The 71,239-nt window shown below is 40.8% G+C and overlaps 9 protein-coding genes and 1 pseudogene across 9 annotated transcripts in view; 8 read left to right on the top strand and 2 right to left on the bottom strand.

Moving 5' to 3' along the window:
- Positions 1–1,866, top strand: part of LOC130490654 (vomeronasal type-2 receptor 26-like) — a 7,657-nt gene extending 5,791 nt beyond the window's left edge. The window contains exon 5 of the mRNA XM_056864466.1: positions 965–1,866. Within this exon, the coding sequence (XP_056720444.1) occupies positions 965–1,866 (902 nt within the window). The remainder of the gene's footprint in view (positions 1–964) is intronic.
- A 4,209-nt stretch (positions 1,867–6,075) lies between these two features.
- Positions 6,076–7,035, top strand: LOC130490655 (olfactory receptor 6C75-like). The gene has a single exon (XM_056864467.1). It carries the CDS (start codon positions 6,076–6,078, stop codon positions 7,033–7,035), a length of 960 nt encoding a protein of 319 aa, XP_056720445.1.
- A 9,456-nt stretch (positions 7,036–16,491) lies between these two features.
- LOC130490122 (olfactory receptor 6N1-like) lies at positions 16,492–17,430 on the top strand. Its single transcript, XM_056863932.1, has one exon. It carries the CDS (start codon positions 16,492–16,494, stop codon positions 17,428–17,430), a length of 939 nt encoding a protein of 312 aa, XP_056719910.1.
- Positions 17,431–21,029: 3,599 nt separating this feature from the next.
- LOC130490656 (vomeronasal type-2 receptor 26-like) lies at positions 21,030–26,646 on the top strand. Its single transcript, XM_056864468.1, has 4 exons — positions 21,030–21,434; positions 23,393–23,620; positions 24,699–24,825; positions 25,736–26,646. The coding sequence occupies exons 1-4, from the start codon at positions 21,030–21,032 to the stop codon at positions 26,644–26,646; spliced, it is 1,671 nt and encodes a 556-aa protein (XP_056720446.1).
- A 3,673-nt stretch (positions 26,647–30,319) lies between these two features.
- On the top strand, positions 30,320–40,975 carry LOC130490657 (vomeronasal type-2 receptor 26-like; annotated as a pseudogene).
- Positions 40,976–44,887: 3,912 nt separating this feature from the next.
- On the top strand, positions 44,888–45,826 carry LOC130490094 (olfactory receptor 6N1-like). Its single transcript, XM_056863892.1, has one exon. It carries the CDS (start codon positions 44,888–44,890, stop codon positions 45,824–45,826), a length of 939 nt encoding a protein of 312 aa, XP_056719870.1.
- A 3,365-nt stretch (positions 45,827–49,191) lies between these two features.
- LOC130489407 (olfactory receptor 11L1) lies at positions 49,192–50,154 on the bottom strand. The gene has a single exon (XM_056863114.1). The coding sequence runs from the start codon at positions 50,119–50,121 to the stop codon at positions 49,192–49,194; it is 930 nt and encodes a 309-aa protein (XP_056719092.1). The 5' UTR covers positions 50,122–50,154.
- A 6,379-nt stretch (positions 50,155–56,533) lies between these two features.
- LOC130490002 (olfactory receptor 5V1-like) lies at positions 56,534–57,460 on the top strand. The gene has a single exon (XM_056863795.1). The coding sequence runs from the start codon at positions 56,534–56,536 to the stop codon at positions 57,458–57,460; it is 927 nt and encodes a 308-aa protein (XP_056719773.1).
- A 5,451-nt stretch (positions 57,461–62,911) lies between these two features.
- On the top strand, positions 62,912–64,715 carry LOC130490658 (olfactory receptor 5V1-like). The gene is made up of 2 exons (XM_056864470.1): positions 62,912–63,726; positions 64,604–64,715. Exons 1-2 carry the CDS (start codon positions 62,912–62,914, stop codon positions 64,713–64,715), a joined length of 927 nt encoding a protein of 308 aa, XP_056720448.1.
- Positions 64,716–70,654: 5,939 nt separating this feature from the next.
- LOC130490659 (olfactory receptor-like protein OLF3) overlaps positions 70,655–71,239 on the bottom strand; it is a 933-nt gene continuing 348 nt past the window's right edge. Inside the window, exon 1 of the mRNA XM_056864471.1 lies at positions 70,655–71,239. This exon is cut by the window's right edge and continues 348 nt beyond it. Within this exon, the coding sequence (XP_056720449.1) occupies positions 70,655–71,239 (585 nt within the window).

Raw genomic sequence — 71,239 nt, forward strand, 5'->3', positions numbered from 1 at the left:
CACAGTCTCAGCCTCACCTACCTCCCAGAGTTATTGTGAGGATAAAATGGAGAAGAGGAGAACAATGTAAGCTTCTTTGGGTCCCTATTGGGGAGAAAGGTGGAGTATAAATAAACTAATTAAAATTAAGTTGGATTAAATTTTTGCACCTGCCTGAAAACCCAGTATTTCTTAATCATATGTGGGAGATCCAGCCAGCTTTTTTACCCAAGCATACCCATTTTGTCTCCTTATTATAGCTTGTCATCCATGCAAGTTTGGATGATGGTGTCCTCTGGGAGTCTGTCTCCTTTAGCAAGGCTCCCAGCATAAACAGTGGACACCACTGATTGTGGGAACCTCGTGGTGGGAGCCAGAGGCAGGGCTGGGTGTCCTCTTGATAGGGAGAGACTGTGGCTCAGTGGTAGAGCATCTGCTTGGCATGCAGAAGACCTCAGGTTCAATCCCCGGCATCTCCAGTTAAAGGGACTAGGCAAGTAGGTGATGTAAAAGACCTCAGCCTGAGACCATGGAGAGCCGCTGCCAGTCTGAGTGGACAATACTGACTTTGATGGACCAAGGGTCTGATTCAGTATAAGACAGCTTTGTTTGCTCGTGTGTGTGCTCAAGTCCCAGGATTCTCAACATAGCCTTTTTCACTGCCAAAGGGGACCCCTGTTCTTTCACCATCAGTTGGTTTGGTCTAGTTACAACCATAGCAGGTTACTGATAAAAGTCACTGCCATGACAGAGGAAGATTGATTGATTGATTGGTTTCAACTTAGCATCATGGGTTACCTACAAAAGGAAAATTGCATGGACTCTTTTAGTAAATTCATTTGGGATTGATCTCATGATGGAGCTTTCTTTGTTTTGTTTTTTTTCTCCAAGAAGCCTTAGTTTGCTAGAAGCCCCTCGCAATATAGGAAGTTTCAGTATATGTGGAATCAAAGGTTTTGGTTCTAAACAAATATTCTTCTTTCAGATGCAAAGGAGTGCAACAAATGCCCCGATGACAAGTATCCAAACAGACACAGGGATGAGTGTGTTCCCAAGAGTATTACTTTTCTCTCCTACAAAGATCCTTTGGGAAGAGTTTTGGCTGCTTTTGCTGTCCTCTTTTTCTGCAGCAGTGTTTGGATTCTAGGGGTCTTCACCAAGCACCGAAATACACCAATAATCAAAGCCAACAACAAGGGCCTGACATACATGCTCCTTATCTCCCTCCTGCTTTGCTTTCTCTGCTCCTTGCTATTCATCGGATGGCCCGGAAAGGTGACCTGTCTTCTCCGGCAAACTGCTTTTGGTGTTATCTTTGCTGTTGCTGTTTCCTGTGTGCTGGCCAAAACCATCACTGTCATTTTGGCTTTCATGGCTACAAAACCAGGCCACAAGATGAGAGGATGGTTGGGAAAGAGATTATCAGGCTTCATTGTCCTCTCGTGTTCTCTGGTTCAAGTTGGTATCTCCACTATGTGGTTGGGGACCTCTCCCCCTTTTCCAGAAATGGATATGCACTCACAGCCTGGAGAGATCATTGTGCAATGTAATGAAGGGTCAATCACCATGTTTTATTCAGTTCTGGCCTATATGGGCCTGTTAGCCCTAATGAGTTTCATTGTGGCTTTTCTTGCAAGAAAACTTCCTGACACTTTTAATGAAACTAAATGTATTACTTTCAGCATGATGGTTTTTTGCAGTGTCTGGGTGTCTTTCGTGCCAGCCTACCTGAGCACCAAAGGGAAATACATGGTAGCTGTTGAGATCTTCTCCATATTGGTCTCCAGCTTAAGCTTACTAGGTTTCGTCTTTCTTCCTAAATGCTACATTATAATTCTGAAGCCAGATCTGAATACCAGGGAACGGTTAATCAGGAAAACACTGTAAAGAACATGATTTCCAATTGATGTGCTAAAGATTTTTGCTGAATTTCTAATGATAACATTCTGTTCATGTTCAGGATTATACTACAGTTGCCAACCTCCAGGTGGTGACTGGAGATCTCCTGCTATTACAACTGATCTCCAGCCGACAGAGATCAGTTTACTTGGAGAATATGGCCACTTTGGCAATTAGACTCCCCTCTCCAAACCCCACCCATTAGTGGCAAAGAGGAACCTGGCAACCCGGGATTATACATTTCCATGATATCTAGCTTTTCACAATGTTTTATGATTTTGGAACCAGCCTATCACACTCAAAGCCACAATGACATTTTTTTCCTCCCTGAGGCTGAGCTGACCAGGCTAACACATACATTTATCCATGGGTGATGCCCTGGGACTCTCTCTTAATGAGGACTGCCATTCTTGATCCCTGTGCATGTGTGTACCTTATCATGAACCTAGCAACTGTATGGTTGGCTTCTCCACTTTTCCATCCCATTCTGCTGTGCCTCTCCAGTCTGGTCAATTTCCCTCTCTGGGGTTGCCTTGCCCTCTTCAGGAAGCAGGCTAGTATGTCTTTGATTCTCCCCCTTTCCCCATCCCTTAGTAGCAGGTGGTTTGTTATGGAAAGGGTTTAAACTGTGTTTATACTTCACATATGGATTCGTTTTCTTTCTGTAGTGCTTATAGTTTTATTACCTGATTTAACTTGGCTTTCTTTCTGTTAATTCAATAAATGTATTTGTTTAAAAAGTTAATTCCTCTCATTTCTTTCGTGTTGGTCTGTATTTCGACCCCGGCATACACAGAGCTAAGATTTCAGTAATTAATACCCCATAATACATGCATTTTCTCCTTGTTAGCAGAAAGACACTTTTGCTAGCTACAGGGGCTGCACGTGTACTAGCGATCTGGGTAACATAAGTTTGGAAACACCACTTGGAAACAATGTTCAATGACTCAACTCAGTTTTTATTAGAGTGTATTCTAGAGAAGTCTTTGCTTGTTTGGGATCCAATATCACTGGATGAAGTTAAACAGTTGATTAACCATCTAAAGGCTGGTAAGGTACCTGGGCCAGATGGGGCCCCTCCGGTTGCTCAAAGGGGATCCCTCATTCCTTTTTCACAAGCAATAGGGATAGGTGCATCTCACTCTATCTCAAGCTACAATATTTTGCAAGATTTCAGTGTGTGGCAAATCATTGTTAGAATTCATGCAGAATTTCCCTTTTTATTTATATGAGAATAAATAGTTTTTCAGAATAACTTGGTGTTTAGTGTTATTTGCACGCAGATTTAAATAGAAAACGTTATGCAACTTTATGCCTTCACTTCTAGCACAACAAAGGGAAGCAACTTCAATAGGTTTAATCAAGTCAGCCCTTTCCCTACTTAAAATTCCAGCCATTAAATCTGATAACTAGGCCTAATGCCTGGAAGGATCCAGTCGGCAATCACCCTTATCTTAAACCCATTATTTCACTGGGGATAGCCACTGATACACTTCTAGTATTTTGTACCTCCTAAGGATCAGCAGGTAACAATGCCATCTCAGTCATATAGCTGCCACTCTTGACCACATCTATCTATCTATCTATCTATCTAGCAAGCCTAGCCTAGCCTAGCCCAGCCCAGCCCAGCCCAGCCCAGCCCAGCCCAGCCCAGCCCAGCCCAGCCCAGCCCAGCAGTTGAAATCTGAATTGGCCAATAAAATACAAACTTCTTGGCTCCAGTCCAATCCCAAGTCTAGAAGCATTATTATAACTCTGTTTATAGCATTTTTTCACCATAGCCCTCCAAAACCCTAGTTTTACTGCCCCTGTGTCTCATCACAGGAAACCTCAGAGACCTAGAGCCTGCCTCGGCCTCTGCCCCACTTTTCTATCTTTTCCCCTTGATCATGGTTTGAGATTGCCCGACATAACACTACTGCTGTGTGTCCTCCTCCTCCTCCTCCTCACTGAACCCTCAAGAACTTCCACTCCTTTTTGGGACAACTTGTATGTTTTTATGTGTCCCATTCTTCTGGTTTTTTTGTTTTTTTGGTTTTTGTTTACTGCATTACTTAGGTGCTAGGTTTTGCTTAAGTGCTAGGATTTACTCTCTGTGTGTGTGTGTTAGCTGATGTGCTTGTTCCATTCTCTGTGTGCATCCTGATGTTCTGATTACTATTTTTCATATTGAAGATTTCAATTTATTTTTATTTCTGCCTTTTAATTCTGGGAATCTCCCCATTCCCATAGCAAAGCGCTACTCAGATTCAAGAACCTGGTATATGTTACACAGTGGTCCTTAACAGAATTTGTCTGGTGATATATGTGTGTATGCTTGACATTCAAAGGGATACTCCAGACACTGAGTGTTATACACATGTAGTCCATTTGGGTAACAGTGTACCCCTCTTCCCTCCCCAATGGTGAGGCCCTAATAGCATTTGACAGTCTGTCCGACCCTGCATGATGCCAAAATCTTTGAGTATAGATCTCCCAGTATTCTCTCTGAGTTTTTTCTGTTGATGACAAAGAGAGGAGAGGGTCTTCTTTGACCACAATAAGGTCATAAGGAAGGGAACTGGGCAGGACTGAGCGAAATAGATGACTAGATCTGACCCTTTAGCACACAATCCTCTGATTTAAACAGAACAAAAGCATGTTATATTGTACTTTATTTTAATGCACTATACTTAATTTAGCCCCTGAAGTGATTATCACAGTCTCATGAGAATGGCTCCATGAAACATTCCCATTTTATAAAATCCACCAGACGGATACATTCCTCTCAAAGAACGTTTTATCTCACTCTGTTCTCTAAAAGAACCCAGTGCTACTACCCCGGGAAGCTTCATTTTAAAATGATACGTAAGTGAGGAAAATGGCATCTATGGATGGGAGAACGGCCAGGAAAGGGTTTCTGAGAGAGCTCATGATGAAGGTTCTGAGCAAACAAAACCAGTTCCTTCAAAGTGCCTCTGAAATCTTTCAGTTGACCAGGAGAGATAAATCTCCTCTCACAATTAATGCAAGTTTGGAGTCATTAAGAAGAAGAAACGGTTTTGTTGTAGTTGGTGATGTTTGATGGAAGATGAGGGCTGGAAATATAGGAAATAATTTAGCCAAAGGTCTGCATGCATCACAGAGGAACCAGCTCAAAGCATGATTCATGTAGGTCACAGATTGCCTTTTACCATTTAAAACAAATATTTGCAATCTTCTCATATGGATTATTTTAAATGATGGTGTCGTGAATTAGAATTAGAGGAAGAAATCTGCTTCTGTCATTTTTGTTGTAGTGATTATTGTTGTTCCCTGAGTTGAATATACTTACAAAAAAGTTCCTCCCCTCTCTTTCTCCCTCATAATCCAATAAATCAGTCAGGAGAAATTCTATTCTGTTTTAGTCATTGAAATAGAAGATGTCAGTTGAAACATTACGTTCTATCAGTTTCAGTGGTGCTGAAGTGTACTTCACTCTCTCCGCATGTATACCATAGCTTAGTTGACTGTCTGCCATGCATGACATCTCTTTCTCCATCTATATTCTACTTTCCCATAAAGTCTTTTCCAAATATGCCAACTGTTGAATTGTATCAGAAACATTCCCCATTATGTTTACATGATTAAAGGTTAAGGAGCCAGGCATGCGAGGAACTGGGTGTGGTGTAGTGGTTAAGAGCGGTGGTTTGGAGCAGTGGACTCTGATCTGGAGAATCTGGTTTGATTCCCCACTCCTCCACATGAGTGGCGGATGCTAATCTGGTGAACTGGATTTGTTTCCCCACTCCTCCACATGAAGCCAGCTGATGACCTTGGGCTAGTCACACTCTCTCAGCCTCACCTACCTCACAGGGTGTCTGTTGTGGGGAGGGGAAGGGAAGGTGACTGTAAGCCAGTTTGATTCTTCCTTAAGTGGTAGAGAAAGTCATCATAAAAACCTCTTCCTCTTCTTCTTCTTCCTTCTTCTTCTTCTATTTTTCCTCTGTGAACTTTTGGACATAGATATCACAATGCCTTCTTTACATTGGTTCCTCTTCCAGTTCTCTATTGGTATACTCCTACCTTTTATTTGCATATTTTATTCCTTTAAAAATGGTTCATTAAAACAATCAAATGAACAGTATTCTCCATTAACATTTTTTCTTCATCTTCTCTATTTCCTGATGTACTATGAATCATTTTCACCACATCTGTGCAGGAGCTCCTGGAGCCACAATGGAGAACAAGTCTTTTATTACAGAATTCATCCTACTTGGTTTTCCTCAATTTCACCAGCAGGACCACCTCCTGGGTACGTTCCTCCTTGCTTCCTACCTGCTCACCTTAGCAGGGAACACCATGATTATCATTGTTGTCATTCATAGCCATCACCTGCACACTCCCATGTACTTCTTCTTGTGGAACCTTTCTTGCTTAGAGATCCTCATTACAACGTCGATAGTGCCGAAGGTCCTGGTGAGTCTTTTACTAGGCTACAAAACCATTTCCTACCCAGCTTGCATTGCCCAGTGCTATTTCTTCTTCTTCTTGGGAAGCAGTGACTTTGCCCTTTTGGCTGTCATGGCTTTTGACCGGTACATGGCCATTTGCAACCCACTGCGCTATGCAGCAGTGATGAGTACTCAGCTTTGCCTGTGGCTAGTCGTGGGATCCTGTACCGCTGGCTTTTTGGCTACCATCCTCCCCACCATCCTGGTTTTACAACTACCTTTCTGCCATGCCAACAGTATTGACCACTTTTTCTGCGACAGTGTGGCTTTGATGAAGCTATCTTGTACAGACACCAGCCTGGTGGAGCTGGTGAGCTTCTTCTCCTCAACAGCCACTCTGCTGGGATCTTTAATTTTCACAGTGATGTCCTACACCTACATAGTCCGAACCATTCTCAAGATTCCATCTGCCTCGGGGCGCCACAAGGCATTCTCTACCTGCTCCTCTCATTTCATCATTGTCAGCCTCGGATATGGCAGCTGCATCTTCATGTATGTACGGCCTTCAGGAAGCAACCCTTCCATTAATAAGATGGTTTCTTTGATCAATACAGTTCTGACCCCTTTGCTAAGCCCGTTCATCTTCACTTTGAGGAACCAGCAGGTGAAAGATGCTATAAAGGCAATTTTTTTTATCAGGCATGGCAAGTATTCAAAGAATAATCTGAAGCCGGGATATGGATAGGAAAGGGGGGAAATGGAATAAGTGATGGCAATGGATGAGAATGAAATGGCTCTTCCATTTGTTGAGATATCTGTCGGCACTTCAGTTAACAGATAACTCTGAGCTGATGTAATGTACTAGTGAAGGGAATATGGTGTGATCCTGGAGATTAAATCTTCCCTTAGCCACCAACTCACTCTGGGCCCTTAGGAAAGCTTATATCTAGCCGCCTTAGCCTCCCTTTTGAAATAGGAATAATTTACCACCTATTTCACTTCATTTCACTGACATGATTGGGATCATGTCAGAGCTTCATATCTGATCAGTATCCCCTTCCACAATCTCAGAATAGCTTTTACTTCAGTCTAGTTTCAAACCATGCCAACGGCTTTGCTAGCTGGGCGTTACTCCCAAACACCATGGGCCTCTCACCTATGCATTTGTAGAATCGCAGTGCCAGTGGACCTAATGCATTATATTTTATTCTGTCCTCTTTATACAGAGCCCAGATCTAAATTTCTAACAGCGCTTTTAAAGGGCCTAAATCTCTTTTTTGATTCAGAGAAGCTGCTCTTTCTCCTCTCAGATGCCGATCCAGTTGTCTCCTTAGCAACAAATAAAATTTGGGCTACACTTGTTTTTAATCCGGGTATTCCAAGCATTTCATGGCTAGCATTTTTTTGGTCAGACTGTTTTAATGTTATTATTTATGACTAGGTTTTATATGATAGATTGTAATGGCCTTCGGCCACAAACAATACACTTTATTGCATCGTATCGATAATGTGAAGAGCTATGAACCATAATAGCACTATTTAAATGCTGTTATTGTTGTGATCTTGAAGACAATCTGGATGCCACTGTAAATGTCTCATAAGAAAATTATTGCCTTTGTTTCCAAGCCATTGTGGTAGAATCAGAATCAGAAACATTTATTGCGGCATTGCGCCAATAAAAATTAAGAACATAACAGCAATATTACAGTGGATACATTGATATTGTTTAAAAGTTGTGTCATGTTAATTTAAAATAATATATATAAATTAAAAAGTTTCAAGATTTGGATAAGAAATACACATTTTGACACAAATTCAAAAGAAGATTTTTAACTTTGTTATTTTTTTGACTTTTATTTTACCAAACTTTGACGAAGTTTGTAGATTGCTGCACAGAATTTGGCGACCTCTCTAATTTGTAAGGGAATTTCATCTGAGAGGAGCTTCCTAACCTGAAGTTTTTTCAGAATAACCTGAAATTTTCTCAAGCATGGACTGGGACCGCTTAGAGCGGGCATCCTCATAGAATGAGCATCTGAAAAACACGTGTTCCATTGTTTCTATTTTCCCAGAATTGCATGCACAAAATCTCTCTGATCTTGGGCCATTGTGGTAGAGATTCATCTCCATGCTGCAAGTCCACAATTGCTGTTTGTTTAATTCTCAATAATTCTTGTTCTGACACCCAAGCAGGGTTGCTAGCTTGCAAGCAGGGCTCGGAGTTCTCCTGGAGTTACAGTTGACCTCCAGACTACAGAGATCAGTTCCCCTGGAGGAAACGGCCGCTCTGTTCAGATGTTAAATTAATTGCAACTTTGTTTACAGCAGCTAAGGCGGCTATTGCCTTGACCTGGATGGCCCAGGCTAGCCTGATCTTGCCAGATCTCAGAAGCTAAGCAGGGTCAGCCCTGGTTAGTATTTGGATGGGAGACCACCAAGGAAGTCCAGGGTTGCTGTGCAGAGGAAGCCATTGGCAAACCACCTCTGTTAGTCTCTTGCCTAACAGAGGGTCTTGCCAAAAAGGGGTCGCCAAGTTGGCTGCGACTTGACGGCACTTTACACACACACACAAGGTGGCTATTACAGCACGTCGGAAGGAAAAAAAACCACCACCCCCTCCACAAAAGACTAGTTTCGTTGGGTTTGAAATGTTGCTTTGTTAACTAAATTAACAGATCACCAAAAGACACAAAAAATTACTTACAAAGTACAGATAACTTTTGGGAGCATTGAGCAATCTTTATTATGCTTTGGAATGGGGTTGCCAGCTCCGGGTTGGGAAATACCTAGCGATTTTGGGGGTAGAGCCTGGGCAGGGTAGAGTTTGGGGAGGGGAGGAACTTCGATGGGGTATAATGCCATAGAGTTCACCTTCCAAAATGACCATTTTATCCAGGTGAACTGATCTCTGTGGCCTGGAGATCAATTGCCATCCCAGGAGATCTCCAGTCACCACTTAGAAGTTGGCAACCATACTTTGGAATGGGGAAAAAAGAGATTAAAAAACTCTTTTCTTATTATGAATTGTTATAAACACCCTTGATTTTTTTCTTATGTATTAAGGCATTGTGTAACATAATATATGCAATAAACATGGGAAACAAATAATAGACTAATCAGAATATTATGAGTTTCCCCCCAGAAATAGGCACAGTTTCTGAATAAGCCTCAAAAGGCTAAAGAAGTGTGGATGAATGGTGGCCCAGGCTGCATGAGCATGAACAAAGAAGCTGGAACTAAATTCTAAATCATTCTTCAGGATTATAAATCATTCCTGAGAATGTTTATGGAAATGGATATCCCCATATATAGAACTTGTATCTATAGGGGGTGTCCATTATCTTGAGATATTCACATTGGCTGGAGCCAGGAAGAGTCAGCATTGCTGCAGAACAAGTAATATTCTGATGAGTGAGTTACTGTCTCATCCTGTCATAGGAAATGGTGAAAATGGAGAGAAATTTGCCCATTTGAATCCCTCATATGTAAAGAAAGAATAGGGTTACAGAAGCCTCACTTTAAAACTGAAGTCTGCCCTGTAACACTTTTTATCAAGCCCTGTCCTGCATCCATATGAGATAGGTCTGTTCTTGAACAATGCCACTAACACATAGGTAAGAGCTGTATAGAGTTGTACAGTAGTACAGTACTAGATAAGAGAAACAGCTGTATTGTGCAACTATTCTGTGAGAGTTGACTGAGAACTATGATGTAATGAGATGACACAAAATACAAGCCTTTTTAGGTTACCAGGGTACCCCTTCCAGAGGTACAGACCAGTAAGCCTAACTGTATTCTTATCGATGAGACAATTCTGGAAAATGAGTCAAGGAAAATAACAGAGCCATGGGATGACTGTGAGACACAAATGGCCATGGTCAGCACTCCAGAAGTGCAGTTGCACTAGGCTCATGATCTGATAAACACTGATCTAAAGGGTATATAAGAAAGAGCTAGCCAGCCAGAAGGCAGAGAGTTATTGAAAGGCTGACACCCGCTGACCTGACATGATTCTCTCCATCCCTTGCATGGGATGTAAAGACTTGAAGCTTTGATTCCTGCATGGACTGAAGCTCTCAAGACAAAAGAGGTTTCTTTAAGTGTTTAGTTCTTGCATGTTCTGGGTACTTACAAATACCTCCAACATTTTACAAATCTTCCTGTGAGGCTGGAGGGGGAGATTCCTTTGAGGGGGATTATTTTCAGGATAACCAGTACTTGCTAAGGCTGGATGTCTGAAATGAATGCTTGCAGACTTCTCCATACCATGAATAGGATGGAGGCTCCTAGAATTCCTACCAACCTCAGAGTGGGGATCTAAGAGTTTGGATCTTTCCATATTTGGAATGGAAACACTGAGGGCTCATTGACTCTAACAGGGATCAATGAATTCTCACTAACAAAGATCTATCTAGTCTTGCTTGGCTTCCCAGTCCTTACAAACATGGAGATTGTAAAACCCCAAACTTCCTTAACACAGGTCCTTCAAAGGGTTGAAGAGACTAGATGCTTATTCTCTGAGCATGCGTCTAACTAACGGAGAGATTTCTGAACATTCTCTGAGCAGGAGCCAGAGGTCTTCCTAACTGATAGGAGAGTCTCTGTACTCTGAGATAGAGCACAATGCTTACACAGTGCTTACACATGAACTCTAACATATTACATGGCTTTAAAATAAGCTTTGCATTGCTTTCTGATACTGAAACAGCTATAAATGGCATGCACATACACATAGATATTTCTGATCCTAACATAGATCAGAGGGGCTAAGAACACTGGGAGATTTTTCTATGATTTCATGGACTTGGTCCTGGCATGGACTGAAAATATGCTTTAAAATACCATGATACATAGAACCATGGAACCAGAGATTTATCTGACCTTTGCATACAGCAAAGACATGCATTGCAAGGACATTGCAATACTAAAATAACACATAGAGGACCAAAAAGGTTTATATATCCTTAACATGAATTAGGACCTTTTCAGATCTCTCTAAGCCTTTCATATAAGCTGGGGAGGTTTGCAAATGACATGACTAGGTAAAGTCTCATGTTTTATATTTTATGTTTTATGATATTTTAGGTACTCTGAATTAAGATACTTTAACCATATCAGATCTTTTTCCATTGTACTAACCATATTTTACAAGATTTCTGTAACTGTTTTATTTCCTGAATGAAAAGGTTTGTTTGAACTCTTATATAGAGAAAGATAAAGAAATAGAGATTGTTTAAGATTGCTTGCATACATAAACATGTTCAAGACTCATAATGTCTGACATTGTGTAACATTTTAAGATTTTGTAACCATTTACATGCATATATACATAGTGTAAAATAAATGTGTTTTAATTATACATACAATCATGTCCCTTTTCATAATGTATTGACACACTTCAACAGAAAGTTTACTTCAGTAAGAACCATTTGAGTCCTGTGGATTAGCTGAGTCCTGTGAATAAGATAACATATTCCTTCTCAGGAAGGGGTCTAAGAGCATAGACACTGAAAGGCACAGACCCGTGGCAATCCTAGGCTCAGGGATGAGTGAGTTACTGTCTCAGGGATGAGTGAATTACTGTCTCATCCCAGTATGTTTGCAGACCCAGAGTTGAATGTCTGGAGCCAGCTACCCCACCCATTTCCCTCAGGAACCGGTCCCCAGCATGCAATATACAGACTGAACCCTTGCAGGGTGACCCTGGCATGCAAATAAGGACACAGACAACTTACTGGAATTAAAACCAATTTTATTGGTTACAGTGCAAGGGCATTGGCAAAGCATAGGGGCTGGATCTAAGGCATCGGCAGACCCGCCTGCCAACCGATGTATCTCCTACTCCAAGCCCACCTGCTGGGAGTAACCTGGGATGGCACTGTGCAGGCCCACTAGGACGGGAGCCCGCTGCGTGGTTCCCTTGCCACTTGGCGGGAAGCCACCCCAACAGCCCTCCAGGCCTCCCAAAAATCCCTTATTGTGATATTAACTGAAGCCAAAAAGCAGCAGCATTGCTGCAAAACAAATAATATTCTGAAGAGTGAGTTGCTGTCTGAGCTCAGGCTCAGAACAGAGAGAGTATGCTCGTGCAGGTAAACTAGGATTTGATGTTTGAGAGACATGTCATGAAATCCTAAACAGAGTCCTAGCCTTCTAAACTCACTCACTTCAATGGACTTAGAAGAGTGTCAGGATTGCACCGAGAGATTTATGCTTCCCTATGCGACATGCTCTTTCAAGAACTACTAGTACCAGAGTTCTTGGTACATAAACAGATGGAAGGCTAATGGGAAGGACAAAGAATACAACCAGGGACTTTAATCCCAGGGACTATTGGAGCTAATGTTGACAGGATTTATAGACCCCAAATATATGTGACTGCTATTTCACTCCTTCCTTCACCCAAACACCCAGGATGGCCCACCCATCAGCCACGCCAAATGATGTGACAAAGTAGATAAAGTGTCAGCTCAGATTCCTGGAAGATATAGGTTTGAATCCATACTTCAACCATGTAAACTTGCTGGGTGACTGTGGGCCAGTCACATGACATGAGTGGGGGTGGCTTCCCAGCAGTGCAGGGTGGACAGGGAGGGTAGCAGTGGTTTCCCTGTAGTACAGGGAAAGAAGGGAGAAACAGAAGTGCCTTAAGAAGTGGTTAAGTCATTTTCCTGTGTGTTTGTGTTAAGTGCTGTCAAGTCTCTTCCAACTCATGATGACCCTATGAATCAATGTCCTCCAAAACATCCTATCGTTAACAACCTTGCTTAGGTCTTGCAATCTGAGGGCCACGGCTTCATTTATAGAGTCAATCCATCTCATGTTGGGGCTTCCTCTTTTCCTGCTGCTTTCAACTTTTCCTAGCATTATTGTCTTTTCCAGTGATTTTTATCTTCTCATAATGTGACCAAAGTATGATAGCCTCAGTTTACCAGGGTACCAAAAATCCTTATGCTGGGTCTGCACACAGACACGCATAAACACATGTACCATCCATACCGGCTATTGCAAAAAAAGTCTGGCATCTGACCATGTAAAGAGGTTATACAAAAGGGAAATAAAAGAGCTAAAGGATGCCAATCAGTCCTCCAGTTTCCCAGACAGTAGAATCAATTATCATGTTTAAGTTTTCTTGGCCCCACAACATTATGATATCACACAACAACTACTTCACACAGAAATAAATAATCCCACTGTAAATTGGTTTCTTCTCTAGTTGTTTACATAACAATCACTTGTTGAAAAGCTATCATATGGATTATATATATTTTAAACGAGTGTCTGATGAATTGGATCCCCGGAGGTGGTGTGAAATCTCTAAAGAAATCTAAGAAAATGCTGCTGAAAGAACACTGAACTATATATCTAGGAGGGGAAGCATTATCAACACAGCTTCTGACATTAGAATTTTGGTATTGCAACCTCACCAAATTGCTTTGGAAATGTGGAAGTTCATCATCAATGAATGGTAGATGATTCTCTAAAGGAATATCTGCCACCAGCTTTTAAAATGGGAATTGTATCCCTTTTCAATTTTCATGTCAGTCAAGAAAAGTTAATTTGTGATAATATGTGAGATACAAGAGTAGCTGATCTGGCAAATGGCTAAGAATGTTCTTACATGTCTCACATATTACAAAAAAGAAAAACTCTTCTTGACTGAAATGAAACGATCCTTCAGGTACCTGGCTAAAAGGTCTGTGTAGACTCTGATTGTTCATGAAGCCACTGAGTAATGAAGAGTAATGAAGAGATGATCCTCCTGTAAACAACTTCTCCAAAAATTCAAGTAGGTATGACTATATTTTGGTGGGGTTTTGTCCAGGCCTATAGAAAACAGTGTCTGACTAACCTGGAACAAACCGATTTCGTACTAAAGGTAACAGTTAATTTAGCTAAAGTTAATAAAAATGGAAAACCTTCCATCCCCCCCACCCCAAATGCCAAGGAATAAATGTATACATATGCAATCATCTATGAGAAGAGAAATAGTCACACTGGCAGGGGCCTCTTGCCAGTCTTTCTCTTTTCATGGGGAGTCCTTGGCATCACATCCATTCAAATGTTGCTTATTTGGGGGTCTGAGGGCTAGCCATTTGAACTCCTTCATGAGATGCTTTAGTAATTCGACTCAAATGACAACTAGAGGAGACCAGTTTTTAATTTGTGAAATAAAATAGAAGAAAACAAAGAAAACATTCTAAAGCACAAAAATGCTGCTTAGCTTTTCTCCTCCAGACATTAAAATGTCTTTGCTTCATCCCATAGTGATTTAGACATTGCTCTTTGTATATTGTCTGGGGCAAATTACTTAGTCAAGTGGTGTACGTGTGTGTTGTCAAGTCACAGCTGACTTATGGTGACCCCATAGGGTTTTGGCTGCCAGCTTGGAGGGCTTTAAGAGGGGAGTGGACATATTCATGGAGGAGAGGGGTATTCATAGCTATTAGTTAGAATGGATACTAGTCATGCTGCATACCTATTCTCTCTAGTATTAGAGGAGCATGCCTATTATTTTGGGTGCGGTGGAACACAGGCAGGATGGTGCTGCTGCACTCGTCTTGTTTGTGGCTTCCTAGAGGCACCTGGTTGGCCACTGTATGAACAGACTGCTGGACTTGATGGGCCTTGGTCTGATCCAGCAGGGCCTTTGTTATGTACTTTTTCAAGTCAAGAGACATTTGGGGGTGGTTTGCCATTGCCTGCCTCTGTGTGGGCTGAGAGAGTTCTGAGAGAACTGTGACTGTCCCAAGGTCACCCACCAGACTCCAAGTGTAGGAGTGGGGACTCGAAACCTGTTCTCTAGATTAGAGTCTGCTGCTTTTAACCACTACACCATGGTGTAGTCAAGTGCTACTTAGAACAAAATTACCTTAAACGTTATGTGTCAATGATTGTCATTCACATGCATCTGCCGCTGTTGGAGTTCTGAAGGCTCCATGCGAGTCATATAACAATGTGAAAGGGGTAGATTGTGTGATGCATTGAAAAAATGGAAGTCAACCAGAAGAGGGGAGACAAATTTTGTGTGTGTGGGGGAAACATACTACAAAACCTGAGCCAGTTGTGGTGTAGTGGTCAGAGTGCTGAACCCAGTTCAAATTGCCACTGTGCCACAGAAGTTCCCTGGAGACTTGGACTACTCACTCCCTCTCAGCCTAAGATACCTCACAGGGATGTTGTGAAGATAAAATGGGGGAGAGGAAAATGACGACAGCCACTTTGGATACCTATTGGGTAGAAAGGTGGGGTGTAAATATAGTAAATCAATGAACATGTCCAGTCCCAACAACTCTGTTCAAATTGCAATATTATTAAACAGTATTCAATATTTTCAAATATATGGGTAGGAGGATGTGGGGAAAGTTCTTATGTAGTGCATGGATGCATGGGGTTGGAAACCAATCTAAGATCCTGTCATAGAGGCCCAGACCACTCACTGATATGGGGCAGAAAACATGTTTGTCCTCATTGTAACACTGTCCCCAACTTTGGTAGCATATCTCTGAAACATAGGAATGTACATGAAAGAAATGAAGGGGTGAACTGTAGAAAATCAGTGATCTCAGTACCCCAAAAAATCTGTCCATGCATAGGGTCTCTTTCGTGTTTACCCCTGAAAGTGACAGAATGTTGGTTGACAATGCCATTTCTTGTATCTGTCTTCTTGTATTTCACATCATTTTAATGGGTTGTATTGAATATAATTGAGATGACAAGAGTCACTGGAAAAGACAGTCATGCTAGGAAAAGTTGAGGGCAGCAGGAAAAGAGGAAGACCCAACAAGAGATGGATTGACTCAATAAAGGAAGCCACAGCCTTCAGTTTGCAAGATCAGAGCAAGGCTGTCAAAGATAGGACATTTTGGAGGACTTTCATTCATAGGGTCGCCATGAGTCGGAAGCGACTTGATGGCACTTAACACACACACACAATGAATATAAATCTTGAATTCAAATTATATCAGTTTTCATGTTCCTTGTTGTATTGGTTTGTTTGATAATTTGCTGTGGCATCTTGCCTCCTTGCTCAGTATATTTGGCTGTATTGCTATCGGCTATTGTCGCTGCAGTAATTTTGTCCAAACTAGAGTTAATGCTGCTTGTTAGAAAAGCTACATTATGCCTATAAAAAGAAGAAAAGATTAAAGAGTAACTTATCTTCCATTTATTCTCTTTTTCAATCTCCTAAAATACAGGAATGCTATCAGAAAACCAAACTTCTATACGTGAATTCATCCTTGTTGGTTTCTATAACCCTCCAGGAGTCCAGATTTTTCTCCTCATACTCTTCCTGCTGGTCTACATACTGACCATTGCTGGAAACATTATGATCATCACTATTGTCCAGCTCCAGCAGCAGCTCCACACTCCCATGTACTTATTCCTCAACCACTTGGCCTTGATTGAGATTGGACATATGACTAACACTACCCCCAAAATGCTGGTGGACTTCATAAAAGAGAAAAAGGTTATCAGCTTTGTGGGTTGCTTCACACAGCTTTACTTCAACCTCTTCTTGGGACTGACAGAGAACTTCCTACTGGTGCTCATGGCTTACGACCGCTACTTAGCCATTTGTAACCCTCTGAACTACACCATTCTAATGAATTCGAGAACTTGCAGAAATTTGTCTCTTGGGTGTTGGGTTGGAGGGTTGCTTGCACCCTTATCTCCAACGATTATGCTCTGCAAGCTGCCATTTTGTGGACCCAATATAATCAACCATTTCTTCTGTGATCTAGCTCCAGTGCTGACTCTTCCATGTGGGAACAAGTCATTCACTGAATTGTCCTTCTTTTTATTCACTTGTTCAATGGTGCTGGGTTGCTTCTCCTTGATAGTGGTGTCTTATGTTAACATCATTGTTACCATATTGAGGATGCCATCTGATGGAGGAAGGCAAAAAGCATTTTCAACTTGTACTGCCCATCTTATTGTTGTATCCATATACTATGGCTCAGTCATGTATATGTATGTTAGGCCTTCAGTGAGGGATATCCGTGATTCAGACAAAGTAGTATCTGTCCTTTATTGTGTAGTGACACCATTTCTGAACCCTTTCATCTACAGCCTGAGGAACAACAAGGTCCACGAAGCCTTCAAATTGCTGCTTGCTAAAGCAAAAGCTATAATCTAATTACTAGGGGTGTGCATTTGGCTGGAACCAAGCCTAAAATATACTCAAAAATCATATTGGTAATTTCTGGTTCTCCAAAATATTCCCAGACGTGTGGTATTTACCACACAGAGATACAGTAACTGGATCAATATCACATAGCTTCCTAGCAGGGTGGAGATTTAAACCTGGGCTTTTTAAAGATCTTTGGACTCAACAGTGACTATAAATAAACAAATCTACTTAGAAAAGCTCTTAGCTTAAAAAAATAATGCTTTCTCATGAATATGTTTTTGCCTAGAGTTTCTGCTATCCACAGACTGACAGAAACTGGCCTTGGGGAGTAGAGTATGCCCTGCAATTATCACAATGGTTATCCATAGGGCTAGGCTTGCCCTAACTTGCAACAGTAATAACACAATATGTCATGAGGCTGCACAAAGAGACTACATTGTTGTTCATCGGTTGTATTAATACCTTATTCATAGCTCTGAAGAAACTATTCCTCTTGAACCAAGCAAAATGATGTTAGATCATATCTTACATTCAGTCTTGGAAGGGTTTGCTATAGCCTGGATATCAGAACATCATCAACAAAATTTAATGACATAGTATATGGACTGAGACTGAGTTTCACTGACCTTGGAAGGAATGTGCCAGGCTTGGAATCACCATGACATTGTATCTACTCTTATTGCAGCTTCTTCTCACACCTTCCTTTGTGTGCAGAACATGTGGGGACAAATATTATATGAGAACCAAACTCTTTGATCATGAGCATGAATATTATGCTTCAGGTGACCATATTATAGGTGGTATCCTCTCTCACATAATATACATATTTGAAATTGACAATCTCAAGCAATTTCCTGAGCCAAATTATAAACATTTAGTGTCGTAAGTATTTGGTTTTATTTCAGTGATAATATGGTGGCCTTTCCCCCATATCATATAGGATTTATTGCAGCATGTTTAATATAATCTAGTTCCAGAGGGTAGCCATGTTGGTCTGCAGTAGAACAGCTAGATATGAGTCCAGTAGCAACTTCAATACAAACAAGATTTCCAGGGTATAAGCTTTCAATAGTCAAAGCTACCTTTGACAGGTGCCTTCATAAGGTATAAGAACATAAGAAAGGCCCTGCCAGATCAGACCAAGGCCCATCAAGTCCAGCAGTCTGTTCACACAGTGGTCAACCAGGTGCCTCTAGGAAGCCACAAACAAGACGAGTGCAGCAGCACCATCCTGCTTGTGTTCCACAGCACCTAATATAATAGGCATGCTCCTCTGATACTAGAGAGAATAGGTATGCAGCATGACTAGTATCCATTCTAACTAATAGCCATGAATACCCCTTTCCTCCATGAATATGTCCACTTCCCTCTTAAAGCCCTCCAAGCTGGCAGCCATCACCACATCCTGGGGCAGGGAGTTCCACAATTTAACTTTGTGTTGTGTGAAAAAATACTTCCTTTTATTGGTTTTGAATCTCTCACCCTCCAGCTTCAGCAGATGACCCCGTGTTCTAGTATTATGGGAGAGGGAGAAAAACTTCTCCTGGTCCACCCTCTCCAAACCATGCATAATTTTATAGACCTCTATCATGTCTCCCCTTAGCCACCTTCTTTCCAAGCTAAACAGCCCTAAGCATCTTAACCGCTCCACGTGAGACAGTTGCTCTAGTCCCCTAATCATTTTAGTTGCTCTTTTCTGCACCTTCTCAAGCTCTATAATATCTTTTAGGTGTAGTGACCAGAACTCACCATAGATTTGTACAAGGGCAGTATGATATCTTATGAAAGGAGCTTTGTCTCTCAAAAGCTTACACCCCCAAACTCTTGTTGGTCTCTAAGATATTAGTAGACTGAAATCTAATATGAGATAGTTTGTGTTATATATCAGATTTCTTACATTCCGGTGACACTGACATGTAATGATTTCATCCATTAATTTCATTGTAATCACATTAGAAGGCGCCGATTAGAATGGTGAAACTGATTCCATGAGATTCTGAAATCTGGATAGGGAAATATTCTTTCTACTTAAACTGCTAAGAGGGTGATATATTTAGTGGTCTTAAAGATATTTCAGTGAGATTGGCTGAACATATTAGATCCCTGACAAATTTCCTGTGTGCCTGTGACTTACAGAGCAATCCTGAAGGGTGGGGGCAGCTCAGGAGCCGGCATGACCCTTGATCCCGCTAAACTGGCACAGATGCCAGCACAGGTCTTGACAAAATGTTATGGTCTCCTTCACAGAACTTCAGTTCAGATAGTTAATCTTTAGAGTTTGTGATTCCCCAAGTCTCCTTTTTTTGTTTTAATTTGCAGATTCTTGCATAAGAACTATCAGCATGACCTGGCTTTTTTGTTTGCAATAAATGAGATCAATGAGAACTCTGAACTGTTGCCTAACCAAAGCTTGGGGTTCCACATATTGGAAAACTATTTTAATACTAGGTTTACTTATCTAAACACCATAGATCTTCTCTCCACTCGACATGCAAGAATCCCTAATTACAAATGTGACAGACAGGACCATCTCTTGGCCATCATTGGTGGACTAAGCTCTGGAACCTCCATTGCGATGGCAAATTGCTTAGGCCTTTACAAGATCCCACAAGTAGGTATTTGTATTGAATGTCATAGTTTCACAAGATTATTCAAGCAGCAAGTTGCAGTGACCCTTGGCAATCCCGAACATCATTGATGTTTACCCAAACATTCTACAAAGGAACTTTGTTTTCAATATTTTTTGGTATTGAAAACTTGGCAATTGTGACAGACTCAAGGTTGAGTCAACCTTGAGTCTGTCCCAACTGTGGACACCCACTCAAAGAGCGCAATCCTGACCCAGACTGTTGAAATGAGAGATGGACAGGTTATCAATGAAATTTCCCATCATGATGACCTGGAGTAAAGGAAAAACAACACATCATTCTTGTGCAGAAATGAAGCTTTACCAGCAGGACTTAAAAGACAGCTTTCAAGTACCTTTTCAGTTTTTTGCCAAAAGGGCAAGATGATTATGCTAGAAGAGATATGTCTTTGATCCTGCAAGCTGGCTCTCTTGGGGGTGTAAAAGAGCTTACAAAAAGGAATCTAGTTCACTGATAGTTAGGGTTGCCAACCTCCAGGTGGTGGCAGGAGATCTCCTGCTATTACAGCTGATCTCCAGCCAACAGAGATCAGTTCACCTGGACAAAATGACCACTTTGGCAATTGGACTCTATGGGATTGAAGTCCCTCCCCTCTCCAAACCCCACCCTTCTCAGGTTCTGCCCCCCAAATCTCCGGATATTTCCCAACTCAGAGATGGCAACCCTATTGATAGCAATATTTTGTGCTGCAATACTGTTTTAAAGTTTCTGAATTGAATAAAACTTCTTTTTTCCAGCACAGTATGAGCAACCTGCTTCAATAAACACTTGAGAAACAGCAAAAAAACAAAAAAAAACAAAACCACTAGCAATTGTAATGAAACAAAGCACACAAAATGTTCCAGAATGCAATTGTCTTAGTTGGTGGTCTCATCATTTCTGGCTTATTTTCAGATCAGTTATGGCTCTTTGGCCCTTGAACTGAGTGACAAGATTCAATATTCCTTTTTTTACCGGATGATCCCAAACCAGGACCTTCAGTTATCAGGGACTGTACAATTACTCCTTCATTTTCAGTGGACTTGGATTGGACTTATTGTTTTCGATGACAGTTACGAGGACACTTTTTTGCAGACCATTACACCATTGTTCACAAGAAATGGTATTTGTACTGCCTTCACACTAAGAATTCCTTACATGGAGTTTGGCTCCTATGACACTCGACTGAAGGAACACATGACATCTTTAACCCAGGGCACTGTCAATGTCATTCTCATCTATGGGGATTCTCAAAGTTCTTTGTATGTACCATCCATCCCAAGTGGGAAGGTCTGGATTTCAACAGCCCAGTGGGATTTTGCAGCAGACTCCATTTCAGATAAGTTCCATGGTGCTTTGTCCTTTGCAATCCATTCTAAGGAGGTACCAGGATTTGGGGAATTTCTCCAAAACCTCCAGTTACATGGAAAACATTGCATTATACAAAGTCTCTGGGAGATATTTAGGTGCCAAAGACCAGTATGTCCTTCAGCAAATAAAATACATTGCAATAAATATATGGGATTGGAGGATATAGAAGGCCTATTTGGAAGTGTGTTAGAAAAGGAAATGTCTGGCTATGGCTACAGTATCTATAATGCCATCCATGCAGTGGCACATGCATTGCATTCGCTGCATTCATCAAAATCTAGACTTCAAGCTATGGAGAATGGAAAGAATGTACAGCCCTGGGAGGTAATGTTGTTCTCCTTCAGAAAGTGGAGTACCACATTCCTTTTGCTTTATATAGAAGTGCTATCAATAATAAAATTTTGCAGAATATATGCAAAGCATTCAAAGTTCAGTTCAGGCCTTTCAGGGATGTTTGAAAGGTACAAAATGAGAGCTAAATCTATTACAACCATATATGAACTGACTTTGTGGTTCAATCCTCACTTCCTAGTTCATACCTGGTTCAAAACTCTCTAGATTGAAGCCACAGGTTTTCAGCTGCCATATGTGTACTACTGGGATAATTATTATGGTGCTTTGTATAACATCAGCAGTTAAACAGAGAATATGTAAAGAACTTAGAATAGGGGAAAGTGGAATATCAATGCTAAGACATTTTGTTATCACTAGCTGCTAAAGTCACACTGAGGCCACACTGGTGTCTGCCCCTTCCCCCAAATAATTGTTTTAGGTGACAAGAGGCTTTATAGCATTCTTCACCCAAAGTGATCCATACTATTAACCTTAGAGCCTCCTGTTCTGCCAAATCCTAGCAGGTGGTTCTTTTATAGGATCCAGAAGCAATAGCACACCCATGAGGTTTCAAACCAAGTTTTTATTATAACAAACTGCTTTACTTAACCACATGCAACAACCATTCATTAGTAGGCAACAATACAGTATACTTGCAAGACCAGCCCTCCTGCTTTTAAAGTATATTCCCCCAACAGCAACACACACAACATACTTACTAACCCCTTCTTCCTCCTAATGGGGTCAAAGATGATGGTGAGGGAAAAATTCACAGCCCATCCCTCCCTCTCTTTACCCGCCTTTCTCTGACTTTTAATCTTTTTCTTAATTACCCTTGTTACAGATAAGCACAAATTGGCTACACCTGGGGTGCTTCCAGCCATTGCTGGGAGCCTGTAGCCTTATGCTTAAAGGCATATTACCCTTCTGCCTTGGTTGTGTGGTGGGGTGAGGCATGTCTCTCTCCTCCTCGAGATGACAGTGTTCTTCAGCGATTTCCCTTACACCTCCCAATGGCCCAAGGAGTCTTTTTACAACACTGGTAGAACATACAGATTCCATGGATGAAGGAAGGCTCCTTGAACATTTGTGCAATGGATGGCTGCATGGTTAGAGCGGCATGGTCAGCCGAATGGAAACTTTGGATTCAATACTTCGTAAATAAATACATTAAGAAACCTATTGTAGTGAGCGATTCCTTCCCACAACCTATTAGAGCATCTGCACTAAGCCTATAAATAAATCTATACAATTTTCTCTTAACTACCTTCTGTGAATACTATTATGCACAACTTTAAGTAAAACACTTCATTCCTAGGAGCTAAACCTTGAGCCAAAAGAGAACAAGATGTAGGGGAAAGGACATGCATACCAAGCAAGGATAAGGAATTCAGGTTGACTGTCTCTTACAGGAGATAAGTAATAATGGCACTGGGTCAGTCTGACTTGAATGTAGGGTAAAGGATCTAAGCCATAGGTGTAACTTCATAATACATTTAATTCAGGACTTATAGAAACTATAGCCCTATTTTTCCTTTCAACATAAAATTTACATTTCTTAAACAGAAGTTTCTAATCTTTGCGGTGACACTTATGACATATATTTTAATATATGTGGTCTTTCTTGTTTCATCTAGCTTCATCCTTATTTGAAAAAAGGCCGCTTTAACAATACTGCTGGGGATGAAGTATTTTTCAATGAAAATGGAGACATGGAAGCAAGTTTTGATATTATAAACTGGGTCATATTGAAAAACAACACGGTTGCTAGAAAGAACGTTGGGAGGATGGTTCCCGATGCTTCCTCTGGCCAAGAATTTAACATTAATGAGGAGAGCATTCAGTGGCCAAGTGAATTTAACCAGGTGAGAATTCATTGCCAACTCCAGATTCTTGACTATTTGACGAGTTCTGGGAAAGTCACTTGAATACTTGAACTGCAATTCCATTCTTGTATTGACTTACACATCAAATATCATAATACCATAATCTCATTATACCACCATTTGAACACTTCTTTAAATTTTCTATCTTCCTTAATAAATTAAGCTTTCACTCTTTTTTTTGCCATACTAGTTCAACCTTGTTTTCCCAGCGTCTTGCCCACCCCCAGGACTGGGTGGCTGGATGAAATCGGGGAAAGAGGGACCATTCTGTCCTGAGCTCCTTGGCTTAATTGTACTAGATCAGAGGTACCCAAAATGGCACCCATAGGTGCCATGGTGCTCTCCAACACATTTTCTGGTGCCCGCCAAGTGTTTTTAGAAAGTAGATCGGTCATGTGAAGGCTTGTGTCCAGTAGGACTTCTGATTGCTGTGCAAATTAAAGGGTATTCTGTTAAAGAGAACTTCTGTCCAAATGTTGAAGAATTAATATGAGAGCTATGAATAGCTTTGCTCCCAGACATTTTTTGGTTGGCTTCGCCTCCTGTGGAAGTAATTTTATTGTTGTGCCCACCGCCCTGTTTCGGAATTCCAAAGGTGCCCAAAGGATCAAAAAAGGTAGGGATTCCTGTACTAGATAGATAACTAGATTCAGACATGGTTGTGATGGTTGACTTGTTCATGGTGTCTATGGGTTTCTGATATTCAGCTTTAAGATCCAGGCTGCGTGCTACAATGGAAACAGTAATATTGTTGAAAATGACGTTCTAGTAGCAAAGTTTTCTGTCCATAGCAGTTATGCAGTCATGAGGGCTAACATTTGAGAGATTCCCCATCACACACCAATATTAAGCATTAAAGAGAAAGCTGCACATTAATTATTTTATTAGAGATTTTCCCTGTTGAGAATGGTCAGTATATGTCACTGGGATATAAATGTTTGAAAATGCAGTATAGGATAGCTGACACTCTGGGCCAAAAATAACTGAGGCAAATCAATAGATCAACTGTCCTGTGTCTTTTATGTATACGTTGCCATCTTCTTGTAATTATGTTCAGACAACACCACGTTCCATTTGCACTGACAACTGCCATCCTGGATACAATAAGGTGGTCAGGGAGGGGAAATCTATTTGCTGCTATGGTTGCTCCCCATGTCCGGAAGGTGCCATTGCTAAAAATGTAGGTGAGTATCTACATATTAGGTAGAACAAGCATTTTATACACTTGAATGTTTATTTCAACACAGCATGGTTTATGATGTCACATAGTGATCAAGTTGCTTAATATTTGTATGTAAAGAGTATGCGGAAACATCACATTCCACTTGCACTGAAAACTGCTAACCAGGTTACGATAAGATAATCAAGGAGAGGTGCTCCGTTTGTTGTTACAGTGGTTCCCTATGCCCAGAAGGAGCAGCTGCTAACAAAACAGGTCAGTGCCCTTTAAGAGAGCCAGTGTGGTGTAGTGGTTAAGTGCGGTGGTTAGGAGCAGTGGACTCTAATCTGGAGAACTGGGTTTGACTCCCCACTCCTCCACATGAGTGGCAGACTCTAATCTGGTGATGTGGTTTGGTTTCCTCACTCCTACACATGAAGCCAGCTGGGTGACCTTGAGCTAGTCACAGTTCTCTTAGAGCTCTCTCAGCCCCACCTACCTCACAGGATGTCTGCTGTGGGGAAGGGAAGGGAAGGTGATTGTAAGCTGGTTTGATTCTTCCTTAAGTGATAAAGTCGGCATATAAAAACCAACTCTTCTTTCTTCTTCTATATAAAATTAGTTATACAGTGAATGATAACACATTTTAACATGGCTTTTTGATCATACATGAAAAACAAAGCTGGCAGAGAAGCTGGAACATAATTATTAATCATGTGTATTGTTCAAATTCTTTAATCTCTTTGTGTGTGTCATACTCACAAATGGCAACTCATTAGTATCAAACAGCGGGCAAAATATTTCACTGTATTTTACTAAGAGTGAGCAATGGCTTTGCAACATGCCATGATGGTAATTTGAATTATTGAACAATTTTCATGAAAAAGGTCAGTTTTGGGGACATTGTTTTGAAATATCATGTCTATGGATTTCAGATTCAAAGGTGTGCAACAAATGCCCTGACGACCAGTATCCCAACCAGCAGAGAGATGAATGCATTCCTAAGGCTATCACCTTCCTCTCCTATCAAGAACCTTTGGGAAGACTTTTGACTGCCTGCGCTGTATTCTTTTTCTGCAGCAGTGTTTGGATTCTAGGGGTCTTTACCAAGCACCAGAATACACCAATAGTCAAAGCCAACAATAGAGGCCTGACCTACGGGCTCCTCATCTCCCTGCTGCTTTGCTTTCTCTGTTCCTTGCTATTCATTGGATGGCCCGGAAAGGTCACCTGTCTACTCCGACAAACGGCTTTTGGCATCATCTTTGCTGTTGCTGTTTCCTGTGTGCTGGCCAAAACCATCACTGTCGTTTTGGCTTTCATGGCTACAAAACCAGGCAGCAAGATAAGAGGGTGGTTGGGAAAGAGGTTGTCATGTGTCATTGTCCTCTCCTGCTCTCTTGTCCAAGTGGGTATCTCTGGGGTTTGGCTGGGAACCTCTCCTTCTTTTCCAGAACTGGACATGCACTCACAGCCTGGACAGATCATAGTGCAATGTAATGAAGGGTCAGTCGCCATGTTTCACGCGGTCGTTTTCTACATGGGTCTTTTAGCTCTTGCCAGTTTCATGGTGGCTTTTCTTGCCAGAAAACTGCCGGATACTTTTAATGAGGCCAAATTTATCACTTTCAGCATGATGGTCTTCTGCAGTGTTTGGCTGTCTTTTGTGCCAACCTACCTAAGCACCAAAGGAAAATACATGGTGGCTGTGGAGATCTTCTCCATCTTGTTCTCCAGTAGCAGCTTATTAGGGTTCATTTTTCTTCCTAAATGCTACATTATTGTTTTGAGACCTGGCTTGAACACCAGGAAACAATTAAGAAGGGATACAATGCACAGGAAGTGATATGTAACTTATGGAGTAATGAATTTATGTAGACTTTCTGTTGCTACAGTCAAAATGATCTAGATTATCTATTCTTGTAATATCTGGCTTTTCACAACATTCTGTTATTCTTTAACTAAACAGTTTTACTCTAAATAACCACTTTTTATTTCAAGGGCAATACATGCTTATATGAATATAAGTGGATGAGTAGCTTCATTCCTAGGCATTTCATGGTGCAAAAAATACATTGGATGAAATGTTCATGTGCCAGAATGACCATGGTCATGGTCCAATAACCTGCCATTTTCACAGTTCTGCTAGTTGATCTATGATCCTAGGTAGAGACACATTGATGGAGGTAATTGTTCAGCCATTTTGGAATAGGCTTTAGAGGGAAAGGTGTTTTTTTGACCTATACAAAGTTTAGTAAGAGAATTTCCCCATTAAAAATGCTCTATTTCAATTTTGACACATCAGAGATGGAATTCAGTCTGCCTTAAGGATGAATACTGCTTTTAGGTTGTTGAATAAATTTGGAAAGAAAAAAAAAACTATTGTTGGATTGGGGTTCACATAAGGGCTGTCTAAGATATACTCTTAGCTTCAAAAGAACAATAGAATACATTTGAAATCCATAGCAATTTCATTTTTTCTTTAAGGGATCATCTGAATGTGAACTAGACTACGACAAGATCCTGTTTTGCCACCTTATTTTTTTTTATTTATTAGAAACATTTTTTGCCCTTTCCTGAGCTGATGGTGTATGGGGACAGTGGGGAAGAGGCATTTTCTTGTTCCATAGGGAACAGTGAGGCTGTGCCTGCTAAAAAGCAGGCACAGTACCGCCGTTCCTGGCACCGGCGTAACCAGCCAAATGGGGATAGGAAGCTGCCTAACTGGCAGGTCCTCCCACGGCCTGCCACTGGAACACCCCCCTGATTTGGTGCGGCCTCTCTACACCATGGCCTGTTCCATGGAGAGGCCACACTGGCAGAGGGGCGAGGCGTGGTCCTGCGGTGCTCAGCCGCCGGCGGGACTGGCCTCGCTGCCAGTGTAAGTGTATGTAATCACAGTTTTACACGCACTTACACTGGCGGTGGGGTCACACCGCCTCAAAAGGAGTTTCGGGGGGGCCCCTCAGGAATGCACTGTTTATCTTACAATAAAAGAAAAAGGGGAAAAATCCCTAGATATAACATTACTTTTTTTAAAAAAAATCAAATACTGGTGATACAAATTATTTTTAAAACTGTTTTGGCACTTTAAAAGGCACAGAGGGAAGAAACAAAATCACTTGTTGGCACTAGGATCAGGCCATATCCCAACAGGCCTCTGACCACCTGGACCAACTCCACAAGCTTATTCTGCACAGACACAATGGTGACAGAAAAGCGTTCTTTGCCCCCATCGCCCCCATGGAGTATGCTTTAAAATGAGCTTTTGTTTGTGTCTTATTGGATTTGTCTTGAGCCTTCCTCCACTATTATTCTAGTCATCTCCTTTGCCTTTTCATTACTCACAGCGCTGTTAGCCCTAAAACTGCCAGGGTCTGTGAATCACAGGCTCCTGGTTCAGGGGAACCATTTAGAACCTTCCAAAACTGCCCTGTGAGATTGGCCAGACCTCATGTCGCTGGAGAAGTAGCTTGAATCTTTTCTCTTCGTTTGCTGCAAAGATGTCCGGACACTCATGAATTAGCGGCTTACGCAATTTATTGAACACCCCACTCAGAGCCCATATACAAAGAAACAGATAAATCATCCAAAGCACAGGTTATATATACATTCAATCAGCCCACCCCAAAGGATTCACAACCATTTCCTGTGATTTTAGTGCAGGGTTCTTTGGTATCAACATTTAATTTGGCAAAGACACCATCTTACCCACATGCTAGCATTGATTAGTTTTCTTAGCAAAGATGATGGTGAAGCGGGGCCTGTGGGAGGGCCTGTGGCTCAGTGGTAGTGCATCTGCTTGGCATGCAGAAGGTCCAAGTTCAATCCCTGGCATCTCCAGTTAAAGGGACTAGGCAAGTAGGTGGTGTGAAAGACCTCTGTCTGAGACCCTGGAGAGCTGCTGCCGGTATGAGTAGACAATACTGACTTTGACGGACCAAGGGCCTGATTCAGTAGAAGGTAACTTTGTGTGTGTTCTTCTCCTTCTGGGCTGTGTAGGGTTCACTATATACCCTCTAAATTCCACCTCTTACACCAATCTATTGTGATTAGAGTTGCCAACCACCAGGTATTAGCTGGAGATCTCCCACTATTACAACTGATCTCCAGCCAATAGAGATAAGTTCACCTGGAGAAAATGGCCACTTTGACAATTGGACATTGAAGTTCCTCCCCTCCCCAAACCTCACCTTCCTCAGGCTTTGCCCCAAAAACCTCCTGCCAGTGGCAAAGAGGGACCTAGCAACCCTAATTGTGATTGGCCTGTATTACCTGGGATCTGGGTCTGCCCTTGTCTCCAGGGTTACCATAACACTTGCTTAGGATTAGATTTGGCATATCATTGATAAGGAGTCCAAGATCCCACTCACATCCTCCTTCTATCTCTGTAGTATCTCAGGCTAACTGGTGCTAGAGAATATCAACAGTGTCAGAACATAGCTATCTCTCAGGCAATTCATCCCTGGCCTATTGGTAAACATCTCCCATCCCAATCTGGCACACTAAAAGTACTGAGTAAGGGGAAAGTAAGGGGGAATGAGGATGAGCAATTCTTCTCCATGGTCTAACTTGAGGTCTAACAGCTGGGAGAGAAGATCTGGAAACAAATGCGTCAGCTGCCTGGATCATTCCTGCATATCAACAGGAAAACCCAGGCCGAAAGGGACACCCCTCTTGGTGCTGGCGCAAGCCCTTGCACTGGGGAAACGCTGCCTCTGCACCAGCATTAGTACTCATTTAGCTGTGCAAGTGGCACTAAAGCCGGCGCTGGGGCCATGCAGGCTTCTACTGACATTCACCTCCCCCTTCAGGATTGCTATGCCCATGTAGTAGAAGGGTATCGATCAGCTAGTCCTGTTCAGAGTAGGGTAACCATTATTGCAACACTGATTTTTGCAAGATAAATATGCCAGATTTAGAAGCATGAATAGAATCGAAGACTGGTTGGCTCTGAATGTGTTGTAGTTCAGAAAGGGCTGGATATTTCTGCTTCATCAATAGTATCCCACAACTTTTACTTCATGACAGATATATATTTTCGCCCCACATTTTCCAACTGAGAAAAGTCTGAAAATGTGTAATATATCAACAGAATATTACTGGAACTACTAAAATACCCTCAGCTTACAAACAAACAAACCCTCTATCAAAGTATCGTAAATATGTTTTTCCCTTAGACTGACCTTGGAGAATAGAGGCTGCCCTGCAATTACCACAAGATTATACAAAGAACTGAACTTTCCTTCACTGCAACACAAAGAGACTATGTTGTTGTTCATTTGGGTCTATAAATGCACTATGCATGAACTGAAGAGGGCTTTCCTTTGAACCAGACAGGATGATGTCTGTTCATATCTCCCATTCAGCCCTGAAAGAATGTCCTGTTGCCTGGATACTGGGGCATCAGTTTCAAGGTGAACTACCTTAAAGAACATCTGATTCCACAGGATATGGACAGAGATTTAGCACCGGTTTACAGCTAATCGTGCAGGGAAAGGGTCTTCCTTGGAATCATCATGGTGATGGCATTGTTTCTACTCTTACTGCAGTTTCTTCTCATGCCTTCCTTGGTGTGTAAACCATCTGAGAACAAAAATTATATGGAAATCAAACTGTTTGAACATGAACATCAGTACTATGCTGCTGGGAACCACGTTATAGGCGGGGTCCTCTCTCACATAATATATATATTTGAGATAGACGATTTCAAGCAATTTCCAGAGCCAAATTATAAGCACTTAGTGTTGTAAGTATTTGGTTTCATTTTATTGAACACATCGTTCCTCCCTTTCTCCATATCAGATAGGTTTTATTGCAATACATGTTTAATGTTATCTGATTTCCTTCTTAAATTAGGGAGTCCAATAAAACTGAAAGGTATTGCTAGAAGAAACTGATCAGAAATGGGAAAATTATCTCCAAATCCCCGAGAATTTAGAAGCTCCACGGTCAAAACTTCCATGTACTTAAACATTTGATATTGTGTCATTTATACACTTAAAGATATTGTGCAGGGATTGGGGGTAAATAAATATTTTCCCAAGAAAGCTTCAAAGAGGTGGTGTGGTGGAGAGCTGCTGGATTAATAGACCTGCTGGATGGCCCAAGCAAATATATTTACACTTGCGGAATGGGGAGGGGGTAACGTGAGACAAGGACCATTTATGCATGGCTGTTTCCTTGCAGTCACCCCACCAATTACTTCAGGGCTTTGCTTTGATTATGCTTGCCTTTTCTGACTGTCAGAGGTTGCCTTGCTCTCCCTGTGCATTTCCCCCACATTTTCTGGATGCTGGCTAAACACAATTCCAGAAAACACAGGCAACATGCACAGAAATGCGTGGGGAGAGCAAGGAGACCTCTGACGGTCAGAAAATGCAAGCATAATCAAAGCCAAACCCCAAAGAAGTCAGAGGGGTGACCGCGAGGAAACAGCCTAACATAAATGACCATGGAGAGCTCAGTGGAGATGAGAATGGAGCCCAGGAGCAACATTTCTGTAGAAGAAAGTGATTTAGACTTTCCTTTATCTTCTAGATTGAATAGGGAGGGAGAGGTAACAAAAAAAAATCAATATTCTGGCAGAAAGTGATGCTAAAGAGCATGCTCATTTCTAAAGATGCCATTTCCAGTGAACACTTCCTATCTTGATAGCCCCTCCCCATTGTGAAAATAAAGTATTTTCTTCAGAAAGGGGGGATTTGGAGGGAGGTAGATCTTGTGCTGGGAGCTGTATTATGAGTCTGGAAGTCTCTGGGTCAAGCTCAGCGCACACTAAGGGTACCAAAATTCCTTTAATTGAATTCACACTGATTACTGTGTCTTACAAATGTAGTAGAAAAAAAGGGGGACCTGACTAATCAGGTCCCCCCATTGTGGACTTACCGGACAGGATGCAAGAAAGGGTAAAAGGTCTCCACCAGGCTGGACTGCAGCCCGTCGCCGTCTCGCGAGGCTACGCTTGCCTGGGGGTTTCTCCCCCTCCCCCGCCCTTCCCAGCGGTTGGGCGAGGCGTCCTGACGTCACCCTTTCCCGCGGCAATTTAAAGCCGGCGTAGACCAGCAGCCATCCTGTTTTGCTGCAGGACGGCGAGGTTTCCCGCCCACCCTCCCTATGTTCTGTAGTTATGTGTTTGATTTTCTTTGGTCACAGTTTGTTCTGGCGGGTTTTTGAATGGGGTCTGATCCAAGAAGGGAAGATGTGCTTTTCCTTCCCGTTTGTGGGGACCCCCATAAGGGGTCTTGGGATGGAGTACAACAGTGATGCCCAGCTCGGGGGCCTGTATTGGGTACTCCAATCCCAGGTGGCGCTGGCTCCACACAGAGATGTGCGTCCGGTGGGGCCACCTAAGTGCTACTCCGGTGCTGTGCCCACAGGTGGTTGGGCTGTTTATCGATGCTTTCGATATATATCGGGTTACAGGGTGGTGACCCGATATCTTGGATCTGCCCCCATGGTTTTCCGCCAATGCTCCATTCTGTTGTGATCAATAAAAACTGTGGCCATTTACTTCCCAAAAAGTACGTGTATGTGTGTTTATTTAAGGTTACTTCTCCTTCCCCTTTCCTTGGAGCCGCTTGTCCGTGAGTCCACAAAGAGCAAGAGTCCAGTAGCACCTTAAAGACTAGCAAAAGTTCTGGCAGGGTATGAGCTTTCTGTAGTCTGTTCTTCATGGAATTCAATTTAGACTGTTACGGTTCAGTGTTCATTTACATGGCATTGCTCCATATACTTTTTCTCCCCAAAATAAATTATAGATACATACGTAAGAACTACCAGCAAGACCTGGCTGTTTTGTTTGCAGTTAATGAGATCAATGAGCATTCTGAACTGTTGCCCAATATCAGCTTGGGGCTCCACATGCTAGAAAATTATTTTAATATCAAGTTTACTTACCTGAACACCTTAGATCTTCTCTCCACTCAGCTTGCAACGATCCCTAATTATAAATGGGACAAGACGGACCATCTCTTGGCCACCATTGGCGGACTGAGCTCTGAAACCTCCATTGCAATGGCAACTGTCTTGGGCCTCTACAAGATTCCGCAAGTAGGTTGTGTGTTCGATGTAACAGTTTCATACAATTGTTTGAGAAGAACACAATGCTCATTTGCTCTTTTTTGGTAGGAGGAGTGTGCCTTGGTTTTCTTAGAAATAGGTCTTTTATGCATGGGTTGGATCTCCCTGCTTGGACCTGGGTTCATTGCTCATTAAAGTAACCCGGGTTGGGGGAAACTGTATGCATTGGCTTGAACGATCAGGGACGAAACTGTGCGCTAATCGAACCATGAATACAGAAAAGCAGTCTCCCAAGCTCAAATCAAGTCCCACCCCCTGAAATGCTCCTCTGTAATTGTCTTACCTTGAGAGAAGATTTCCTTCCCCCCAAACCCAACTGCCGCATAAAAAAGCATTTTAAGAACAAAAAACAAAAAAACGGAGCAATCTGAAAGAAGGGGGGTGGGGAAATCCAAGCCTCATTTTTAAAAAGCCTTTCTTTTGCTCAGAAAGAGCTTCAAGGTAGCAGGAAGCAGGAAGCTCTTGAATCCCTGCCTCTTTACACACTGTTTCATGATTGGCTGTGAGAGAAGCCAATCTTCTGTGTTTCCCCCTAATGCAGTATGCACATTCTGTGACTCCGGAATGAGCCAGGATCAACAGTTTAATTCAGGCCAGAAGAGGAATGGGAAAAGCTGGGTTTGTTTTGCGTCGAAACAGCGTTGAGTTTCCAAGGAAGGAGATAGCATGCATACTGAAAAAATTGATCCTGGCTGAAATGGAATAAAAGAGGCTAAAGCGACCATGCATAAATGACCATAGTCTTCTGAAAGCTAACAGCCTGCCATGCTGGAAGGGCTTTCCCAGAAGGGGAGCATTCCCGGGGGTGGAGCTGCCTTTAGGCAGCCTCCACTGCCCTTTCGCCTTGGGAACGCCCCTTTGAGCTTTAGTGTTGTAGGCAATGGGGGATTTCTTTTTTGTTTTTTTTTCTTTCTGTTTTTTATCATCTCGTTTCTTTTGGAAAATGCAAACATAACCAAAACAAAAAACCAAAGTAGTCAGCAGGGTGACCCCAAGGAGACAGCCATGCATAAATGGCCTTTGTCTGTCTTTAAGCATCTGCAGAATAAATTCTGAAATTTTGCAGAATCTCCCTTCCTGCCTCTCGACTATTCAGATTTCTCTTTTGAACCAAATGGAATTGATATAATGCTGTCTCCAGATTCCTAAAAAAGAGGAAAAGAAACAGATGATTTAATTTTAGGAAGAAAACATGTAAAAAGGAATTCAGAGAATGTTGCCACTTGTCATCCCTGAATGCTGTTGGTACTTTCAGAAATATTCTTCAAAGGAACCTTGATTTCCGTCTTCTTTATTCTAATGAAACTTGGCAGATGTAATTAAACCAAATTCATATAGTGATCCAGATGCAAGGTCTTAACCCGTGCAAAGATGCTGCAACACATCCTGCATTTCTTGTTTATTTTCAGATCAGTTATGGTTCCTTGGCTCACGAATTGAGTGACAAGATCCAATATCCCTTTCTTTACCAAATGTTCCCAAGCCAAAATCTTCAGATATCAGGGATTGTACAATTATTGCTGCATTTTCGATGGACTTGGACGGGACTTGTAGTTTTGGACAACAGCAAAGGTGATACTTTTTTGGAGACAATCACACCAATGTTCACAAAGAATGGTATTTGTACTGCCTTCACGCTTAGAATTCCTTACATGATGTTTGGTTCCTATGATGTTCGACTGAAGGAACAAATGGAAATTTTTACCCAGGCTGCTGTCAATGTTATTATCATCTATGGAGACTCTCAGAGTTGTTTACATGCATCATCCATCCCAAGTGGGAAAATCTGGATATCAACAGCCCAGTGGAATTTTGCTACAGAATTTATTTCTGATAAATTCCATGGTTCCTTGTCCCTCACAGTCCATTCTAAGGAGGTGTTTGGATTTAGGGAATTTCTCCAAAACTTTCAATTAGATGAAAGAGATTGCGTTATACAAAGGCTTTGGGAGCTAATATTTAGGTGTTGCATCCCAGTTTGTCGTTCAGCGTCTAAGATGGTCTATTGCCCTAGATGTACCAGCCTGGAGAAACTAGAAGAGCTGCCTGCAAATGTGTTTGAAATGGAAATGTCTATCTATAGCTACAGCATCTACAATGCCATCTACATGGTGGCACATGCTTTGCATGCCATGTATTCATCAAGCTCCAGACTTAAAGCACTGGGGAATAGAGCCTGGTTGAATATGGGGAATGTTGAGAGCTGGAAGGTAATAGAGTTCTTCTTCAGAAAGTGGGCTACCACAGTATTTGCACTTTTTCACTGACAGGAACAATAAAACTGTATCAGGTTTTAAAATCCCAAACAACCTCAAAACTAGTAGAAAAGGGCAAGAGTCCAGTAGCACCTTAAAGACTAACAAAAATATTTTCTGGTAGGGTATGAGCTTTCGTAAGCCACAGCTCACTTCTTCAGATACAGCTAGAATGTGACTCCATCTGTCCTCTACTTAAAGACAGATGGAGTCACATTCTAGCTGTATCTGAAGAAGTGAGCTGTGGCTCACGAAAGCTCATACCCTACCAGTCTACCAGAAAATATTTTTGTTAGTCTTTAAGGTGCTACTAGACTCTTGCCCTTTTTTACTACTGCAGTTAGACTAACATGGCTACCCATTGTGAATTAACCTCAAAACTGTTTGATTGAGCCTTCTAAATGAACATGTTTTAACTGGTTGAAGCAATATGATTTTGAATGTTCTTTCCAATATCAAAATAATTGTTGCCAAAAGGGGGGCAAAACATTAACAGCTTCAATTGATAAAGCAACAATAAGCAATGAATGGCAGGTGGTTACACTAAGCTAAGAGTATTAGGTTGCAGTCCTGGTAGTAATCCCTGTTGAACAATATTGGATTTACTTCTCAGTGGACCAGCTTAGGCTTGCTCCCTAAGTGTGGCTGAGAGATAACATATATATAAAAAACCATTTTTGCAAAGTGCTGAAAAGGTTTCTTTGTAAAGTTTGGAAGCAAAACTGTAGACTAACAATTGATCCATATAAATGCTGTTCTCTTGAATATTATATAATGGTATTTATTTAAGACAGTGAAGTGATAATGTTTGCATATTTGTCTTTTTTAAAATAAATACTAATATGTACTGGGGGGAAATCTTATGATCTTTGTATAGAATTCAGGTATTCAGAGCTCAGATGGAGGCCTTTCAATCTTCATGTGTGCTTTTACTCCTCTCCTTGATGACATGAACAGCCCAATCCTATGCATTCAGAGGTGCAACTAAATCCATATATTCAAATAGATTTATGAGAGTTATCTCTCCATAGGAAGATCCTCTTTGTGTAATTAAGTTTATATATACAGGTTGAATATCCCTTATCTGGACATCTGATATCGAGACTGATCCAAAAACGAGACCTTTTGAGCCGACATGCAGGCAGATCTGCGCTGCTCAGCCTCTTCTGACTTCTGAGAGGCTGGGTGGCATGGATCTCACTTACATCCACACCGCCGGGTCTCTCCGAAGTCTGATGAGATAGTCACACCTTTGCTTTCGGATGGTTCAATGTACACAAAATTATTTAAAATATTGGTTACAATTACATTCAGGCTGTATGTATAAAGGGTATATAAAACATATATAAATGAATTTGGGTCCCATCCCCAAGAAATCTCATTATGTATATGCAAAAATTCCAAAACATTCCAAAATATGGAAAGATCCGACCACTTGTGGTCCCAAGCACCCCGGATAAGGGATACACAACCTGTATATATACGTTTCATGGGGTAGGAATTTGTAATCTCTAGTCTGACAGACTATTTTATTAATATATTTGATCTCATTTTATCTAGCTTCATTCGTATTTGAAGAAAGTCCGATTTAACAACAGTGCTGGGAATGAAGTGTTCTTTAATGAAGATGGGGAACTAGAAGCAAGCTTTGAAATTATAAACTGGATCATACTGAATAATAACACTTTTGCTAGAGTAAAAGTTGGGAGGATTGAGCCCAAGGTTTCTTCTGGGCAAGAATTTAAAATTAGCGAGGAAATCATCCAATGGCCAAGTAGATTTAACCAGGTAAGACTGAACTATCAACTTCAGAACCTTAAGTGATTCCCACTACAATGCTATGAACACTTTCATGGAAATAAGCCCCATTGACTACACATGAGTGGGATCCTGAGTAGATCTGTTTGATTGGTCTCCAAGTCACAGTCTCTTGGAAAAAGTCGTTGATCATTGTACTGTATTGGATCCAACCAGCTTTTCTACTTGAAAAATGGAGGACGTGGTGCCCTTTGACCATCAGAATAGGTTATGCTGGGGATAAGCGTGGGCACAGGATAGTCAAAGTTAATGTGGGATAGAAGCTGTAAGAAGGAGGATAGGTGGACAAGATTGTATACAATCATGCCTGGATTCAGCCCTCAACATCATATATCATAACCTAGTAATCCATCTATTTGCAATGGTCTTTTCATTGTCCACCCACCTCGACCATTTGCTTACTTAGGATTTTTGTTTGTCATACTGTCAACCACTCCCACAGCCTTGTTTCCAACACCAAATAGTTCACCTCCAATTGATGATGTAAAGCAAATATTAGGAGCTCCCCATAAACAATGTTTCTAGACTGGTTTAACCACTGAGAATGCGAAAAATAACAATATTCAACTAAAGAATGTTAAATTAAAATCACCCCATTATTTGTTATCCCTAATATTTTGGGGCTGGAATCTATTGTTTTATTCTGTTGATTGTGAATCCTGGTTCCAGCACAAGGCATATCCCTGTGGAAGAGAGTTCCTTGCACTGGAGGAAGGCTCCACAGCTGAAAAGAATGATAAGCTGGACTTTAATAGTTGGACTTTCACTAGTTGCACTTTCAGCCTTGGGGGTGGTAATATGCTTGATTCAGCACTGTGGTGTAATGGTGAAGGTCTCAGACTAGGAGCTGGGAGACTGAACTTCAAATCCCACTCCACTAAGAACTTTGCTAGGTGCCCTCAGGCTAATCGTTCTCTCTCTCAGCTCAACCAATAGGGTTGGTTGGAGGATGAAAATTAGTAAAGGAGAACCATGTTAGTCAGATTCAGACACGTTTGGGATTATTTTAGCTATTGTTCAACCTGTCCTAATATCTCAGCCCACATTGTCCACTGCACTCTGATATAAAGCTGTAAGATCCAGACTACATGTTAAAAATTGTAAAATTATTGTCACTGGCAATAACATTCCAATGGCAACTTCTCCATCCCATAACACTTATAAAGTAGCTAGATCCATCATGTTAAGAGATTCCCCTCACACATGAACAATAAGCATCAGTGAACTGCCATGAACTACCGGTTGAGAATGATCTACACATTTCACTGGGACATGCTGGTTTTGAAGATGTAGGATTGCTGATACTCTAGGTCAATAAACCACTGACACAAATCAAAAGATCAGAAAGACAACTCACAAGTGCCTTTTATATATGTTCAGACAACACCACAATCCATTTGCAGTGACCACTGCCATCCTGGATACAATAAAGTGGTGAAGGAAGGGAAATCCATTTGCTGCCATGGTTGCTCCCCATGTCCAGAGGGTACCATTGCAGACAAAATAGGTGAGTCCCCTGCAAAAATATGATATTAAATAGAGTAAACATTTTATTGTGAATGTTTATGGTGAGAATTATTTTTTTATCCCCTTAGAGCAGGATGCGCTATATACTGGACTGCTTGAGGACTATCAGGGTTAGAGCCTGAATGGCTCAAAGGTGGGAATAGCAGTGCTACCAAATACCACATTTTCTTGATGTGTTGACAGTAGTAGATCTTCCATTACTGTTTCCCTATTCTGGGCACCATTATGGTTCAACAGACATAGACCTGCCACTGAAGGACTCCTCTCCACAGAACCAATGGGGCTAGTCACTAATGAGAACCTAGATTTGTTTCCCCACACCTCCACATGAACACATGAACACATGAAGCTGCCTAATACCAAATCAGACCCTTGGTCTATCAAAGTCAGTACTGTCTACTCAGACAGGCAGCGGCTCTCCAGGGTCTCAGGCAGAGGTCTTTCACATCACCCACTTGCCTAGTCCCTTTAACTGGAGATGCCAAGGATTGAACCTGGGACCTTCTGCATGCCAATCAGATGCTCTACCACTCAGCCATGGCCCCTCCCAAATGAAGTTGACTGGGTGACGTTGGGCTAGTCATATTTCTCTCTGAACTCTCTCAGCCCCACCTACTTCAGAAGGTGTCTGTTGTGGGGAGGGGAAGGGAAGGCGATTGTGAGTCACTTTGAGACTCCTTATGGTAGAAAAAAGCAGTGTATAAAAACAAACTCTTCTTCTAATCATAAGAGATACCTCAGCGTGCTTATTACATTTCCTTACCGGGCAGACAATAACCTGCCCTATTCCAATCAACCAACATTAGGGCTGATCCCATCATTTAAAGACACTGACCTATAACCACACCATATCCCAAGCAATTTGAAGTGGGCAAAATGGGGTAATGCTGCATGCCAGTCTGAAAATACATCAATGCATTACTCCTAAACTCCAAAGCAACCAGCAAATGCAAATGTTGCATTTTCCCTTTGGGTCTGCAGTGGGAAAACAGCCAGCAAGTGAAGTGGAGGTATGCACATCTTCTATCATACATGCTCTGAAAGGCAAACTGTATGTGATAGTGTCCCTGAGTCCACCACAGGGTATCCTCTGCCATTTTAGGGATGAAATTCCCTATGTTAACAAATCTGTAAGGGGTTAATCATGATCAGGACCATGGCATGGGGGTGGGGGGCGGGGGCGTGGAGCTCCTGTTCCCTTTCACCATGCTATTTTCAAGAGACCAAATCCTCACTCTCATCCATGCTTCTGACCCTCAGCCAGTGTCTTCCTTCCCTGGAAGGAAGTGCACCATGTCAGAGCAGGAACAACTTAGCATCAAAGGGTAGCCAGAGTGTTTGTTCGGTTTTGCCAGCAATACTACATGATGGGTATTGTAGCTATCAAGTCACTTAAATATTGGCACTAAAAAGAGAAATTCACAGTATGTTATTCTGAAAAATCATCTCCTTTCAGATTCAAAGGAATGCAACAGATGCCCTGACGACCAGTATCCTAACAAGCAGAGAGATGAATGCATTCCTAAGGTTATCACCTTCCTTTCCTATAAAGAATCACTGGGAGGGGTTCTGGCTGCCTTCGCTATCTTCTTCTTCATCATCAATGTTTGGGTTCTAGGAGTCATTACCAAGCACCGGAATACACCAATAGTCAAAGCCAACAATAGAGGCCTGACCTACGGGCTCCTCATCTCCCTCCTGCTTTGCTTTCTCTGCTCCTTGCTATTCATTGGATGGCCCGGAAAGGTCACCTGTCTACTACGACAAACGGCTTTTAGCATCATCTTTGCTGTTGCTGTTTCCTGTGTGCTGGCCAAAACCATCACTGTCGTTTTGGCTTTTATGGCTACAAAACCAGGCAGCAAGATGAGAGGGTGGTTGGGAAAGAGATTGTCATGTGTCATTGTCCTCTCCTGCTCTCTTGTCCAAGTGGGTATCTCTGGGATTTGGCTGGGAACCTCTCCTCCTTTTCCAGAATTGGACATGCACTCACAGCCTGGACAGATCATAGTGCAATGTAATGAAGGGTCAGTCGCCATGTTTTATGTGGTCATTTTCTACATGGGTCTTTTAGCTCTTGCCAGTTTCGTGGTGGCTTTTCTTGCCAGAAAACTGCCGGATACTTTTAATGAGGGCAAATTTATCACTTTCAGCATGATGGTCTTCTGCAGTGTTTGGCTGTCTTTTGTGCCAACCTACCTAAGCACCAAAGGAAAATACATGGTGGCTGTGGAGATCTTCTCCATCTTGTTCTCCAGTAGCAGCTTATTAGGGTTCATCTTTCTTCCTAAATTCTACATTATTGTTTTGAGACCTGGCTTGAACACCAGGAAACAATTAAGAAGGAAAACAACGCACAGAAAATGATTTCCAATGAAAGGACAAGAATGGTTTGGGTTCTATGCAGAATTTGTTGTGATGCTTACAATTAACAGAATTTTGTATTCTTATGATTTATTTATTATATTAGTCTTATATCCTGCTCTACCTTAGCATTTCATACTTGTTTGGGGCCAATGCCTGACCCGGACTCAACCTGGACTCTGCAGCCCTTGGCAGGACGTTCCCTGGAACCAGGATGAGCAGCTACAATGAACTGGTCTGCAGGCCCCTACCTGGGGCAGAAGAAGACCCAACCAGCCTGGCCAACATCAGAGTAGCAGGATGGGTGGTTGCCTAGATTGGGGTTTGCTCAATATCCTGTATTCTACCAGCTTATTGGGATAGACATTTCTTTTGATAATAAGAATGTGGATAGGACTGATCACTTTTTTATACATTTACGTCATTTATAGTCTTCCTTTCTCTCTTGGACTCAAGGCGGATTACACAGAGTGAGTCAACACAATCAACAGGATGGGGTATTCAGTAAAAATTACAATACAATTATGGTTGTAAAACCAATTTGAAATCTAAAAAAAAATCCCACAAGTGAAGCAAAGCATAAATCTTAACACGAGTCATTAAATGATACAAAAATTGCATAGTAGGATTCTAGGTTCAGTAAGCTAAACACAGTAGTACGGACCACAGTCCCTAATAATTTATCTAAGCAACTTGGTGAATCATTGAGTTCAGTACAACTGTATTACCCGTGTAGGAAAAGTTCTCTTGAATAATTCAGTTTGTGGAAAGCGAGGAGAGTGGGAGAGCCTGCAGATGTCTCTGTGAGCGAGAAGACCTGGGTTGTGAAATGGTCATGGCTCTCTATATATTTTAAAAGAGACAAGAAAGGTAGCTTGTGACATGTACCCTGAACCTGAGAGAGAGAGGTGTAGAGGATGGCAGGCACTCTGCGTACGTGTAGAAGGGCTATCACACCATGCTTCAGATCAAAGCTCTAGCCCTGAAACCAGCCCTTCCCTCAACTGCTCAGTCAAAAAAATTAAATCCAGTATGTGGCCCCTTTCATGTGTTGGATCTATCACAATTTGAGGGAGGCCCAAGGCAATCAAAGAAACCATAAAGTTCTGGGCCAGTCCTGGCGAGGTATGAATATTGAATCTTCTCAGATCATTCTAGGAGTCTCTAATAACACATCTCACAGTACCTCTGCCAACCCATAAAGGGTACCCAATGGGGAAATAGGTGGCCGGTGCTATAAAGAAAAAAATTAATTAATTTAGTGCATGTATCAGAGGATGAAATTCTGTCCTGATACTGTAGTAGATGTGGACCAATGGCCTGCGCTTGAGAACAAAACATTGGGAGGGGTGGAAGATTTCCCTCTTGTAGTTTGTTTCATATGAATTCCTTCTGTTGGTTCATTTCATAGCTGCAAGTGCTAGTTAGTCGTTCTGATTGATGTTCATATTTATTTACTCTCAGTTCCGCTAGCACTTTGGGATATGGCTAATGTGACAAGTGCTTTCACACTAAAATAAACATCCCCAGTGTAATTTCAATGTTCCCACTGGCACTTTAAATAATAATCCCAAAATGAAAGCTCTTTATGTATATTACATATCTATATTTGACATGGATGTCCTATTAATTAGATCCCATGAGTTAGCGTGGGATCTCTGTGGAAATCGCCTACATTTTAAATAAATGGTATTGAAAGCACAGATTATATCTTTAGGAGGGGGAACCATATCAACACTGCTTCATGCAGTAGAATTTCATTCTCATCTCCTCATAGTATTTTTTCAGAAATGTGGGGAAAGGTTGTCAATTAATATTGATGGATTTCTAACCTGGACATGTACTGCCTGTCTTCAGCATGGGAATTGCCTTCCTTTATTCTTCACTTAATTCTTAATAATTTTCCATATCAGCTTCTACAATATCTTGCTTACTGCAAATGTGTACTCCTCCTGGTTTGAAAGAAAATGTTACTTCAGATATTTACACAGGCTAGCTAGTAAATATCACACAGATTATTCAGCAAGCCACTGCAGAAGATATAAGGATAACTTTATCGTAGTCAACTTTTCAAGAATTGAAGTGTGACTTCCTTTATTTCAAGGCCAGTAGGAAATGATGACTGACAGACCTTGCAACAACCCTTTCCCCATCAAACAAACATGTTCATTCAAAAGACAACAGAAGCATTAGCTTACATTCAATTCATACTTGAAGATCTTTCTCTTTTCATAGAGAGCTATACGAATCTCATGCTTTCATGGTGCTCAGCATCATGGCCACCAAAACACTGTGTCTCCTTCAAGCTTTTGGACTAGTCACATGAAGTCCTTCATGAAGAGTCCTAGTAATTCTGTTTAAAGAAGAAAAAATATATACTTTTTCATTTATGAAAAGCCTTCCTGAGAGCAAACCAAATCAGGTCTACTCATAAGTAAGTATGTTATTTAAGGGGACTTATTCCTAAGAAGATGTCCTTAGGATATTGGAACTCAGGGATGCTACTTTTCTGCTTTAGGCCTACAAATGGCTTAGGCCCATCCTATGGTGATTTCAATATTAGTAGATCATTCTGAACAGAATACTTACTAGTGAGGTAAGTAGACAAAAATGTCCTTGCAGCCTCTTTTTCATTGTATCTAGGGTAACCTTCATATGTACCTACAGATGTGTGGGAGCTACTTTTAAGAGGTTGTCTCACACAATTTAAGGTTTATGACATATGAAAGGAGGGCATATGTCATGCAGGGACAAAGGATGGCGCCCACCCACTAGAATCTTGCCCTTGAAGACCAGGCTATCCACTGCTGAGAGATTGAGAACAGATCGAGTCTCACTGCATCAGTGCTTCCAGGTTTAGAACTGTATTTTGCCCACATAGGAACTAACATCAACAATTCCTTTAAAAGAGTTAAAGTAATGAGCATCAATAGGTTTAGTATCCCTCCCTCCGAGACTGAAATCTCCATTCCATAGGCTCTTTTTTATCACTCTAAAATGTGAAAAGTATTTCAGAAATTGCTTTTATAATTGCACATTATCTAATTCAGTATCATAAATTAATAGTAGTAACCAAATTAAAATGGTAGGGGAGGCGAGGGGAGGGGCTGTGGCTTAGCGGTAGAGCCTCTGCTTGGCATGCAGAAGGTCCCAGGTTCAATCCCCGGCATCTCCAGTTGAAGGGACTAGGCAGGTAGGGGATGTGAAAAGACTTCTGCCTGAGACCCTGGAGAGCTGCTGTCAGTCTGAGTATACAATACTGACTTTGATGGACTGAGGGTCTGATTCAGTATAAGGCAGCTTCATGTGTTCATGAGTTCATGGTGTTAGGATTTCTGAATTCATTGTTTTATTAACAAATGATTAATATAATGTTGAAAAGTTAGTGCAAAAAGATACTGGAGATTGGTACCGCCTCAACAGACTGTGAACTTTCACCAGGGCTTTTCAGATGTAAAGTTTGGAAATGCACATTGCATCACTATAGCATCTACTTTAAGAAAGCATTAGATGTTTTCAAGTTGCAAAGGATTCTGCGGTGTGGGAGATGATTACAAATGAGCAGCAATAATTTTGTTCCGGCTGTAGTTCAGGTGAATGACTATGGATATACTATTTTACTGATAAATGTATCCTGCTATGATTCCATCAGTACTGTATAAAATGAGATCCTGTCATTCCTTGAATCTGTTCTTCATATATTTTATCAATTTAATTGACTCTCAGTCTTTAAATATATCATGCTTCATATTTTATGTTTCAATGATTTGCTTTATCTGTTTCGGGGTGGATTTGTGTAGACATACATTGAATTTTCATTTTCACCTTTCCCTTAGTATATTTGGTTTTGTTGCATTAAAATATTACAGTGAAATTTAAAGTCTCTTTGTGAACTCTGTGCTATGGACTATTGTCTCCAGAATTAGCATTCAGACTTCTTGTTAGAACAGCTATATTGGACTTGTTTAAAGGAGAAATTATTAATCAATAACCTACTGAATTCCCCATCTTCTCTATATTTTAATTTTCTAAAATACAGGCATGCTATCAGAAAACCAAACTTCTATACATGAATTAATTCTCGTGGGTTTCTCTAACACTCCAGAAGTCCAGATTTTTCTCCTCATACTCTTCCTGCTGGCCTACGTTCTGACCATAGCTGGAAACATTATGATCATCACTATTGTCCAGCTCTACCAGCAGCTCCACACTCCCATGTACTTATTCCTCAGCCACTTGGCCTTGATTGAGATTGGACATATGACCAACACCATTCCCAAAATGCTTGTGGACTTCTTAAAAGAGAAAAAGGTTATCAGCATTGTGGGTTGCTTCACACAGCTTTACTTCAACCTCTTCCTGGGATTGACCGAGAACTTCCTGCTGGTACTCATGGCTTATGACCGCTACTTAGCCATATGCAAACCTCTAAAATACATCACTCTAATGAATGCTAGAGTTTGCAGAAATTTGTCTCTTGGGTGTTGGGTTGGAGGGTTGCTTGCACCCTTATTTCCCGTGATTATGCTCTGTAAGCTGCCATTTTGTGGACCCAATATAATCAACCATTTCTTCTGTGATCTAGCTCCAGTGCTGACTCTTCCATGTGGGAACAAGTCATTCACTGAATTGTCCTTCTTTATGTGCATTTCTTCAATGGTGTTAGGTTGCTTCTCCTTAATAGTGGTGTCTTATGTTAACATCATTGTTACCATATTGAGGATGCCGTCTGCCGGAGGAAGGCAAAAAGCATTTTCCACTTGTAGTGCCCATCTCATTGTTGTATCCATATACTACGGCTCAGTCATGTATATGTATGTTAGGCCTTCAGTGAGGGACATCCGTGATTCAGACAAGGTTGTGTCTGTCTTTTATTGTGTGGTGACACCATTTCTGAACCCTTTCATCTACAGCTTGAGGAACAAAAAAGTTCACGAAGCATTCAAATTAATGATTGCTAAGAAAAGAGCTATTATCTAATTAATCCATATTTTACTTTACCCTTTTCTCCCTCGCTACTAATGGTGATCTAATGGTGAGATTTCATACTACCTCCCAGCCATAACAATCTCACAAAGTTGTCATGACGAGACAATGTAACTGGCACAATTTTACTTAGTGAGATTCCTGTCGGAGTAGGGCTTTCAACCTGGTCTTTGTCTGGAAAGTTAACCACTTCACCACACGGGTTCTCAAACTCATGGCATAGTCCAATAAACTGGAAAGGTTATTGTGTACATGCTTTCATTACAATGATATATTTAGCTGATCATATATTTAAATCTGCTATCAGACAATCCTGTCAGCTGAAGGCAACTAAGTGTTTGTATTTCTGAGTTTAGAACTAGGGATGCTGAAACTCCAAAGAGTTCAGCTCACATCCTGTTCACATGTAACAAACAGCAAGCTGATTTTTCAACAATCAGTTTGACTGTTAGGCATGTTGCTTTACTGTTTCCTTTTCTAACCATGCAGGACATCACAACTGGCTTTTTGCAATGTCACTCAGCCTGATTAAGTTCTACTACCCATCTGTGCTGCATAACTTTTCAGTCAATTGTTTAAACAGAAGTAAATCAGTCTCAGACCATATATATTAGTGATAAATAAATGCTATATTTTAATAAAATTCTATCCTTCGGTGTCCTTTTCAATAGTCCCTCATGACACTAATGGTTGCCAGTCGGTTAGAACTGGCAGCCTCTTTGTGCATTCTTGGTTTTGCAAAAACCTGATCCAAACCTGTTTGACAGGCATTCATGGCTGTTTCTTGAAGGGATGCAGGTTGCATTAAAAACATAGTGTCTGATGCTACCAGATGACAAAAGAGAAAGACCTCCTTTTGATCAATGAAAAGATTATGCCAAGGATTGTGGGACCCACGTAAAGAAAAGTCACATGCGATGGGGGTGCAATGAAGTGGAGAACTAGGCGAGATCAAGCAAAAAAGCTAGTAGTATCCAATCCAATTCATGCAGTCTGTACTTAGGAAAAAAGTGGTCAGCCTGCCACTCCCATCTCATGGAACAATACGTCTCCCTTTCACAACATTATAGGGCTGAAACCTCTGAATTCCAGGAGATTTGGGGGTGGATCCTGAAGAAGATGGGGTTTGAGAAGGGGCAGGACCTCAGTGGGGTATAATAGCACAGAGTACAACCTCCATAGAGGCCTTTTTCTTCAGGGAAACTGATCTCTATAGTCTGGAGGTCAGTTGTAATTTCAGGAGATGGACAGTCCCCATTTGGCACATCTTTAACGTGAATATTCCTATACATGAATATTCTTTACATTAGAATTGTACATAATGTAAAATTCAAAGTAAAAACGAGGTTTTTGTCAGGAGTCGTGCGGTCCAGGCAGGCTCTTGACATGAGTTAGGCCCGTTTCTGTTTAAGAGCATTTTTCGGTTTTGTTTCCCTGAGCTGTTCAAACGATTCCCGCTCCCTGCCTCCCCCCCCCTGCTCTGATCTTGAGTCGCAAGCAGGCAACTTCAGTATTATGGCTTGCTCACTCCCTGCTTCCCATCAGGCACTGTTATCTCCCAATTCCCAGGCCTGCTTGATCTTGCACCTGGGGTTGCTTTGTGCTTAAAGTTATGCTTTGTAGAATGGATGGTCATTAGCAGCTTTGAACCTTTGTGGATTGCTTATGCTGTACCTGCGGCTCCTGAATAAACATTTACCTGCTTTAGACCTGCCTGTCTGAGCGAGTGACTTTTTGGGATTGCCGAGGTTGGCTGGAGAACCTCACAGTTTTCATCTTAGTGCTAGCATTACATTTCAAAGAATACAAAAGATGTATTGGTAACTTGTACAATCTTTTAGTGCTGTTGTACACAATTTTATATTAACCCCACACCCAAAATGAAGACACAAGACTGCAACAATGAATTAAACTACGGTTTATTCAATTTTAGCAGCTACACTGTGCAGCTTATTCTCTTGCTCCTTTAGTGCTTTAAATATGCCTAAAGCAATTTACAGTAGAGGTGTGCATTCAGATTTTTCTAATCTGAAGCAGTTCCTGAAATGTGCTGTTTAATTTTAGACTGGAAATACCCTAAACAAAACAAAACAAGGAATGCCGGGTACTGAATGCTTACCCTGAGCTGATAGCAATTGGATAATCCCATCCTGGCTCCAAACATAGAATAGCAATGCTGCTGCAACGTACTTTTTCTTGGCTGTATATACATATAGCCCAGGCTAGCCCAATCTTGTCAGGTCTCAGAAGTTAAGCACGGTCGGCTCTGGTTAGTACTTGGATGGGAGGCCTTCAAGGAATACCAGATGCACGACTCAGAGGCAGGCAATGGCAAGCCACCTATGAACGTTCTTTGCCTTGAAAACCCTACTGGGGTCGCCATAAATCAGCTGTGACTTGATGGCGCTTTTTACTACCATATACCATATGCTGTGAGATCCTATCCATCAGCTTCATTCCTCCATACTGATGAGCATAAGAGTTCAAGTGATGCTACCCATCATGAAGGAAGTTTCTTCACCAGATCCCCTAGGTACAAAAGGTGTCTGGTTTGGGTATTATTAGATGCTTCAGGATGTTTACCAATCTAAGTTATCTTCAAACACATCACCTGCACTAATCCTGCCAACATAATTAAGATCAAACCAAACCTACTAGGATTATTTAATTCCCTACCCTCCATATGCAATGTGAAGAAACCAAAAACAAGTCCCTCTCCCAGCAAACTGGACAAGACCCCCCCCAAAAAATCTTGCTTATCCCCATAGCAACCAGCTAGTTCATTAAAAAAAAAAATGGGAAGACTGCAGGCAGCTCTGCCAGGAAAAGCCAAATCACTTTTTATTTTTAGGCTGCAATAGGCAACCAGCCCGTGTAGCTCCCAAAAACTCATGTCCCCATTTTAGAATTAGGATGGGACAAAAACAGCTTTCACCCATACATGGTAGAAACCAGAAGTGTTGCAGGAACATATCCTGATCAAAAGTTTAAGCAAATAGAGAGGTTTCTTCTCAGGAGACATCTAGGAAGTATCAAGATGGTAAAAATTATTTCAAGGTCACCCTCTGCTGCAGATCCAAAGGTTGCTTCATTGGACTTGTTTTAATCTTATATTGCAAAATCCAATGAAATATATGGATGCATGAATAAATACATGGAGAATTAACCATGCAGAATTAACCATGAACAATACTATCATGATGAATTCATATACTTAGTTGACGTGATAGCAATCATTTTTTATTAGCTTACCACATCCAAGATGGCTCTTAACTGTACTGGTGTGTAATTGCAATGGGAAAACATTGTCTTTGATTGTATTTTATATCAACCAGACTGAATAAATAGAATTCCTGCTTCTACAGGGCACATTTCCTTTTGAGCAGTTTCTGCAAGCTTTCCTTGAAGTCCTTGTTCCTCAGGCTATAAATGACAGGATTGAGAAGCGGTGTTACTACAGTGTAAAATATGGAGACCACTTTATTCAGCTCTGAGGAGAGGCTAGCACTGGGCCGAACATACATAGAGATCATGGTGCCATAATATATTACCACCACAGCCAGATGAGAACCGCAAGTGGAGAAAGTCTTTCTCCTCCCAGAAGCAGAGGGGATTTTCAGGATTGTCATGATAATGAAAGCGTAAGACACCAAGGTAAGCAAGAAGCAAGTGAAAAGGACCAATATTGAGAGCACAAATATAGTTATCTCTGTGATGGAAGTGTCAGAACAGGAGAGTTTCAGCAAAGGCGGGATGTCACAAAAGAAGTGATTGATTCTGTTGGATCTGCAGAAACTGAGTCTGGAGATCATCAGGGATGGCAGCAGTCCTGTGAAGAGACCAACCACCCAAGACCCTACTGCTAAACAACAGCAGAACTGCGTGTTCATAGCTACTGTATAATGCAGTGGGTCACAGATTGCCAGATACCGGTCATATGCCATCACTGCCAGGAGGAAGCATTCTGTCGCCCCAAAGAAGACAAAGCAGTAGAGTTGGATCATGCACCCAGTGAAGGAGATGGTCTTACTCTCTATGACCAGACTGCTGAGCATCTTGGGCACTATAGTGGTGGTATACCAGATCTCTAGAAAAGAAAGGTTTTGGAGGAAAGCATACATAGGAGAATGAAGACCTGGCTCCAGTTTGACCACTGAAATGATGACCACATTTCCTGTGATGGTTAAGATGTAAATAACTAAGAACATAATGAAAAGTAGAGTCTGCCATCCTGGAAGGCTCTGGAACCCCAGAAGTTGGAATTCAGATACAGTGCTGTAGTTAGCCATTTCCTTCGCTAGTTTTGAGTGTTCCTGCAGATATAGGTCAGTCATAGATTCTTTCACGACTGATAATTCAGGATATTTGGTCCTCTTTCTAGAAAGAAAGACAGTACAACGAGAGTGATAATAGCAATAACATAGGTAAATGAAGCTGATTTGCACCCTAAGTTACTAAAAATTCCATTTAAAAAAATAGAAAAGGGAATTGTGGTGATATATGGACTTTGTTGGATCAAATCAAACCAGTGGTCTTAAAAACTCTAGGAAGCTAAAAAACAGAGAGTTGTGAAGTCAACAGCCAAGTTTTCCTCCCTACATCTGAGGAACAAAGTTGTAATCCTTCTGGACTTGGGTGTCCCATATTCCTAACACGTCCAATGTCCACGAGTTTGGATGACTTCAAGAAACTTTACTTCATGAGATGTAACTCTTTCACTGTCTATCACCATATCTTTCAGTCATACATTTCATAAATTAATTTTGTGTTGTATGAAATTGTTGCGTGAAATAGTACTTCTTTTTGTCTATATTGATAGGATAAAGAACAAATTGTCTATAAACCAGTGCCACTGGATGGACTCATGGTAACAGAGTCATACTACACTGAACTTCCGGATCTCAAAGACAATAGACACATTTTTTAAAGTCATGAAATTATCAATTTAATTTCTATTGAGGATCCATCTGTAGAACTCATGTTTTGTATTATATATATATATATATATATATATATATATATATATATATATATATATATATATATATATATATATATATATATATTTGGTTATATTGTGGCTATTTTCACCAAACCCACACATGCTCTCTATGATATGCTTATGTGGCACAGAGTGGTAAGCTGCAGTACTACAGTAAAAGTTGTGCTCAAAACCTGAGTTCTATCCAGACAGAAGTTGGTTTCAGGTAGCCAGCTCATGGCTGACTCAGTCTTCCATCCTCCCGAGGTCAATAAAATGAGTACCCAGCTTGCTTGAAGTAAAGTGTAGAAGAGTGGGGAAGGCAATGGCAAACCACCCCTTAAACACAGTGTGCTAGTAAACATCATGATGGGTAGACTCTGGCATTATATCCCACTGAGATCCCTCCTCTCCTCACGCTCCCTCCCTAAATATTTCACAACCAAGTGTTGGCAACCCTAGTGCAAAGGATACCAATAATTAGACACATTGTAGGTAACACAGTCCAAGAAATCTTTATCTGTCATAAAAATAAGATCTCACTAGACCAAAAGTAAACCTTTAAGGTTCACAGAAAAAAGAACTATTGAATAAGAAAGCCCTAGTATTGCAGTCCCCTTCATCATCCCAAATCTATATTTAAGTGGCATTTGTCTAAAGACTGGCCCCTGATAGAATTGGTACTAAACAACAACAACAACTCACCAGTGAAATTAGTATCAAAACTGCCTTCCAAAGAAGGAGGTAAAACAGCAGCTTGCTTATCAACATGGCTCGATCACATATCAAAAATCAAACCGAGTCGGTAGTTCATTTCGTTTGGTACTACTTAGAGCTACAGAAGATACCCAGTGGAACTCAGTGTTGTCTTCTACTGCTGCTCAGTTCTTCTGGTAACAGATGCTGAGGTCTTGTGGCTTTCAGTCTTAGGATGACACCTGTGGGATATGAAGAATCCTCCAGATGCACATCAAGAAAATTAGAGCTCAGGTGTTTGTCATTAATGAAAGAAGCTGTGACCAAAACAAGAGCAAAAGGATAAACAAAATTGGAATGCTAGAGGTAAGATTCTAGATTGCAAAAATGCACTAAGTCGTGTGTGTGTGTGTGTGTGTGTGTGTGTGTGTGTGTGTAAAGTGCCGTCAAGTCACAGCTGACTTATGGCGAACCCAGCATGGGGCTTTCAAGGCAAGTGAGAAGCAGAGGTGATTTGCCATTGCCTTCCTCTGCAGAGTCTTCCTTGGAGGTCTCCCTTCCAAGTACTGACCCTGCTTAGCGTCCAAGATCTGATGAGATCAGGCTATACCATGCTGCCTTCCCTCTGTACCAAGTCATACTGTCAGAGAAGAGGTGAATGTGTGTGGTTCAAGGCAGTCTTGAGCTCCAGAACCTCTCATTTCTGAAAATGGGGCATTTTGTTTCCTATTGCCACCATATGAATTCCAAATTGTCACTCACAATATCTTCTAGTTTTTGGGAGCTTCTGCTGACAGAATGGCTGTGGGAGTGGGGGGGTCTGGCATGAAGGAAACAGGGGAGTCTGAGGTCCACAAGACTGGGGTAGACATTGCTGCTGGGATGCCACTATTACAACAGCCCATCTGCTGCCAAGGGAGGGGCTGTGGCTCAGTGACAGAGCATCTACTTTGCATGCAGAAGGTCCCAGGTTCAATCCCCCGCATCTCCAGTTAAAGGTACTAGGCAAGTAGGTGATGTGAAAGAACTCTGCCTGAGACCCTGGAGAGCGGCTGCTGGTTTGAGTAGACAATAAGGACTTTGATGGACCAAGGGTCTGATTTAGTAGAAGGCAGCTTCATGTGTTCAAAACAAGGGCAAGATGGTTAAAGCTGAGTCAATGAAGGGTTCTTCCTTCCCTTTTTCCCTTCCTATGAATGTGTTGTTACTGGATATATGCCCATTTAAAAGCTGGGTACCCAAGGTTGGATGGAGAAAGGTAGAATGATGTTATAGAGAAATATATTTATTTTAAGGTGCTTATATTCCCCCTTTTTTCTTGTGTATTGACCATATGCCCATTTAATTCAGATAAGACTCCTGTAAATGCTTGCACCCATGGGACAAGACAATATGGGCACATAACGTTAATAATAAATATAGTCAACAAGATGAAAGGAGCATTGCTCTACCTTCATTTTTTAGTTTTAATAGTAACAAAAGCAAATGCTGTATTTTAAGATGAGCAACTTGGTCATTCATATGTTGGGAGGGGATCTTGTCAATCTTATGTAGTTAAGGACCAATCTTGTATTCTCTCCCTTGCCACAGCAATATCACTTCACATCCTGCGTTCTTCTGTGACACATGTATAAGGATCCTACTTTTGGAGATTCCAGTGATAATGGAAGCATACATTTTTGGACCAAAAGCCAAGCTATTGACAATAGTTGTTGGAGCTGTTTAGTGAAGTCATGATGCCACTCTTCATCAATATATTGTACCAGCCCCCCCCCCAAAGACTTGAGCCAACCATTTATGTGGGTTAATTGAATGGCCAATCCGCATAATAACCTTTATACTTCATGTGTTAAGGATATGTTGCAACCAGATAGACTACCTCCATGAGCAACTCCAAACTTGGTCAATGATATCAAACAAGAAAAGGCAAAGAAAGTCCCATCTCCATGTACCAATCTGAGAGGACCCCCAACATTCTTGCTTAGTTCCTAAGCAATCTCCTAGTCCCAGGCTTACCCTCAATAGGAGGGTCCACAGGTCTTCAGTATGCTCCAAATGCCAGCACAGGGAAAGCACAGGGACTTCAATGCTATGCAGTCCAATTGCCAAAGCTGCCATCTTCTCCAGGTGAACTGATATCTATTGGCTGGAGATCAGTTGTAATAGCAGGAGATCTCCAGCTAGTATCTGGAGGTTGAGCAAAAGAGAATGAAAATATAACAGCTCAACTGAACGGCGTTTGTCAGCAGCCTCCAATCCCCATGCGGGGTTGTGTTTTCCTGTTCTGTTTTTGTTTGTTCTATGTATGTTTCATTGATATATTATATAGCGTGGAGTAGTGTTATAGTAAATATTGTATTGCATAAGGGAAGTGAGTGTTTTATGGTCTGAGCAGCTGTCATATTTTCATTCTCTTTTGCTCATTATTGTAACAGCAGGCTACTTTTTGCTAGTACCTGGAGGTTGGCAACCCTAATCATGGAAACTGCAGTGCCTCAATGAAGGGAATCTGAACATTTTTGCCAAGGCTGTTGTGATGAACCACCACTACCCTGCTATTTCAAATGCAAGTTTATTTACTGTGTTTATGGCATTTGAAAAGAATGCTAGGAGACCCAAAATTGGCTACCAGTTTCAGGATGACTGTGGGGGTTGCAGTGCCAAAAATGAAGGGAATCAGAACATTCTGGCACAGAATAGCCACACAACAACCCTCTACTATTTGCAACAGAAGCAAAGGTTTACTCATAAGAAGCCAGTCAAGTGCCAGTATAAAATGGAGGAGTAGAGAACATGTAAGACGCTTTATTTCCCCACTGGGGAGAAAGGTGGGGAATGGTGTTGGTTTGGGTTGCAGTTCCCAAGAAAGGATGATTGCTCTTACTGTTGCTTCATCTGCTATTGCTGCAGCTGTTTTGGCAGGAGACAGAACTGCTGATTCAGTAGCAAAAGTACTGTTAAATATCATGAGTTTGGTAAGCGGAGCGAGCCAGGGCTCTGCCTCTAGTTTCATACTAATGGAGCAAAACAGAAACACAGATGGTGGATCAAAACATCAGGGATGAGAATGCCAAAAGCATCCTTAATATTGTGTATCCAAGTGTTTGGAACACTTGAAAAATTGTTTATGAAAAAGGAGAATATCTCTTGGGGAGAAATTCCCAAAGCACGATTTCTAGATATAAGGAAATAAATGCTGTATTCAGTACCCAGCATACAATAACAAAAGAGTGATGAAGAGTCAGATTCCAGACTTCGGTAAAGAAAGATATCATGGGCTGTGGTAAATATTACTAGCTCATGCAAGAAAGGGTAATCAAATGTATGGTATTTAGGAATAACTTATCAGATTTATATAATGTGATCATTGGATGCAATGGATGATGTACAATCTTGAACAGAATCACACCTTTCTTAGTCACCAGAATGCAATGGATGTAGAAGGGTATGTCTTGTTTTAGCATTATTAGTTTAGATATGTATAAGCTCCTTTGGACAGACATCACCTGGAAAAGCAGAATAAGCTATCTAATAATAAACAATAAATTCTATAACAATGGTGTATTTGTTCGCTAATTAAATAATACCACCATTATTACTGATATGTTTGTAATTGTAGCTGGAGCTGAATGTGACTCATGATACTTTTCTCCATTCCTCTCACTTAGTCCAAGAAGCAGAATATCTAAGATCATCCATATTAATCACCAAATAATTCTGTTAATTTTACTCCTTTGTAGAGTGCTGGTTTTTGTTGAATCATTTGCAGCTCTCAGTTTGGAAAACAAGGAGGCGTTCTCTGTGGCTGAAAATCCCCGAAGGACCTCTTATTGTAGATATGCATGCATCAGCAACAATCACTATATTGTTGAAAGAACAGATCCTCCTGGATTGGAAAAAAAAAACTAAACTAAAGTGGACAAAAGCAGATTGTAAGGGTGGCTTGGTTCAGTGGGCCAGCACGAGAACATCACACTGCTTACTAAGACTGATAACTGGGATCAGAATTTTTGTGTGCGCCATCACTGCGTTATTCTGACTCATGAATAACACCATCTAAAACTGGTTGAGCTTTGCATGCTGTTGAAATTCCATTGAGCTTTTTATAAGCGTGCAGCACAGCTACTAATTCCGTGATTTGTAAGAGATTTACTATTAATACAGAAACAGGGATTCCGGAGTAGGAATTCAGGAATCTTCAGGAATTTTCCCAGGCAGAGTTGGCAGTCCAAGTACTTGGTAACCTTGATTTCTCTCTTGGCAAGTCCATTCAGCTATTGCTTTGTTCTTTCCCCTAGCATAAAAAGGGATAGCCACCACCTTATGTGATTAAGGAACCACACATTCAACAATACTGTGACTCTTTCTGATTATGTTTATGCATTATGTTTACTTAGGTTGTAAAGTGAAGAGGACTCCCAGCATGGCAGCTGGGAGAGATTTTCTTAACTTTTTCACCACTGTCAATTTTTCCCCATTTAAAATTCTACCTCTTCCAGCAGCTTTTATCCTCACTTGGAAAAAACAAAGCTATTGCCTGAAGGAATGGAAAGCCATGGCAAATTGTGCAAGGTCTAATTCTTGAGGTAATTTTGCAAACTCTTTTGGTTATGCTAGAAGTCAGGAGGGAAGGACCACCAGGCAACACAATAAAAGACTGGAACAAAAGAAATCCATTTGTCCTTAGCTTTACTTCCCAGTAACAGAATCCTCCATATTAGTTATCAATTCATAAAAGCTGACAACGTGCAGAATGTTGTTTCATTTCCACGGTAGAAAATGATAAAGGGGCACAGATAGAAATGGTACAAAAATGTGTCATATTTATTCTGCATTCAACATTCATGCATAAGATAGAATTATCATCTTTTCCTCTAAGAGGAAATTTACATTAGAAATATTTATCTGTTTTATATTCCTTTTCTTTTCCTTTTATATTGTAAATTCCAGTAGTGTAACACTTGGATTTATTGCCATCCATTTCGGTATTCCCTATAGGAATCACATCTTGTTTTGGTCAAGATATGGAGGCACAAAATGAAACTGAATTGACTGAATTCATCATACTGGGATTTAAAAGTCTCAAGAAAGTGCGTCTTTTTTTCTTCACTGGATTCTTCATCATTTATCTATTCACCATGATGTGGAATGCCTTCATCATCACCGTGTCAATTGTGGACCAAAAGCTGAGAACCCCCATGTATTTCTTCCTTGGTAATCTCTCCTTTCTTGACATGTGCTACACCTCTACCACAATGCCCCAGATGTTGGCTCACCTTCTCTCTGAAAGGAACACGATCTCCTACATGGGCTGTGTACTTCAAGTATATTTTTTCTTCTCTTTCGTGGGTACAGAATGCCTCCTTCTGGCAGTCATGGCCTTTGACCGCTATGTTGCCATATGCAACCCTTTGCGCTACACATTGATTATTGGCAAAGGCATTTGTCTCCAGCTAGCCACAGCCTGCTGGGCTGGGGGTTTCCTCAACTCAGTGGTGCATACCACATTTGCCTTCCAGCTACCTTTTTGTGGGGACAACCGCATTGATGCTTTCTATTGTGACATCCCACCTCTTCTGAAACTATCATGCGGAGACACTTCCTTCAACCAAATTCTGTTGTTGTCCATAGGCCTCTTCATAGCTTGGACCCCATTAGTTTGTATCCTTTTATCATATACTTACATCTTTTCAACTGTCTTGAAAATACAGTCATCAGCAGGAAGACAGAAGGCATTCTCCACCTGCTCATCCCATATCACAGTAGTTCTTTTGTATTATGGCAGTTCCATCTTCACCTATTTAACTTCTAATAGTAGTCATACCTCCAGTCATGCCAGGCTCATTCCAGTGATATACAGTGTACTGACCCCACTTTTAAATCCTATTATTTATACGTTGCGCAACAAAGATGTCAAGAATGCCTGGAAAAGCATGATTAGAAAAATGTGAATGTTGTGAGAAATCCACATGTATTTCTTGATTGCAATTGTTTTGTTTTTTCAGTTTTATGTTTAACAAACAAATATTAAAACATTAACACCATACAACAATATACATGGAGCTTACCATTCAAAATCACAACTCAATTATCAACTTCTTTGAATTACATGACACTGTATTCACATTATATTTTCCATATCTAACAACACATTTATTACTTGTTTTTGACATATATTACCTAAATCTTTGTTATTCTCTTTTAATTTAATTTAAGTCTGTTCCACATTTTTAGCTGTATAATTTTTAAAAATTCATTTTTTTCTGAAATTCATCTATTGTGTATAAAAGATGTCAATTTCCCCATAGTTATGTACTTTAATCCATTCATTTATGTACTTTATGTACTTTATGTATTTTAAAGTTATGTACTTTAATCCAATGTACTTTAATCCATATATTAATCCATTCATCTAAATTTGTATTTTTCTCTGCTTTCCATTTTGCCTCCTATATTTTGATTGGTGCCATCACCATGTACTTAAAAAGTAATTCACAGTGGGTAGCCGTGTTAGTCTGTTTGCATTAGTCAAAAAGGGCAAGAGTCCAGTAGCACCTTAAAGACTAACAAAAATATTTTCTGGTAGGGTATGAGCTTTCGTGAGCCACAGCTCACTTCTTCAGATACAGCTAGAATGTGAATCACATCGGTCTTTAAGTAGAGGAACAGTATGTAAATGTGAATAGCAGGCTTGATTGGATTAGGTGTGATATGCAAAAGAGTCTGTGATGTCCAGGGGAGAGATGGGTGTTGAGAAATCAGCATTGGTAATGGGCCATGAATGCAAGGTCTTTATTCAGCCCAGGTAAATGCATTGACTTTAGTTTGAATATCAACTGTAATTCAGCAGTTATATGTTCCTGATATGTTGCTTTGCAAAATGTTTAATAACATGTTTTTCAGATCCAACACAAACTTGAGTTTTAATATCTTTTGTATTTCATCATGGATGACTGTTGAATACTTTCTGGCTTTCCTACATGTCCAACACATATGATAACATGTATCATCTGTGTTGTCATACTTCCAACATTTCCCATTACAGTCCTTTTTGGCCTTTGCTATGACTTTGGGTGCAATTGTTTTCTTATTTTTTGATACTGGTTATTTGTTAACTTAATTTTGTTAATTTTCAAATAAATTAAACTACTTCCCACTTTCTGGGGATAGATTTCAAGTACATTTCTCCTTACAACTCCATCTGAGAGTTTTTAAAAAGAAATTTTAATCTTCGCAGGAAAGGTCAAGGGGCTTTTGATAGGATTCTGAACTGAGGTCCACTGATTAATATCTTTGAGTATCCAGGTGTTCCTTTGCAGATGAGGAAAGATGGTTCGGGTGAGGATTCTCCAGGTGACACATCCTATCCATACATACCCCTACACACTTTCCATCCTATTTATAATAGAAGCTAACATTGTCTGTTTGTGGCAAGCATAATTAAGAAGAAAATAGAGGTGAGGAGGTCATAATGGCTGGCTTTAGGATAATGATTTGAGTTGCTGTGACAACATGAAGGTAATCGGAACATCCTGGCCCAAATTATCTCTAGACCGCCACCCTACCATTAGTAATGAGTGGTATGGTTGTCTGTGACAGGCAAAAATTGTTTGAAAATAAAGAAGAAGAGTTGGTTTTTATATGCTGATTTTCTCTTCCTTTTAAGGAGAATCAAACCTTTCACCAGATCAGAGTCCACCATTCTTAACCACTACACCATGCTGGCTAGGATCCTCAAACACTATGACAAGCTTCAAGATGATTGTCAGAGTTGCAGTGCTAAACATGAAGGAGATCAGAACATCTCAGCGTACACAATCTCCACAACACCCACTGACCCATGATTTGCTTTGGGAAGCTATGGTTGTCTCAGGCAGACATAACTCATCATAAAATAGAGTTATGAATTTCTAAATTAGCCACCAGCTTCGGAACAATCATGGGAACTGCAGTGCCTCGATGAAGGGAAACTAAACATTCTTGTCAAGGCTGTTGTGATAAACTATCACCCCCTTGCTATTTCAAATTAAATGTCCAGTGTTAGTGGCAGGCATGACTCAACTGAAAAAAATGGTATTGAGTCTCAGATTGGCTACCATTTTCAGGATGGCTGTGGAAGTTGCAGTGCCAAAAATGAAGGGAATCAGAACATCCTGCCCCAGATTAGCCACTCATCATGCCTCTAGTATTTGCAACAGAAGCAAAGGTTTACTCATAAGAAGCCAGTCAAGTGCACTCAGCACAGATAGCGAGGGTGGAACATACCCCATTTATGACAAAACAAAGGGGAGTTAATAACTTCCCTGACCTATCAGAGCCTGTATGGTGCAGCGGTTATAATGTCAGACTAGGATCAAGGTGATTCAAGTTCACATCCCCAGTGTGCCATGGAAGGTCGTTGGCTTATCTTAAGCAGTAACACACTGTCAAGCAGCCCCACTGCACAGGATTGTTGCATGAATAAAATGGAGGAGTAGAGAACATGTAAGGTGCTTTGTTTTCCCATTGGGGAGAAATCTTCCCTGATCAGGAGATTCCCCGACAAGCCAGTTGAGTTCCTGACCAAGAGGCTCCTGATGAGTGAAACTCCATATTATTCGCTCCCAACTACCAAATGTTGTGGTATCGCAATAAAATACGCAAAATTAGGATGGAAAAAAAATGGTTAAACCTTCTTATATTTTTAGAAATATTAAGAGGAAAAGTTTAACCATGTGATATATACTAATATATCTTATTCTAATAATATTTAATCATATTATATTTTTATTAAACTTTGTAATTTGTATTAGCTTTACAGTTTTATTAAGTTGAAAATTTGTTGCATCAACTTTTGGCTGGTCAAATAGACCATATCAATAAATTCATTCATTCATTCATTCATTCATTGGGGTGATAGGTGGGGAATGATGTTGGTTTGGACTGCAGTTCCCAAGAAAGGATGATCGCCCTTACAGTTGCTTCATCTGGTATTGCTGCAGCTCTTTTGGCTGGAGGCAGAACTGCTGATTCAGTTTCAAAAGTACAGTTAAATTCCATGAGTTTGATAAGTGGAGTGAGTCAAGGCTCTGCCCCTACCCTAGTTTCATACTAATGGAGCAAAACTGAATCAGAGATAGTGGATCAAAACATCAGGGTTGAAAATGCCCAAAACATCCTTAATATTGTGTATCCAAGTGTTTGGAACACTTGAGGAATTGTTTACGAAAAAAGGAGAAAATCTCTTGGGGAATAGCTCCCAAAGCACGATTTCTAGATATAAGGAAATAAATGCTGTATTCAGTACCCAGCATACAATAACAAAAGAGTGATGAAGAGCCAGATTCCAGTCATCCATACAGAAAGATATCATGGGCTGTGGTAAATATGATCCACCAGGTGACATTACTAGCTTATGCAAGAAAGGACAATCAAATGCATGGTATTTAGGAATAACTATCAGATTTATATAATGTGATCATTGGATGTACTCGATAATGTACAATCCTGATCAGAATCACACCTTTTTTATTAGCCTGAATACACTGGATATAGAAGGGAATAAGTCTGGTTTTAGTATTATTAGTTTAGATACGTATAAGCTTCTTTGGACAGACATCATCTGGAAAAGCAGAATAAAAATATCTAATAATAAACAATAATTTTTTTAATAACTGTGTGTTTGTTTGCTAATTAAATTATACCATAATTATTACTATGTTGGTAATTGTAGCTGGAGCTGAATGTGAATCATATTACTTTTCTCTATTCCTCTCAGTTCAAGAAGCAGAATATCTAGGATCATCCCTATTATTCACCAAATAATTCTTTTAATTCCACTTCTTTTAAGTAATTTATGTTGCATCATTGATGAGAATATTTGCTGCTCTCAGTTTGGAAAACGAGGACTTCTGTGTGGCGGAAAATCCCTGAATGACCTCTTATTGTAGAAATGCATACATCAGCAACAATCACTGTATTGTTAAAACAACAGATCCTCCTGGATTAAAAAAAAAGCAAAATTTGACAAACTCTAAGAAGAAGAAGAGTTGGTTTTTATATGCCGACTTTCTCTACCACTTAAGGCAGAATCAAACCGGCTTAAGGCAGAATCAAATCTCCTTCCCTCCCACTTCCCACAACAGACACACTGTAAGGTAGGTGGGGCTGAGAGAGTGCGACTAGACCAAAGTCACCCAGCTGGCTTCATGTGGAGGAGTGGGGAAACGAATCCAGTTCTCCAGATTAGCCTCCGCCGCTCATGTGGAGGAGTGGGGAATCAAACCTGGTTCTCCAGAGCAGAGCCCACTGCTCCAAACCACTGCTCTTAACCACTACACCACACTGGCTGTGTGGATACATTCAGTGGAACACTGCTTACTAAGATTGATAATTGGGATCAGAATTTTTCTGCATCATTACCGCATTATTCTGAATCATGAATAACACAATCTAAAACTGGTTGACCCTCACATGCTGTTGAAATTCCATTGTGCTTTTTATATGCATGCAGCACAGCTGCTAATTCCATGATTTTTAAGAAAGTTGCTACTAATACAGAAAAAAGGATTCAGGAGCTGAGATTCTGGAATCTTCAGGAATTATCCCAGGCAGAGTTGGCAACCCTAGTACTTGTCAACCTTGATTTGTCTCTTGGCAAGTCCATTCAGCTATTACTTTTTTTCATTCCCCTAGTATAAAAAGTGATAGCCACAGGCTTATGTGATTAAGGAACAACACATTACATTCAATACTGTGACTCTTTCTGATTATGATTATGCAATGTGTTTGTTTAGGTTGCAAAGTGATTTGGAACACCAGCCTGACGGTTTGGAGAGGTTTCTTAACTTTTTCACTGCTGTCAATTTTTTCCACTTTAAACTCTTCCTCTTCCAGGTGTTTTTACCCTTATTTGGAAAAGCAAAGCTATGACCTGAAGGAATGGCAAGCTGTGACATATTGTGCATGGTCTATTTCTTGAGGTAATTTTGACAACTCTGTTGCTTATGCTAGAATTCAAGAGGGGAGGACCACCAGGCAACAAAATAAAAGATTGGAACAAGAGATATCCATTCATCTGTAGCTTTACTTCCCAGTAGCAATATCCTACATATTAATTATCCATCTATAAAAGCTGACAATGTGCAGAATGTTGTTCCATTTCCATGGTAGAAAATGGAAGAGAGGCACAGATAGAATATGTCACATTGATTCTGCAAAAATGTGTCACGTTGATTCTGCATTCAACATTCATGCATAAGACAGAATGATCATCTTTTCCTCTAAAAGGAAATTTACGTTAGAAATATTTATCTGTTGTCCCATTCCTTTTATATTGTAAATTCCAGTAGTGTAACACTTGGATTTATTGCCATCCATTTCGGTATTCCCTATAGGAAATCACATCTTGTTTTGGTCAACACATGGAGGCACAAAATGAAACGGACTTGGCTGAGTTCATCATACTGGGATTTAAAAGTCTCCAGGAAGTGCGTCTTTTGCTCTTCACTGGATTCTTCATCATTTATCTTTTCACCATGCTGTGGAATGCCTTCATCATCACTATGGCAATTGTAAACCAAAAGCTGAGAACCCCCATGTATTTCTTCCTTGGTAATCTCTCCTTTCTTGACATGTGCTACACCTCTACCACAATCCCCCAAATGTTGGCTCATCTTCTTTCTGAAAGGAACACGATCTCCTACATGGGCTGTGTACTTCAAGTATATTTTTTCTTCTCTTTTGTGGGTACAGAATGCCTCCTTCTGGCAGTCATGGCCTTTGACCGCTATGTTGCCATATGCAACCCTTTGCGCTACACATTGATTATTGGCAAAGGTATTTGTCTCCAGCTAGCCACAGCCTGCTGGGCTGGGGGTTTCCTCAACTCAGTGGTGCATACCACATTTGCCTTCCAGCTGCCTTTTTGTGGGGACAACCACATTGATGCTTTCTACTGTGACATCTCACCGCTGCTAAAGCTATCATGCGGAGACACTTCCTTCAACCAAATTCTGTTGTTGTCCATAGGCCTCTTCATAGCTTGGACCCCATTAGTTTGTATCCTTTTATCATATACTTACATCTTTTCAACTGTCTTGAAGATACAGTCATCAGCAGGAAGGCAGAAGGCATTCTCCACCTGCTCCTCCCATATCACAGTAGTTCTTTTGTATTATGGCAGTGCCCTCTTTACATACTCAACTACTAATAACAGTCATACCTCTAGTCAAAAAGGGCAAGAGTCCAGTAGCACCTTAAAGACTAACAAAAATATTTTCTGGTCGGGTATGAGCTTTCGTGAGCCACAGCTCACTTCTTCAGATACAGCTAGAATGTGAATCACATCGGTCTTTAAGTAGAGGAACAGTATGTAAATGTGAATAGCAGGCTTGATTGGATTAGGTGTGATATGCAAAAGAGTCTGTGATGTCCAGGGGAGAGATGGGTGTGGAGAAATCAGCATTGGTAATGGGCCATGAATGAAAGGTCTTTATTCAGCCCAGGTAAATGCATTGACTTTAGTTTGAATATCAACTGTAATTCAGCAGTTTCTCTTTCCAATCTCCCTTTAAAATTCCTTTGTAAGAGAACTGCTACTCTTAAATCTGCAACAGAATGTCCTGGAAGGTTGAAATGTTCACCCACTGGTTTCTGAATATTGTGGTTTCTGATGTCAGACTTATGTCCATTTAATCTTTGTCTAAGAGACTGACCTGTTTGTCCAATGTAGATTGTGGAAGGGCATTGCTGGCATGTGATGGCATAAATCACATTAGAAGATGAGCAGGAATATGAACCTGAGATAGTATGGCTGACATTGGTGGGTCCAGAGATGGTGTTCCTAGAATCTATATGAGGGCAAAGTTGGCACCTTGGTTTGTTGCAGGCCTTGGTGCCAGAGTCCATGTTCTTGTTAAGTAGTTAAAGACCGATGTGATTCACATTCTAGCTGTATCTGAAGAAGTGAGCTGTGGCTCACGAAAGCTCATACCCGACCAGAAAATATTTTTGTTAGTCTTTAAGGTGCTACTGGACTCTTGCCCTTTTTGACTAATGCAAACAGACTAACACGGCTACCCACTGTGAATTAGTCATACCTCTAGTAATTCCAGGCTCAGTCCAGTGATATACAGTGTCTTGACCCCACTGTTAAATCCTATTATCTATACCTTGCGCAACAAAGATGTCAAAAATGCCTGGAAAAGCTTGATTAGAAAAATGTGAATGTTGTGAGACATACAGGTTTATTTCTTGATTGCAATTCTTTTCTTTTCTCTCTTTTTAAAGTTTTATTTTTAACAAACAAAAGTTAAAACATTAAAACATATACACAATATAACAATATATATGGAACTTACCATTCAAAATCTCAATTATCAGCTTTTACTCTTTGTTCTCAACATATTTTTCCATATCTAATAACATATTTACTACTTGTTTTTAGACATATTACCTAAATCTTTCTTATTCTCATTTAATTTAGTTTAATTTTGTTCCACATTTTAGCTACATAATTTTAAAGAATTCATTTTTTTCTGAAAATGAACTATTATGCATAAAATATGTCAGTTTTGCCATAGTTGCATACTCTGTTAGTTTATAAATTTGGATATTGATCTGCTTTCCATTTTGCCTCATATATCATTCTTGCCACCATCACCATGTACTTAAATAGTTCATTATATGTTTTTGCTTAACAAAATGTTTAATAACATGTTTATCAGATCCAATACAATGTTGATTTTTAATATCTTTTGCATTTCATAATGTATCATTGTCCAATACTTTCTTGCTTTCCTACATGTCCACCACATATGATAAAATGTTATATTGGTGTTCCAAAATTTCCCATTAAAATCCTTTTGGCCTTTGCAATGACTTTGGGTGCAATTGTTTGCTTAATTTTTGGTACTGGTTATTTGTTTATTTGTGTTATTTATATCCTGCCTTTCACTCCTTTCACTCCAGTGGGGTTTTCAGCATTCTCCTTCAAACTACTACAGAGAACAAGGATGTTAATTTTTAAATACACGCATCAATAAGCTACTTCCCACTTTCTGGGAATAGACTTCAAGGACATTTCTCCATACAGCTCCATATGAGATTTTTTTTTAAAAATAATAATCTACCTAGGAAAGGTCAAGGGGCTTTTGACGGGATTCTTAACTGAGGTCCACTGATTAATATCTTTGAGTATCCAGGGGCTCATTTGCTGATGAGGAAAGATGGTTTGGAAGAAGATGCTCCAGGTGACAGGAGGTGACTCAGAGGGGATTAGCACTTCTTGCTCTACAATTTAGTGGGCTTAGCTGGCTCTTTGGATATGCCAACTAAGGATTCCAGGTTTCCTGAAAGGGGCTTTAGTTAACTGAGGAGATTAATAGGGCTTTCTTATCAGCTGCAGAGGAAATCTAACTGTATGTTGAAGAAGGTGCGTTTCTGTCTTATTGCCTCCTGTTTCCAGCTGCCATAGCCCTCAGGAGAGGCAGGCAGACAGCCTGGACTTGCCCTATAAACTCTGCAGTTTGTAACAAAGATGGTTGCCAGCAAACTTCCATTTTGTCTCTGGCTCCACAGCAGTGCCTTCTCTAGGGAGTTCACTCCAGCTCTGCCCCTAGCTGCATAATAAAGGAACAAAAGTGAAACAGAGATGGTGGATCAAAAAAAAAAATCTCTACCTGCACCTCACATATCACAGTGGTTCTTTTGTATTATGGCACTTCCCTCTTCACCTACTCAACTACTGATAGTAGTCATACCTCCAGTCATGCCAGGCTCATTCCAGTGATATACAGTGTACTGACTCCACTGTTAAATCATATTATCTATACCTTGCACAATAGAGATGTCAAGAATGCCTGGAAAAGCATGATTAGAAAAATGTGAATGAGACATACACATTTACTTCATGATAGCAGTTTTTTTTCTTAATTTTTGGAGCTGGTTATTTATTTATTTGTTTATTTTTATCCTTCTTTTCATCCCAATGGGGACCCAAAGAAGCTTACACCATTCTACTGTCCTCCAATTTATGCTCCCAAGAATCCTGTGAAGTAGGCTAGGCTGAAGTGTGTGACTGCCCCATGGTCACCCAGCAAGATTTCATGGCACGATTCAGGATTCAAACCTGGATTTTCCAGATCCTAGTCCAACACTTTAACCACTGATTATTCCCATACACTGTCGATAATGAATTAAAAGTAATGTAATGACAAGTAACAAATGACGCCAAATTGTTCCCATGAACTACATTGTACATTGAGTTGGTATGAGTACATTGAGTTGGATATTATCAGCTTTTCTCTTGTGAAACAGGGAGGAGCGGGCTCCCCTTTGACCACCTAAAATGCTGTACTGGAGATTGTGAGACCCGCATGGACAAAAGCCATGTGGGATGGTGGTTGTACTATGGAGGAGAACTGGGTGTATTTGAGCACTGAAGCCAACTGTGCCCAACCCATTGTATCGTAAAACTTTAAATGTCCACTAATATATATATATATATATATATATATATATATATATATATATATATATATATATACACACACCTTTGTGAAGATAAGGCCATTGAGTAACCTCTGCTAATTCAAACCTCTGCTAATGTAGGGTTTGAATATGCCTGCGGAATATATGTTTAATAGTGGGCAGGCTCACCCATCTTTATTCAGAAATGGTCTGTTCATCACAAATAGTGGTTGGAGATGGTTTGGAAAGCATTTTTTTTTTCCATCCCCTGAGAGTTCAAAATTGTTGTGTGTGTGTGTGTGTGTTACACATTAAGACTGGGCTTTTTTTCTTAGTTGATTTCTAAGTTTGAATTGAGTTTTCTTATTGTCATCTTTATTTTTTATTTTATTTTTTGTTGGCACTGCTGTAAACTATTTCAAACTATTCCAGAGAAGAAGGAAGTTAATTTTCAAATAAATTGATAAATAAGCTACTTTCCAATTTCTCGAAATAGACTTCAAGGACATTTTTCCTTACAACTCCATCTGAGATTGTTTAAAACAAATTTTAATCTACCTAGGAAGTGTAAAGGGGCTTTTGATGGGATTATAAAATGAGGTCCACTGATTAATATCTTTGGGTATCTAGGTGTTCAAAAGTGCTTTCAACATGGAGAGGGCAATGAGATCATATGTAGTGTCAAATTCCATTGTTTTCAATTTTTAGACCATACTTATTAACTGTTCATGGAGGCTTTTGTGGTTATTTTTTTTGCACCTTCTGTTTCAATCTCACCCAGAACATTTTTTAATGGCACTTTAAAAAGAATGCTTTTTAAAATATGCACAGATAACACATTATTTAGTTTTGGAGGGGGATTTAACTCCCCATCCTTTTTTTCTTTTTTACACTTTTTGGGTTTTTCTGCAGAACCAGGGGGTCCCCTGAGTCTGCAGAAAAACCTATTGGGGGTCAGTGTGTCCCCTATACGTGGATTTAAGTATCTGCAGGAGGGGGCACATATTGAAATTAGATATATAGATGTGTGCGGGGGGGGCATTGCATATATAACCTTCTTGTGAACTTCCTGGTGGGGTATGTAGTTTTCCAATGTGGGAAACAAGATACACATCTAGATAGATCTTTGGTGTGACCCAATTAGGGGTGTGCATTCTGGAATACCCAAACTAAACATATACATGAAAAAATCGCAGTTTCGGGTCATTACTGTGATTTTCCAGAACAGTTAGACAAATCCAGGATTCTGAAGCATTACGAAAAACACACCCCAAACAAAAACACACACAGAAAAATCAGTGTAGCTTTTCATGTCCAAGTGTTTAGCACCAACAGAAGCAGCAGTCTTGTTTGATTCTCCAAATTTTCCAAGCAATGGCCCAGGTATGGCGGCTCCTGATTGGCCGAATCCAGGCACCTGGCTTGTGGTTCTGGCTTGCTTCTTCATCCCTCCCTGCTTTGTGGGGGCAGAACCCTTTTTTCTCCACAAGTAAAATGCCCAAGGGCACCTTGTTCCGGAACCAAATAGAATTTGACCCTTGGTCCAATTTGCTTGAAACTTGGGTGGTCTTTAGTGGACAGACAGTGCTAGCTCCCCTGTAGTTTTGGTGTCAAACAGTCACTGTAGCCCCCCTGCAAAAGCCCCCCATGGGCAATAATGCCAGAACCATAGTTGCCTTTTGTTTCTGAAAAGAAACAAATAACATGCCACAACAAGGTGGAATGGCAAACACAGAGTTTTCAGTGGATAGTTTTTGTATTGTCTTTCACTGTAACAGTAGGAAAATGAAGTGAATGCACACTGGGTTTTTTAAAATGCTGGTGGCCAGCACAATTTCCCTTGACAGGAATCAGGGAACAAAAGTGTTCCTGTGCCAAGAAGCATTTATAGTTAAATTGTGGAATGCCCTGCCCCAGGATGTGGTGATGGCTGCCAACTTGGAAGGCTTTAAGAGAGGAGTGGACATGTTCATGGGGGATAGGGCTATCCATGGCTACTAGTCAAAATGAATACTAGTCATGATGCATACCTATTCTGTACAATATCAAAGGAACATGCCTACTGTACTAGGTGCTGTGGAACATAGGCAGGATAATGCTGTAGTTGTCCATTGGTTGGCTTCTTGGAGGCACCTGGTGGGCCACTGTGTGAACAGACTGCTGGACTAGATGGGCCAATGTCTGATCCAGCAGGGCTTTTCTTATGTTCTTATTTGGGGAGTATGTAAAATCAACCCCCTTTCTTCAATTTGCATGAAATTTAGGAGGAATTTAGATTAGAGGGAGGACTATGTTTTGTGCAAATCTGGTCCTATTCTCCTTAAAAAAAATCACCTGTCCTGGACCCTCAAATTTTCCCCATTACAAATAATGTTCCCAAAACTCAGGGACCCAAAAAACAACATGGATTTGAATTCTAAACCAGTGATATCCTACCACAAAATCAGCAATCATGGCAACCCCCCCTCCAATCTTGGATACAAAATCGTTCTTGGAGCATACCCCTAGTCTCAACACTGCTCTTAATTCCGCCTTTGAATCTGTGGACCAGTTCACACATCCAGATCAATCACTTAATAACAACAACAAAAAAAGACTCGCATATTTCAGCTGATCTTCATCCGATAGAGATCAGTTCACCTGGAGAAAATGGCCACTTTGGCAATTGGACTTTATGGCATTGAAGACCCTCCCCTCCCAAACCCCACCCTCCTCAGGTTCCACCTCAAGAATCTAGTTCCCAACCCTTAGCTAGCAACCCTACAATTAGGGTTGTCAGGTCCCTCTTCACCACTGTCTGAAGATTTTGGGGAGGAGCCTGAGGAGGGCAGGATTTGGGGAGGGGAGGGACTTAAATTCCATAGAGTTTAATTGCCAAAGTGGCCAGGAATATAAAAGAACAGATGCTGTACTTGACCAAAAATATCATAGAGGATGTTTCTGAATACCAGAAACAGAGCTGCCTTAGCCTCTCAGCTAAACATGCCAGAAAGAGAGTACAGAGACCTAATAATATTGTTTCTAAAAAGAAATAATACGTCACAAGGAAGGATGACAAACACTGAGTTTTCAGTGGATATTATATATACTTTATTACGGTCAAAGACCAGCGGTGGATAGTTTTTGTATTGTCAGTCAGCCACCGTAAGAGTAGGAAAATGAAATGAATGCATACAGGTTGTTGCTGTTGTCCAAATGCTGGTGGACAGCAAAATTTCCCCTGACAGGAATCAGTGGACAGAAGTGTGCTTGTGCCAAGAAGCATCTACTTTAGGAGTCTGTAAAATCAAACCCATTTGTTCAATTTACATGAAATTTAGGGCGGATTTAGATTAGAGGGAGAACTATGTTTTGTGCAAATATGGCCCTATTTTCTTTTTAAAAATCACCTTCCCTGGACCCTCAAATTTCCCCCATTACAAATAATGGTCCGGAACCCCAAAGACCAATTGGATTTGAATCCTGAACCACTATTGTCCTACCCCAAAATCAGAAATCATGGAAACCTCCTCCTGCTCCCAATCCTGGATACAAAATCTTTTTTGGAGCAGACCCCTAGTCTCAACACTGCTCTTGTTTTGCAATGGTCAAATCACACTTTCCATTGTCAGCACTCTAATGAGGTATATGCATGTGATTAACTCCATACTTTAACTCATTGTGACATCCTCCTATAAGACGGCTCTCTGCCTTTCTCAGAGTGTACTTTTCCCCATAGCTTTAGCCAGAGCTCCTTTTACTTCCTTGTTCCTTAGGCTGTAGATGATAGGGTTGAGCATGGGTGTCACCACTGCATAAAAAATAGAAACCATCTTGTCCTGGTTGGGTGAAGTGTTGGCTTTAGGACTCATGTATGCAAAGATGGCTGTGCCATAGCAGAGGGTGACCACAGTCAGGTGAGAGGTGCACGTGGAGAAGGCTCGATGTCGGCCTTCTGAGGAGTGGATGCGCAGAATGGTGTTGATAATGTACACATAGGAGAGCATCACCACGACACATGGGATAAGCAGCACAATGACACCTGCCACCACAATCACAATCTCATTGACAAACGTGTCTGAACAGGCTACCTTGATAACAGCAAGCAGTTCACAGGCAAAGTGATTGATGGTGCTGAAACTGCAGAAATGAAGGTGCATGGTGAACACTGTCTGCACCAAAGCATTGAGGAAACCACCCATCCAGCACATCATGGCTATTTGCACGCAGACCCTCTTGCTCATTATAGTCATGTAATGCAAAGGGTGGCAGACTGCCACATATCTGTCATAGGCCATGGC

The sequence above is a fragment of the Euleptes europaea genome, chromosome 18 (genome assembly GCF_029931775.1).
Source record: "Euleptes europaea isolate rEulEur1 chromosome 18, rEulEur1.hap1, whole genome shotgun sequence".
Lineage (NCBI taxonomy): Eukaryota > Metazoa > Chordata > Lepidosauria > Squamata > Sphaerodactylidae > Euleptes > Euleptes europaea.

What these genes read in the sequence shown, in the direction of transcription:
- LOC130490655 (XM_056864467.1), top strand. Translation starts at nt 6,076, where the DNA reads ATGGAGAACAAGTCTTTTATTACAGAATTCATCCTACTTGGTTTTCCT.
- LOC130490122 (XM_056863932.1), top strand. Translation starts at nt 16,492, where the DNA reads ATGCTATCAGAAAACCAAACTTCTATACGTGAATTCATCCTTGTTGGT.
- LOC130490656 (XM_056864468.1), top strand. Translation starts at nt 21,030, where the DNA reads ATGATCCCAAACCAGGACCTTCAGTTATCAGGGACTGTACAATTACTC. An exon ending in GGCCAAGTGAATTTAACCAG is followed by an intron (nt 23,621 to 24,698) that starts GTGAGAATTCAT and finishes AATTATGTTCAG; the next exon opens with ACAACACCACGTTCCATTTG. An exon ending in TGCCATTGCTAAAAATGTAG is followed by an intron (nt 24,826 to 25,735) that starts GTGAGTATCTAC and finishes TATGGATTTCAG; the next exon opens with ATTCAAAGGTGTGCAACAAA.
- LOC130490094 (XM_056863892.1), top strand. Translation starts at nt 44,888, where the DNA reads ATGCTATCAGAAAACCAAACTTCTATACATGAATTAATTCTCGTGGGT.
- LOC130489407 (XM_056863114.1), bottom strand. Translation starts at nt 50,121, where the DNA reads ATGGCTAACTACAGCACTGTATCTGAATTCCAACTTCTGGGGTTCCAG.
- LOC130490002 (XM_056863795.1), top strand. Translation starts at nt 56,534, where the DNA reads ATGGAGGCACAAAATGAAACTGAATTGACTGAATTCATCATACTGGGA.
- LOC130490658 (XM_056864470.1), top strand. Translation starts at nt 62,912, where the DNA reads ATGGAGGCACAAAATGAAACGGACTTGGCTGAGTTCATCATACTGGGA. An exon ending in CATACCTCTAGTCAAAAAGG is followed by an intron (nt 63,727 to 64,603) that starts GCAAGAGTCCAG and finishes TAGTAATTCCAG; the next exon opens with GCTCAGTCCAGTGATATACA.